General features: G+C 38.0%; 1 protein-coding gene across 1 annotated transcript; it reads right to left on the reverse strand.

Annotated features, from left to right (window-relative positions):
- Positions 1-2,144: 2,144 nt before the first annotated feature.
- Positions 2,145-53,742, reverse strand: ACO1 (aconitase 1). Its single transcript, XM_081278819.1, has 21 exons — positions 53,598-53,742; positions 36,681-36,799; positions 35,430-35,598; positions 34,274-34,411; positions 28,787-28,856; positions 28,481-28,664; positions 27,451-27,590; positions 25,753-25,924; positions 23,195-23,295; positions 22,890-23,006; positions 21,454-21,613; positions 20,067-20,202; positions 19,249-19,333; positions 18,387-18,543; positions 16,797-16,921; positions 15,163-15,267; positions 14,095-14,237; positions 12,262-12,409; positions 8,321-8,443; positions 5,188-5,373; positions 2,145-4,285 (listed from the first exon to the last, which is right to left on the reverse strand). The coding sequence occupies exons 2-21, from the start codon at positions 36,775-36,777 to the stop codon at positions 4,157-4,159; spliced, it is 2,685 nt and encodes an 894-aa protein (XP_081134945.1). The 5' UTR covers positions 36,778-36,799; positions 53,598-53,742; the 3' UTR covers positions 2,145-4,156.
- Between the last annotated feature and the right edge of the window lie 18,347 nt (positions 53,743-72,089).

A 72,089-nucleotide genomic window follows, 5' to 3' on the forward strand; every position in this document is an offset into this window, starting at 1 on the left:
TGTAAGGAAATTATGGGCAAATAAGCATATATGCAAAAAAATTTTAACAAACTAAATAGTATGTTCAGAGAACTCTTCATGTTGAAGTAGGTAGGATACATCCCTTGGTTGCCAGAATAGTTCAGCATACTCCAGTGTATATACTATATTAACAAAAGGGACAAAAGCCATAAAATCACCTCACTAGAGGTTTAAAAAACTGACAAAATTCAATATTCTTTTATGAGAAAAATTCTGAAGAAATTAGGATTGAAGTAATTTACCTCATTCAGGCCATAACTGACAAACACACAGATGACATCATACTCAATGGGGAAAAGTTGAAAGCTTTTCCTCTCAGGAAGAAGACAAAAGGTGTCAACTCTTATCATTTGTATTCAATGCAGCACTGAAAGTCATAGAGCAATTAGGTCAGAGAAATAAAAGGCATCTAAATTATAAAGAAAAAAATTGTCTGCAGATAACATGATTTTATATGTGGAAAATGCTAAAATCTCCATATTAAAAAAAATCTTATAATAAACAAATTCAGTAAAGCTGTAGGATACAAAAAAATCACCATAAAAATTAGTAGTATTTCTACAAATTAAAAATGAACTATCTATAAAAAGGAGTAAACCATTCTATATGTAACAGGTACAAAATAGTGCTTAGAAATACTTATACACCGAAAACAAACACTAATGAAAGAACTGAAGATGGTATCAAAAAATGAAAAGATATCTCGTGTTCTTTCAGTGGTACAATTAATGTTAAAACGTTCACACTAACCAAAGCAATCTACAGATTCACTACAATTCCTATCAAATTTCCAATGTTTTTCACAGAAATGAAAACAAGTCTGAAATTTATAGGCAATCAAAAAACTCCATATAGTCATTCACCTTGAACAGAGGGAATTATCTTGTCTGCCTTCAAAATACACTACAAAGCTACAGTAATCAAAATAGCATAGTACTGGCATAAAAACAGACCACTGGAAAAGAAGAGACACCCAAGAAATGAAGCCACTCATGAATGGCCAATTGATTCCTGACAAAGGAGACAGGAACACATGATGGCAAACAGACAGTTTCTTCAACAATGGTGTTGGGAAAACAGGATAGCTACATGAAAAAGAATGACATCAAACCCTTATTTCATACCACGTATAAAACTCAACTTGAGATGGATTAAAAACCTCAACATAAGACCTGACATTGTAGATCATAATAGATGAAAACACAGAGGAAAAACTCCATGACATTGGTCTAGGCAATGATTTTTTTTTTATATGACCCCAAAGCAAAAGTAACAAAATTTAAAAGAGACAAACAGGACTGCATCAAAATTAAAAAGCTTCTGCAGCCAGGCAAACAGTAAAAAGACAACCTACAGAACAAGAGTAAATATGTGCAAACCATACATTTGATAAGTGGTTAATAACCAGAATATATAAAGAATTATAACTCAATAACAAAAAACCAAGTAATTAAAAAATGAGCAAAGGACCTGAATAAGCATTTCTCAAAAGCAGCACATAAATGGTCATTGTGGAAAAGAAAAAATGCTTAACAATATTATCAGGGAACTTAAAATCAAAACTACAAGATGGCCACTCCAGACCTGTTACAATGGTCATCAACACTTACCTTTCATCAAAAAGATGAGAGGTAAGTGTTGGTGAGGATGTGGAGGAAAGGGAACATTGCACACTGTTGATAGGAATGTAAATTAGCATAGCCATTATGGGAAACTTTATGGAGACCTCAAAAAGCTATGATCACTATATGATCCAGCAATCCCATTTCTGGGAATATATCCAAAGAAAATTAATCAGTACGTTCAAGAGATATCTATGCTCCTGTGTTTACTGCAGCATTATTCACATTAGCCACAATATGGAATCAAAGTACCCATCAATGGATGAATGGAGAAAGAAAATGTGATATGTATTCATATACATACATAATGAATGCTATTCAACTTGAAAAAATAAAATCTTATAACTTGCAACAATATGGATGAACCTGGAGGACACTCTGTTAAGTTAAATAAGTCACTACAGCAAGATAGGTACCACATGATCTTTCTTATGTATGGAATCTAATGTTCAATTCAAAGAAGTAAAGAATAGAAAGGTAATTAACAAGGGTAGTCAGATGTCAAAGGATACAAAATTTCATTTGGGAGGAATAAGTTCAAAAGCTCCATTGTACAACATGGTGATCATAGTTAATATATTCTTGGAAATCACTAAGTATTCTCACTACAAAAAATATGCAAGGCAATACATAGGTTAATAAGCTCTATTTAGCCATTCTACAATGTTTATGCATTTTTAAAACTTATATATAGTAAACACATAATTTTCACTTGTCAATTAAAATTTTTTAAGATACAAAGAAAAAAATTCAAAACACATTCCACTTTAATCAATAACAGAAGCACTGGCTGGATTGGAGCCAAGGCTCAGCTCTTTAGCTCTCTGGTTCTCACGAGATAGGGAACCCCAAAGGCACAGGTGAGCAGGCCCACAGCATGAGAGAGTAAGAGGCAGCAGGCTGGCTTCCAGAGGGGGGAGAGAGAAAGAGAACAGACAGGGAGGGAATTAAAGAAATTTACACCTGATCTACAAATTTCTAAGATTTGGAAGTCCCATACATTCCAGATGTTAACTGTCAGCCATTTAGAAAATCAGCTTTGAAATCTTGGCACTTCTATATATTAGACTTGTAAATTATTATTTAGTCTCCCTGATAACTACAGTGGAACCACTAATACTTTTCCTATATTGCTAACATTATATTAAAATGTGAACTTATTACAAGATTAACTATAAGGTACCTTGTTATGAACTGAATGTTTGTGTCCTCCCAAAATTCATATGTTGAAGCCCTAACCCCAATGGTAGTGTGGAAATAGCAACTCTTAAGAAAAATAATTTAAACTTAATTAATATTAAATGAGGTCATAAGGATGGGACTGTTATCCTATATAATTAGTGTTCTTCTAAAACACCAGAAAGACAATCCTCTCCCTTTCCTTCTTCTGGTGCATATCAAGGAAAAGTCACCTTTAAGTCTTGACCTACAAGGTCAAGAGAATGCTCACCACAAACTGAAGGAGCTAGAACCTTGATTTCCCAGGTTTCAGAACTGCAAGAATATCAATTTCTGCTGATTGTCACTCAGTCTGTAGTATTTTGTTATGGCTGCCCATGCAGACTAAGCCATGCCCTGATATAGATGTAGTGATACAAATGAGCAAATAAACACTAAAGCTAATCTGCCCACTATTCTCAACATCCTTGCTACTGCTACCAGGTACTAGGCCACTCTTCCTTCATCTGCTGCTCCCAAACAGGGCAGGCAATGTAGTAGTTCCTCAACACTTCTTCTGTATCTGCACAGTCCAGAGGTATGTTTAGAAATAGGAGAACATGAAAGTCATTCAGACTTCAGGATGAAAGTGCTTTAAATATTGTAAAACTGGATTTCAAAGTCAACAAATTTTCCATGAAAATATATTTAATCTTATTCAAATCAGAAATGTTCTATGTCTCCCAATTCATCTCCAAACAAAGGTCTCCTTGACAGATAAAATGTTTCCTGGGGAAAATTTCTGAACATAATAAAGAAAAATTTCTACTGTTATGTGGATCCATCAAAAGGTACATCATCAAAAAATTCAATGTTTGACCTGACCATGAGGCATCTGGATTACTCACTCTGAAGGGGGATCACAATCACTACCATGATTTGAAGGGTGAAAAAGTTCTTACCTACCTATGCCAATTAACACTGGTATAAATTGCAAAGGAACAGAACCCTTAAGAGAAGGGTAGGAGGGAAAACAGGGTAGGAGACATCTTCCGAGAAGACTTGCTAGTGCTTAGCTGAAAATTAACAGGGAAGAGTGAAAACAAATCAATGTCACTGATTTAAAGACAGGCTGGTTCTCTTTCTGCATTACTGATATTCCCATGATTACAGCTTCCAAATTCTAGAAAAAGATTCAAAGATTAACAATAACAGAGAATGCAGAAACTTTTGGCTTTGTGCCTCCAGGAATGGCACCCAAAATGCAGTGTTTACTTGCTGTCTGCAAGGAAGTTTCTCCACTAGGGCCCCAGCTGGCTGGGATCCCATGGGGTGCAGCACCTAGTGCGGATCTTCTAAGAAACAAGGGCCTGCCTGGCCATCTTTCGTATCATGTAGTTGAGGATGCCTCCGTTGTGGAAATAAGTAAGCTCCACATCAGTGTCGAACCTCATGACAGCCTGGAAGGTCTTTCCAGTATCCAGCTATAATGAAAAAGAAGCAGAGGAGAATCGCTGAGGAAGAAGGTGAGACACCTGTCTTAGGGATTCTGTCCAGTCTCCCCTTAGTCTCCCACTTAAGGTGTGGTTCACATTCCGGTGCATTTAGGAACAGATGGTCTCTTCCCCCATCCTGGACAGTGATCAGAACCTGCATTTTGACAAGACCCTGGGAGATTGCTCTGTCCACTAAACTTTGAGAAGCACTGCACTGAAGAGTATAAATGATGGAAGTGAGAGGCAACTGAGAAGTAGAACAGCTTCTAAGGGCTGTAGCCACTAGTGACAATGGAATGGTATTTTCTAAACCTTCTTTGGGGTCTTCTTGTGGACAGAAGTGTCTCAGCATCAGAGGTTTCACTGAGGTTGTCCTTTACTACCTCTCTTCTACCACGGTGCTAAGTCACCCTGGGATGTTGGTGCGGGCACTTCACCCTTATCTAGAGAGGTAGGATTGGAACCTATGAATCATTCTATAAACAGAAATAAACAATATATCAACAGGTATTATCCTTAGTATGCTGTGAAGGCAGGTGGGAAAGGTGTCAGCAGGACTCTGAGTCTAATACAGTCCCGAGTGACTTTTATTTTTCCCTCTCAAATCCCATTCATTTCCTTCTATGGGCGTGGTGGCACATGCCTGTAATCCCATCAGCTTGGGAAGTGGAGGCAGGACGATGGCAAGTTCAAAGCCAGCCTCAGCAAAAGTGAGGCACTAAGCAACTCAGTGAGACCCTGTCTCTAAATAAAATACAAAATAGGGCTAAGGATGTAGCTTAGTGGTCGAGTGCCTGAGTTCAATACTAGGTACCTCCCAACCCCGCAAAAGAAAATTGTCTAAAAGGGCCCTTCAAAATGCATCCTAGTGTAGAGTAGGTCCGGCTTACCTTAACCTGGACTTTCATTTGTGGTTTGAGGTTCTCTGGAATGACAATAGTGTATCGTTCCCGTCCTGTGAGTCCCAGGGTGTCTGCATTCTCACCAGGGAGATATTCAAGGGGGATCACCCCCATTCCAACCAAGTTACTGCGGTGAATGCGCTCATAACTCTCAGCTAAAACAGCTTTGATTCCCTGATGAACAAAGAGAATGAGTTGGACACAGTCCCAATTTCTTTTTTTTTAGGCATACAGAAACTTTTCAAAACGCTTAAGTCAAACTGTTCTCACAGCTAAATTCTCTCTAAATACTTGATAATATTTCACTTAAAATATCCTAACATTAATTAGAAATATAGTAGCAAGTCTTACCAGATTACCTATAGTGTAAGCACTGACATGAATTCTCTCATTCCACCCTCCACCAAATGGGGCACAGCAGATGCTACCATTCTGCCCCTTTACCAGGTATTCAGTGTTGGGATCTGGTATTTGAACCTATGTGGTCTGACTCTGCACTTAGCCACTCTGAGATCCAGGATCTCTTAGCAAACTTCCATTATATCCAGAACTCATACCATGAATCAACATAAAGAAAATTCATTCTCTGAATTTTTCTATTATTATACGTTTATCAGCAAACATAGAAGGTTTAACCAAAAAAGAAACTTTCTGAATATATTATGAAATAAATGATTACTACTTGTATACTTCCTGTTTCAAGGATGAAACTGATTGACTACACTCTTGATATTAAGCTTCCTATAAAGGACATTTTTTTGATAAAGTGTAATTGGTCGTACGTATATAGCAATAGTCAATAAAACAGGGTACCTGACTACCTAGAATTCTCCATTAATTATTAATAGTTGATGCTAATTATTGAGGTACTCTAAAAGGTACCTTGGTATTTAGAGCACACCTTTGAGACACCACAGACTAAGTGACAATCAGCAGAAATTGATATTCTTACAGTTCTGAATCCTGGGAAGTCAAGGTTCTAGCTCCTTCAGTTTGTGGTGAGCACTCTCTTGACCTTGTACGTCAAGGCTTACAGGTGAATTTTCCTTGATATGCACCAGAAGAAGGAGAGGGAGAGTATTGTCTTTCTGTTGTAATTGTATAGGATAACAGTCTCATCCTTAAGACTTCAATTTAATATTAATTAAGTTTAAACATTTTCTTAAGAGTTGCTATTTCCATACTACCACGGGGGATTAGGGCTTCAATCAAATATATCATACTTAGGGAGTTTATTAAAAATTTTTATTATAAAAAATTAAATATTCTTGAATATTTAACCAGGTCTACTGAATCAGAATGTCTTGTGTATGGTGGGAGGAACCAGTGACTTTTATGTGGTGGAGAACCATGGCCATAGAACAGCAGTTCTCCATTTGATTTCTTCCCCATTCGTGAAAAATCCAGGGGGAATCTTAATAATCTGATATAGTCAGAAGCATGATTCAGAAATCTCCATTTAATTTTTTTTCTCCAAAAACAGTGGTTCTCAAACTTTGCTGTATATCAGTCTCCAGGGAAGACTTTCTAGTGTCCAGGACTTTGTCCTTACCAATTAAACTAGAATCTCTGGGGATGAAATGTAAGACCAGGTTTTTTTTTTCTTTTTTTTAATATTTTCTTTAGTTGTTGAAGGATCTTCATTTTATTCATTTATTTATATGTGGTGCTGAGAATTAAACTCAGGGCCCCACGCGTTCGTTAGGCAAGAGCTCTACTACTGAGCCACACACAACCCCAGTCCCTGTTTTTTTTTTAAAAAAAAAAAAAAGGTTACAGATGTCTCCAATTTGAGAATCACTACCACAGAGGAAGGGAAGATTCTTTGGGGCAGTAGTTATTTTGTAGAGATTTTTGTACATTTGTATTTATTCTGGGGAAGAGGAAAACCTTCTAAATACAAGGAGTCATGTCCCTAGCTCTGTGTAAATGGCTGTGCAACAGGCACAGAGTTGGCAGCCATATGAGTGGCCCAGTTCGGACAGCGAGGACTCAGAGAAGTAGAGACTTTGGTGTCCCTTTGATGCTTTTATTATCTTTTTATCCCTCTTCCCCACTTGTCTTCACTGCCCAGTTCTCATTTCTGCCATCAGCTCTCAACTCCCTCCCTAAAGTCTTTTTCTTTTTATAAAATTTATCTGGTTCATTTTAGCAGTTTCCAGCAAAGTCAGGCCTCTGACCTATTACCAACTAATCAGAAAACATTATTTTTTTCCCCTTAGAGCAAAATGATCAATAAAATAATAGGTGTGATGTTGGAAGACATTTGCAGAGGCCAGGCTAGCTAGAGGGCTGCTAGGCAGCCAGAGCTTTTTATTGTACTGTAGATATTGACTTGTATTTCCCAAGTGCATTGATTTTCTTGAGCTATAAATTATTTATATTAAGGTGAGCTAAGACATCTTTACTTTATCCTTAGGATTAAAGCCAGCAACACGGTTTTCCCCTGATTTCAGATCAAGAAAATACTCAAGAGGGAAAAGCTCTCTGCTTGGCCCACCCTATGGGGACACCTCAAACAGGGTGAATCCTGAATCTGCAGAAGGCTCTAGAGAGCTCTTCTCTCACTGAGATGAGAAGCAGACTTTCATAGGCAGTGAAAAAAAACTTTAAAATGTACACACTCCTAGTTTTTCCGAGACCTGGAGCCTGTTCTTGTCAAACCAACTTCTGAAAAAGCCCAGGTTCCTTAACATTTCCCTTCTGTAAACCTTACAATATCTGTGGCTTATTCCTTACATTCATCTGGGACAGTGGCCTTAAATAGATTTTGGGTCCCCAAGCTCTGAGAATGTTATGAAAACCATAAAACTTTTCCCTAAAAAAATACAATCTGGATATAATGTTGGAGACTTAACAAACCTCCTCCCATTGATCTGTAGACAATGAATGTCTGACTTAAGGAAACCAGTTCAACTTTGTAATATTACTTTTCACTGAGCAAAATAAATCTAGATACACCAAAAGCAGAAGGTAAATAACCATTACATGTTTTCAGAGCTTACTCTTCCATGCCATCTTGGAAAGCAAAGCAACAGAATTTATGCTTAGGCACCTTTCCAGCTTCTCTTCCAGTTTGGAGGGGCAGCTACTTCCTTGAATGACTCTGCTTTATACTCACCAGCAGGAAAGGGCCCTTGGCAGCCCAGTCTCGGGAGCTACCTGAGCCATACTCTTTGCCAGCCAGAACAATTAGGGGAAGGCCTGCTTGTTGATACCGCTGGGCAGCATCAAATACATCAAGCTGAAAGAGAGAAAAGGAAAGTTTTACAAATGCAAAAGAGGCAAAAAGCATGGTTATAGGCCTAGTAAGCCCTGGAGTCACAGGATCAGAGGGGTCTGTGAGAGCCAGGTCATAAAGCCAGTGCAGAACTCAAACAACTGGCTGTGTGGACTATAGCCCCCAATGAACTCAACCTATTTATATCAAACTGAATTTTATATTTTTGACTTAAATGCCTACATGTTGTCCAGTTTTCTAAAAGAAAAAAAAAAAATTCAAATCCTAGGGCATGGGGTGGGGGGGGGGAGAAAACTAGATCAGATTTTCTTCCCCTTTTTCCATTGACTAAACTATCTAAAAACTCAAAAACCAGAGAATACCACCTATGCCTCAGTTTTGACTCAGTATCAGACCCAGAATTAATTAGTTATGAAGGGGAGAAAACAGTAGGTAACAGGCTCTATAAATCACATAAAATGCCAATTTTTGTTATTTTCTACTTGTAGGCCATGGGTAGAGATAGCATAAATATGGATGAAAGCATGAATTTTATAAAGATCAGGGAAGGATTAGCTACATTCATACATGAGAAATATCTTAAACAGATTGGTTTCTCACAGCAATCTGAATATTCTGCTAAGATGAGACTTCACCAAGACATTTGGTATTACTATTGGTAACCAAGTAATGAAACAATTATTTTTCCTAGCTATGTAAGTCAGAAAATAAAATCCCTTAAAATGGAATGTATATCATTTCAAAGGAGCTCAAGACAAGCATTTAAAACTCTGAATAGGCTTTCCACAAATTAACTTGGTGGACTGATAAGAGTTAATTTTAAATCTGGGAAGATCCTATGTATCTTCAGCTGAAGAGAACTCATGAACATAAAACCTGTTACAAAAGCACTAAATGCCTTCTTCTGTTTGGTCAGGATCCTTTCAGAGACCAGGAAGAAACAACCTACTATTTTCAGAGATATTAGTTTTGCATATTAAGAATGTGTTTTAAGAAGTGTCTGTTTAAAAAGTGCTTTGGAAACTAGAGAAAATGGGCAGGGAGATAGCTCAGTACTATAGAACTTGCCTAGCATGCATGAGGATTAGGGTTCAAACCTATCACTACATTTAAAAAACAGAAACCAAAAACAAATCCCCAAAAAACACCTATAGCAAAACTGAGGATTCCATGGCAAAGCAGTTTGTGTTACCCAAGAGCAGAGGGATTATGCAGGTCCGGAATTTGGGTACCCTGATGCTCCATCTTCCATGTACTCTCCCTTCTCGTCTAAACAAGAAATATGCCATTTCTTCTGTTACTGTGCTGTCTCTGCTTACTTTTTAAACTGCTAGTTCTTGTTTCTCCATCTGTCATCAGTTCCCTACTTTGCTCAAGAGGATTTAGCTCTCTTTACCACTGCCCTTGCCAATACACAACCTCTCACTATAGTTATGCCATAAATTTTGATAAGCAAATATTTGTTGTGTACATTATTATGATTATACAAATTCTGTTTGCAGCTGAGCCATGTAATGTACTATGATTTCTTCTTGGCAATTTTGACAACATTTCTACTGCAATTAGTCATTTTCCTTTTTTGGTGTGCTCAACCTGTGTCTATACTCCTACCCATTAACTAATCCTTAAACACTCAGCACAAACCATCTTTAATATATTGAAATATATTAGGCAATCTATCATTTTAAAAGTCATGGTGGCACCACTCCTGGAGCCCTTGGTCTGTACTAATCTGGACTGACTGCTCTGGATGCTCAGTGCATTCCTGTGACAGATAAGCTTCTTTCCCCACCATCCTTTTTCTTGGATCTTGCATTCCCCCCCCCCCCCTCACATTTTGGTGGAACACATTCACCAGGCAGCTTCCAGAGAGAAGGACTGAGGGATATCTTTTAAGCTTTTGGATCTCTGAATATGTTATTGCCCTCAATGCATTTGGCTGGCAACAATCATTTTCCTCCATCTAAGCTTCCAGTATTGCTATTTAGCAGCCTAGAGCAATTCTGATCCCATCATTGCATGTAAGCTGTTTTTCCCTTTCCAGAAGTTTCTAGACTTTTCCTTATCTCCATTTTCTTGATTTCACAATGATGTGAATTAGAGTGGGTCTCTGTAAAGCACTGGTTAGGTATTCAGTGAATTTTTCAATCTGGATCCTCAGATACTTTAGTTGGGGAAAGTTCTTTATTGTGTTATTACACTGATAATTTCCTTCTTATCTTGTTTGTTTTCTTTTTAGTACCTATACTTAGTCAAATGTTGGGCCTCCAGAGTTCAGTTCTTAATTTTCTTCCATCTTCTAATTTTCTCTTTGTCATTCTGTTCTATATTCCAAGAGACTTTCTAAATTAATTATCTTTTCCTCTGAATTTTTTGAGTGACTATTTTGTTTTCAATTCATTTCTCTGAAGAGGTGATTCTTTTTCTTAAAGTTTTCTATCTTTTGCAAAGTCTCTGTCCCCCTACAGCACCCTTCTTTGTATAGGTTGGTTTTTCAAGTTCAAATCTTGGTTCAAATGTCTGCTCTTCCCTGATTATATGTCCTTATTTGAAATGAGGCACTAAGCATCTGACTAGAAGTCAGTCCTACATCATGACAGAGTTACTATGACAAATTTTATTGTCCCTGCTCCCATCTTTCCCCTTAGTCTCTTGGGTATTCCATCATTTGTATCTACCTTTTCCATGTGATAGTTTATGATCCCTGCCACTCATTAAACAAGCATCTGCTGGGCTTGTCCTGGTGAGGACCCAATTATCTCAAAACAAAGCACCTGCCTGACAAAAATATAGTCAGTTGTGAGTATAGAAGCATGTGGGGAAGTCAAGGGCACTGACTTTAGAGCCAATCCTTGGGTTTTAATCTCTAATTTTTTTTTTCACTGCAACCTTAGAGAGTTATTTGACCTCTCTATGCTCAGGTTTTCAACTTAAGTACAGATAATTATTACATCTGCCTTAAGGGGTGGTGAGAGCTAAATAAGTCCATATATGGAAAGGCTTATAAGAATACCTGTAATAGAGCAAGTTCTGTAGAAATCTTGGCTGCTATTATTTTTAAATAAGTTGGCAAGGTTATTTCTCAAGCAGGCTAAACAGTTTACAAGCAGTTTCTCAGCATTCCCTAGGAAGGGGAGTGACACTGAGGACCTACATCCTGTGGCAGACACTATGCCAGGTTTTACACATCATTCCATTTCATTTTAAGCCTCAAAGTCATATGAAATAGGTATGATTTCTATTTCACAGGTAAGAAAAGAGAAACTCAGTGAAGGAAACCACCCACCAAAGGATCCACATCTCATATGAGGTGGTGCAGGACTTAAGCCCAGCTTCACATGGTTCAAGGTACAGGTTTCCCAGCTGCTCACAGGACCCACATTGTAACATAAGCCTAGCTGGAATATACCAACTTTAAATGGCTCCCCTGAGAACTCAGGCCTATAAGGGCCTCTGTATTCCTTGTTCTAGTAGATATAGTGCATTAAATGCTAATAAGTCATACCGTAACCCTTCTTGAGAAAAATATTCTCTAACCTGAAATTTTCCCAATATATAATTGGATGAAATTTCACTCAAACTTTCAACTCCCTGGAAGTAAGACTTCGTTAAACCACAGTGCAGAATCTCTTAGGTAAAAATTTCTATTAGTGATGAACTCCACACATATGGGCACATGGAAAGAGGAACTGTAGGAAGCCAGAGGTAGAATAGAGTTGGAAAACAAAAATGAAACCTAAAGGAAAGTCACTGTAAATAACCAGCTTCCAAGAGCCCAAAAAACACAGGTTTCTGAAGGAAGCAGAAGAGAGGATACTCACAGTTTCTCCAGAAGGAAGATGTATAGTCTGCGGTGCCTGCTTGTTCAAAAATTTGTTTAACAAGCGAATGTTGGCAAAGGTTCCCCGTGCCATGATGGCATCATTCCCTCGGCGGGAGCCATAGGAGTTGAAGTCTCGAGGAGTTAGGCTAATAATGCAAGCAGAATAGGAGCAAGTTTAGTGAAGTTAGCCAAGATTAAACTTAGCTTACACCAGAAAAGAAAAATACCATAAACCTGCCATTTCTCTAAGTCTACTAAGGTGTTCTCCAAGGCAGAAGAGCTGTTGTTATAGCTTCAACTAGGGACAGAGTGACAAGTCAGGTGGAGAAGGGCAGGAATCAATATTCACCTTGGGTCAACTCAGTGCATTTTATATTTGGATAGAAAAATCAGGAGGAATTCTAAAAAGAGTATTTATTACTCAGTTGGGTAGCTTATAAAATTTCACATAACATAAAACAGCTAACTTAAAATTAAGAAAATAGAAATAAGAGAATAATCAGCGTAGATCAGTCTGATGGAGTCAAAGATGGGAGACAACAAAATACATTCCACAAACCAACCAGAAGTAAATTCAAATGCATACCCACGTTATGAGAAACTCAATGCAAAAAGAAGCCACACATTAGCAACATAATTTACAACTTTCATAATATAAAAATCAAAGCAGTGCCAAAGAGGCAGAACATCTATTTCTGGTCTCAGAACCAGAGAAATATCCTATTTGTGGGAACCAACAAAAGGAAACTGTGATGTCAAGAACATTATCTTACAATTAATATAGTGAACAGTTCACCAGCTTGTTCTTTAAAATACAAGGGGGTGGCTGGGCATGGTGAAGCAAACCTGTAATCCCAGTGGTTCTGCAGACTGAGGCAAGAGGGTCACAAGTTCAAAGCCAGCCTTAGCAATGTAGCAAGGCCCTAAAAATTTTAGCAAGACCCTGTCTCAAAGTAAAAAATGAGAAGGGCTAAGGATGTGGCTCAGTGGTTAAGTGTCCCTGGGTTCAATCCCCAGTACCAAAACAAAACACAAAAACAAAAACAAACAAACAAACAAAAAAACAACCAACCAAGGGGATGGGTGTGAGTATTAACTTGATTTATGGTTACAGATTCATTTGATGACTGGGTGTCAAGAGCAGGCAAACATGCCTATGAATCCCTGAAATCCTATTCAAAATGCTTGCTTCCTTTCAGCTCACCAAGGATTCCATATGCCAAACGAGGTCAAGAATCACCACTGGAGAAAAAGTGAGTGGATTCTATTACTCAAATTTGCTCTGGGCCCCATCCCTGAAAGAGTTGATTCTGGAAGAAGGGACAAGAACCAGTAATTCTTATTTCCCCTTATAACTCTCATAGTCAGATTTGGGAACCACTGACTTCAGTTAATATCAATATATTAGATAATAGGCAAATCTGATATACTCCCCATGAATATTAGTATATGTCTAAAGAACTGATGAATGGATGAATGAACTGCAAATTCCTAAAGCAGTTCTGTGTTTACAAAGAACCACTGCTATAAAGACATAGCAAAAGCATTTTGGGTTATATCACTGTGGGCCTGAAGCATAAGCTACATCCACTACTAGATAACAGATGAGCCTAACTTACACACTTGCTCAAAAAGAAGACTGTTTTCTCCTCCCATTGCTGGGATTCCTGCGCTATGAACAAACAGAAAAAGTGACTGATTTTTGAATTCCAGAGTTCAGTGAAAAACCAGACTCTGGTTCCACAGAGACCATGTAACGAGAAACACTGGCCCTCTACATTTCATTTATTCTACTTTGGCCTTTAGTCTTTTCCACCTCACTCATACTTACCCTCTATTAGTTAAGTAACGAGCAGCAGGGCTATTTCTTGCAATATTTCCAGCTGGAGAGATGTGGTCAGTTGTTACTGAATCTCCCAAATTTAACAGAACGTAGGCATCCACTATAGATTTAGGGGGCTGAAGATCCAAAGTCTAGTAAAGAATAGAACAAGTCCGTATTTACCCAGGTTTTCTCAAAAAGTCACTAGGTGAGACTCAATAGTAGGAGTCCATGAAACTGGACCAGATGACAGTGCTATAAAAATGGATAGAATAGCTTAGTTTTCTGGGTTTAAGCAAGGGTGCTTAGAAAAAGTAATGTGAACTTACTAAAAACATTCATATCTCAACCTCAAGAGAAGGCCAAGTATTGGCATGTCTGGCCAAAAGAAACATGAATGCAGCTGCAAATGACATTCATTCTTCTCCACAGAACTCAATTACCAAGGATAACTAGAATCCCGATTTCTCCCTTCCCCTTCCACAGTGACCATCGAGGAGTGGGGTAGGGTGTGGGTAAGATTTTAAACGTGGTAGATCCTGGGGATGTTCTTTCGGAACAGTCCCTCAGACTCTGCAGGCCCTTATCCTAGTGGCAGCTATCATCATGATGCCTCTGCAGAGCCACACAGAGAAACTATCACTACAGCTAAGTAGCTGACTCCTAAAACATTCCCCAGCATTATCTGCTTGAATATACAAAGGTGTTTTTTTTTTCTTCTTTTTTTGGTCCCAAGGATTGAACCCAGGGGCACTCAACAACTGAGCCATATTCCTGGCCCTTTTCATTTTTTTATTTTGAGGCAGGGTCTTACTAAATTGCTTAGGGCTTTGTTAATTGCTGAGGCTTTGAACTTACAATCCTCCTGGTCTCAGCCTCCCAAGCCACTGGGATTACAGGCATGTGCCACTGTGTACAGCATGAATGTACAAAGGTTTTAATGAAATGGATAGTCAAAGCAAAGGTATGGAATAATAAAGTGGATTTTATAAGGATTTTATAAGGATAATAAAGTGGATTTTATAAGGATAGAAACCTCTTAAAGAACTTGTTTTGTTAAAAAATAAAAAGTCATACCAGATTTTCAAAGAATGGTGGTGATTTAATATATGTAGATTTGGGATTCCAGAAGTACAGCTTATCTGATGGAGCTCCTAAAGCATTCCAGCTTTCATTCACAGTCTTTAAAAAAAAAAAAAATCTAATCATAATCTATTCCAGGGAAAATTTAAATATGCAAACACAAAACATTCAAGCTAAGAGGTACAATAACAACCATTTTTATTCTAAATAGTCACATACAAGAGTTCCTTTATACTAAGACAATGTCATGCTAACTTAAAAATAAATAAGCTCTGATATAAGAGGGCTATAAAATGGCAGGAATGGTCCTATCCCCAGGATTTATACCCTTAGGTAATCCCCCTCCTGTCCAGCATTGGCTGATCCTATGACTTATTTCCAAGATTACGTTATAAAGACACTTTGCCTTCTGCTTCTCTTATTTACTGGCCCTGATGGAAGCCAGCTCCCATATTGTGAACTGTGAAGAAACGCATGCATAAGATGCTTTAGGAGGTCCCTAGCTGACAGCCAGTGGAGAATTGAGGATCTTAGTCTCATATTACATGAGTGAGCCTAAGTGGATACTCCTCCAGAGACCACAGCCCCAATGATATTTTGCTTCGAGTCCTGAAAGTACTGGCACCCAGTGAGGCTGCATCTGTATTCCTAACTCAGAGGAACTGAGATAATAAATATTTTTTTTGTTTTGATTTTCTCAGTTTTGGGGTAATTTGTTATATAGCAATAGATAATGAATACATATAATTAAAGATAATATTTAAAATAACAATCCAGATTGTACCAAAGGGGAAACTACTCTGGATATTTTTAGGAAGTAGACTTCCAGGTCACATGGACACTGGATAGCAAATAACCGTTGCAATGTTTTAAAAATGAACTGAATTCTCTTCACAGATTCATTAACTTGGCCTTTGGAGAAATGTGTTTAACCAGATGGCTGCCAAGCCTCCTAAAATCCAGTGAGCAGCTTGTGGAAGGGTACGGGATGCCTCAATACAACTGACCATTTCACTCTGTCCCCAGACAGTCCTGCTCTCATTTCAAACCAGTCGGAAGCCTTGGGCAGCTTAACACAAAAAGCAACAAAAGGAACAACATCCAATGATAACAGGGTGTTTGAGCCTTCACAAGCCTCCAAGGAAAGGAATAACAACCAAGAATCTCCAAAAATGATTCAGATTTATAAAATGCACTTTACTTTTCTTATTTCAGCAGTTTGTGGCTAATCCTACTGAGGTTTTCTTTCTTTTTTTAAACACCCAAATAATGCATTAAGAGGTACATTCAACCCACTGATTCCACCTCAGTGACACAACACAGTGACCATCAGGGTCCTCACCACAGGTAACACACATCCCAGGGTGTCTGAGAAAAGGGTGGTGCTGAACCTGAGGCCTTTCTTCTTGAGGCTCTCACACACTTGTCCATATTTGAGAACAACTGGGGAGTGTGAGATTCATAGAAACATGAAATCATGGGAGAAAACTGCCTGAGAATCACCTCCTTATTTATCTGAAGAAATAAGGGTTAATTTCAATACATACTCCCATTAACTTCAAGGTCTGCAGAAATGACACGAGGAGAGGCTTTCTCATATATCATTGGGGGGCTGCAAAGGGCCTCACCTCTATTTTCTGATAGACCTCCTTAAACATCCCAGGGATGACATACTGTCGCTCCACCGCCTGGATCTCATCTCGAGTGGGCCAGATATCTTTCAGAAATACTCGTTGTCCCTTTGCATTTGTCCCTGAGGAAAATATGTTTACCAATGAGACAAGCCTCCTCTAATATCCTCTTTGCATTATTAATACAGTCAGGTCTCTTTTCTCTCAATGGTTATGTTTGTTCTGAAAAGTATGTGTGAAGAGTCAGTCAGTGAACCATTGCTCCTAGGAGAGATACAGGTTAAGGCCCTAGGTGCTTCTGACTACACTTTCATCCATACATAACTTGTTTTAGGTGTCCTCCTGTTTAAAGACATCTTATTTACTATACAGTTGGGCCTCTGTATCTATGGGTTCTGCATCTGCTGAACCAACAATGGATTGAAAATGCTCAGGAAAAAAAATTGCATCATACTGTGCATGTATAGATATTTTTATCATTATTCTCTAAACAGTACAATATTTATAAATATATTTTATATAGCATTAACATTGCATTAGGCATAATAAGCAATCTAGATATGATTTGTGTAGGTTATATGCAAATACTACATCCATTCATATGAGGCACTTGAGTGCCTCCTGATTTTGGTATCCCCAGGGGTTTTGAAACCAATGCTCATGGATACTGAGTGGCGGGTATATATATAGCCTTGGACTTATAATTGAAAAGCACTATAACTCATGCCTCAATAAAGCCTACCTCAACATAAGGTACACCACGATGGTCTTCTTGTGCTCAAAATATCACAGTACTTCACACTATGCTCTAGGACCAATTTAAAAGTGGAACCACCACAAAAAAGCATAAAAATGAGGAAAAAATGGCACTAAGTAGACTGTGAAAAGTATACTTGTTCAGAGTGTGGGAGCTGATACAAGAAGATAGAGTGCAGCCTTCATGGACCTTAGCATGGAAGGTGTATTGAGTGACTTGAGAAGTTTTCACTCCTGTGCATGTATGTGAGTGGCATTAAAGCATCAGAAGTACTGACTGAAGGTTAAAATACATTTTAGTGGGTAGGCAAAATTGCAAATATGGAATCCACAAACAATGAGGATCAACTGTACTTCTGAAGTTATGATTTCCTAAAAGTAAATCTAAGGGACAATGTTTGTGTATCACATAACTTCTTGGAATGGACTGAGAGGGTACAGCAAGCGAGAGGCCCACAGGAAAGGAGTCAAAGCATCAGTTCTAAATTTTGAGAAGTTGAAATATCTTAACACGTTTAACAAAGAACATGTTAAAACAATGCCTATCATTAGAGTAAAGCAAGAGTGAGAAAGGGAGGAACTGTAGAAGCCAGGAAAGCAAATCTCTACTACTTTTGGCATTTATTTCCCTTTGCCACTCTTGTCCACATTCACGTTTAGTTCAGTATGTGTTTTCCCTGTGTATGGAGAATGTTGAAAATATTCTCCTCTTTGTCTTATCTCTAAAGGTTCTGTGCTTCATTTTTAATCAAGAAAAGTAGCAATTTTCTTCCAATACTATTTTTTAATTCACTGGAAAAAAAAATTATAGACACACAAACAAAATCTTACCCAGTGGTTCTTTCTCAAAGTCAATCCTGATGGTCCCAGCGATTGCGTATGCTATTACTAAGGGAGGAGACGCTAAATAGTTGGCCCGGGTGTTAGGGTGGACTCGACCCTCAAAGTTCCTGTTCCCAGATAGTACTCCAACAGCTACTAGGTCTCCCTGTATAAGGACAAGATGGAAAAAAATCAAGTCATAAAGAGGAAGAGACTGCCTAGACTTCTTATCATAGATCACTCACAAAGTTCACATAATGTGGGTGTGGCCCTTTCATTTTCACCTGGTCCTCTCGGGCTACAGTGAGAAGGGTCTTTGGGAGCAGAGTTGTGCTCAATGATCTCTTCTCATGAGAAAACTCCAAGCAGGTCAAAGCACAATCTCCCAGATACTGCTGCCTGAGCTGAAGAACAGGTGGGGAACATAAGCTGATAGCTAAAGGGAGCTATGGTGACCTATGTAAACTCAACAGTACTGGGGACAAAAGCCAATGCAATTTAGATTATTTAGGTGGAGACCAGTTTGACTTGGAAGCAATTTTCAACAAAATTGTAGCCAGAATTAGCATGTACTGAGCACTTACTTAAGTGCCAGGCACTGGGCTAAATGTTTTATGTTGACTGTCACTTTAATTCTCACAACTCTATAAAATAGAAACTATCATCATCTCTAATTTACAGTTGTGGAAACGGAGGAACAAACAGGTTAATTAACTTAACCAGGGTAACAGAGCCAGATATTTTAAAGACCATATTCTTAACCACATCCCCTGTTTTTATGGTGTATCTTGAAATTACCAGCATTTTTGTCATATCTTATATGGGGGAAAAAAAAAAAGCTCTGAATACCTACAGGTTCCTCTGTAATTACCTGAGTGATGGCTTCTACCACAGGTTCAGGTAAGGGTCCACTGTTGCCAATGCAGGTCATGCAGCCATAGCCCACCACATCAAACCTATGAGTCAAAGGGAAGCACAAGAAAAATAATGACTTTCCGTGAACCCTTTGTAGGCAGTACTTCTGGGAGACCATGGATCACAAAGGAATAGGAGCACCTGAGGTTAAGTTCAGGACAGTGTTGTTTTCTAAAGCTTTCCTTCTAACTTATAACAAGGAGATAAATGATTCACCATTTTAAAAAATTCAAATCAGATATGGTATTTAATATTTCCATTTACTACTGCTATTGTATAATCTCAAGGATTTTTGAATTTTATGAAGTGTACAGAAAAAAATGTCATCTAAACCAGGAATAATATGGACACTGGAGAAACTATATTTGGCAACTGATTTGTCTCAAGAAATTACAATGTTTTTAGCCATAGTAAATACTTATTTTCATGCCCAAAGGCATACTCTCAGTTGCAGAGCCTCTGCTAGCCCATGGCATACTTCAATGTAAGTAAGAAAAAGATACACCCTTCCTCCAGGAGGGTGCAGCCCCACATTAGGTGCTCTCAGTTTCAGCCCCTGCTTTGTCTTTAGGATCATCCTTGTATGATGAACAACCAGCACAAGTGGGCCATATTCAGTTGAAATGTCTGGGTTTAAATCTACCTACCAACTGATAAAAGACTATACTGTTGAACAGCATCAGATAAGCTCATAGTTACCACATGGTGACACAGCAAAATATATGAGGAAAAGCTACAACAAAAGCAACGGTGTAAAACAAAATACTCCCTCACCCAAGCTGAGACAGGTAAGGCATGACTCCACTTTCTCGCAGATAGTAAGTGACCACTCCACTACCAGGAGACAAGCTGGTTTTGATGTATGGCTTCACATTCAGGCCAGCATCCACAGCCTTCTTTGCTAATAATCCTATAAAATGTGAGCACAAACAGTGTGTGGTGACTACCTGCCCCTATGGGCACTTCAGGAAAGAGCCTGAATTTTCAGTCATACTCCCTGCCACTGTCAAGGCTTCCTTGGTGCTGGCATTCTGTGCCATTTCTGCTGACTATCAGAAATCAAAGTTCACTGGCTCAAAGTTGTTTACACATTTGTAATAAAGTCAAAACTAGTCACAAAAATAAAGAAAGAGACGTGTTTACTTTTCTTTTTTAAAGAATAAATGCGAAACTTAAAAATATGTTACAAAGTGAGTTTTTAATTTTTGGGGGAAGTGCAATTTTTTAAATTGAGTTTGATCTGTGTGAAAATTATAATTGGAAGGCCTCTTTCTATGAATTGTATACTGGTTGGTGAGAAATATAGTGAGCCTAGAAGTAAAAATTTAGACTACAGATATTTCTCAAGAGCTCCTGGGCCTTTGGACTTTGAGCAAATACAGGAACTGTTACTGGAACACTGGGTGCTCTCACTTAGTTAGGTATCACAAAAGTAGAAAAGAATGGAATAGGGGTGAGGGTGTAAAGGGACAAAGAGCTACAGATAAGTTGGTGATGTGTCTTAAGAAAAACTGGTTTGCTCCAGACAAGGAAAGCTTAAACCCAAAAGATGAACTTTCTGACAAAGGTTTTCCTTATACCCATAAACAAACTACATTGACATTCGTCTGTGGACACAAAGGAAATTCGTGGGGATGATTAAACATTTGGAAACTAAAGAGATATTATATTAGTGAAACAATGCATGTAAACATTAAATATTTAACCAGAACTGTGTAACAAGACAGGTACACTGAGTTTTATCAACCAGTGCCTTGTGCCCTAGTTCCGATGCACTTGCCAATGCACCTAAACAATACTAAATTTCACTGGTCAGGAGTTTCACAGAGAACAAAGTCTGTGACAAGACAATAGGTTCTTTTTTTTTTTTTTTTTTTTTTGTCTTCTAAAGTCTGAAAAGATTCTAGCTTTGAAAAAATTGAGATTCCTTTGGTTTCCTCTACTTATTTTCTCTAAAGAGAGAGACTATTATGCATCTTTGTTAAATACTTTGCTTTGGATGCTATTGTTGTATAGATATTTCTGGGCCAACAAATATCTTTATCTACAAAGACAAAGTTCAGGGAACTATGTGTGCAACTGTTATGACCCTGGGTCATATCTTGGGAGATTTCCACAAGCATGTCCACATGGTAGTGGGGATGGACTCTAATGCACTTACCTGCTCCTAACATCACAGATGGATTACTGGTATTTGTGCAGCTAGTAATGGCAGCAATTACCACAGAACCATGAGCAAGGGTGAATTCATTATTATTGTAGATAAATGTCTTCTGGTCATTGTGATGGTCTGCAGCAACTTGGAATCCTTTAAATCCTTGCTATAGAAAGAAAAAAACACAATTTAGGAAGAAAAAAAAATGTAAGAGATATGGTTTTTAATATAGGAGGAAAATATATATATTGTCAAAAAGTTCTCACTTTGGAAGAAGGAATTGGTAACCACAATTTTAAAGGCCAGTTATTAACAACAAAAAATCTCTGCCAGTAATCTATGAAATACCATATAAAGTTTCTCTACATTCTTTTAAAATATTTACAAAAGGCAGCCATAATTCCTGAATCTTACTCTGCATTGAAATCAATAATGATTATTCTCTTCTCTCTTAAAAAAGGAGAATGCTAGACAGGTGCAGTGGGGCCCACCTGCAATCTCAACAACTTGAGAGGCTGAGGCAGGAGGATCACAAGTTTGAGGCCAGTCTGAGCAATGTGGAAAGACCCCCTGTCAAATGAAACAATAAAAAGGGCTGGGGAGGTAGCTCAGTGGTAGAGAACCCCTGGGTTCAATACCTATACTGCAGATAGATAGATAGATAGATAGATAAAATTACAAGTTTAGTTCAAAGTTGATTTACATAGAACTCCAAGACATTACTGTATGGTTTAATGGACATGAAATGACTAAAGCTACTAATTCTAACCTTAAGGAAATTTAGAGAAAGTTGTCATTTTGACCAGGTTCAGTTCACTATGATCAATAATAGATAAAACAACTGAAAATCTTATATACAGCTAATGTCCCATGGATAAAAATCCATCACACATCTTATTCATTTGGAAGTGTTCATTGAAAATCCGTGTCCAAGATGTTGCTGGTATTCTGTGGGATACCAAAACAACTGGCAGTCTAGTAAGGGAAATCACACATGCAAACAAAACACACCAACAGGGTGAGTTGAAGAATATGGAGTCTCATCAAAAGGATTCAGACCAACCCAGCCATGAGATGCTGAGGCCCACATTGTAGAGGAGCTGGTACCTGAACCAAGCCTTATGAAGCTGACAGAATAGGATGTGATGAAATGAAGACAGGTAAGCAGGGAGTGGCATGAACAAAAGTAGATAGTCCTAAAGCATGGCTGAGTAGTGAAGAATGTGGTGAATCCAGTAAAGAATTAATATGCTTAAAAATGAGAGTTGTGCTGTGTTTACAGATAGGCACATGCTCTTTGGAAGCTGTGTGGCCCACAGCTAATGGGGGACTCATTAAGGATTTTAGGATAGAGAAGAAACATCCTCAGCACTGGGCTGAAGGAGATTCATCATCCAATGGAGTGAACGCCAGGGCACAAGGCAGAATTGGGAGGCCCCTACCTTTGCTCCAAGGCAGGTCTCAAAGTCCTTTTTCATGTCAGACACAGCGACTTTGTCCTGAGGCCTCTTGGGTCCACTGCAGCAAGGTACAACTGTTTTCAAATCTAATTCCACAACCTGTTCACCCAAGCAAAAAGGAATTATAGAATTCACATTATACCCACAGAGAAGAAACAGCAATGACAGAAAATTTAAAATCTTACAACAATAAAAATAAGCATATGAAGAAGCATATAAAGAAGCAAATCTGCCACATTCCAAATAAAGGAAAGAGGAAAAATGTTTGATGGAAGGTGCTCTCATACCTGGGTGAAGTCTGGGTCTTGAGAGCAGTCACTAAAATCTCGAAACATTCCTACAGCCTGAAGATACTTTTTAATGTGCTTGACTTTGTTTTCATCCCGACCTAAATGGCATCAGGAGTACCAAGAAACATGTTAATAATAATATTCCCAGAAGCAGTCACATAATTAAATGTTTTATGTACTCATACCTTTGTTATCTTTCAGCTTCCAGGCTTTAGACTGTGACCCTCTGGCTGATGCTGCGTTTTATTAGGAACTATTAACTGTTCCGTTTCCTACCAAAGTGACTATTTTCTGGAAAGGTATTGGTTCTACCCATAGATACTCCTCCTCTTTTGGCCCTTAATTAAGAGAATTGTAAGTCTGAGCTAATTGTCTAAGTGCACCTATATATATCTATCTTCAATTGGCCAAGAAGACTCTTGGCACACTATATTACTCTTGTTAAAATCATTACCCAACCCATCCCAACACCAAGCCTCCTGATATTCAGCACTTTCTGTGCGCTTAACACTGTGTGTTAAATGGGCTAACTACATTATTCCATACTCTAATCCTTTATCCTGACATTATGAGACAAATACTTTTATTTAAAGATGAGGAAACAGTAGCTCAAGATTAGGTAACCATCCTGTAGAACACAGCTACTAAATGGTAGAACCAGCATTTGAATCTGAGTTTGCTTTCAAAGTCCAAAGTCTTAACTTACAGTGCTGTCATCAGGAATACAACCCTGAACCTTCTGCTCTTTTCGAGATCCTGGTATAGGAGACAATAGTACTCATGAAGTATGCTCAATAGACACACTATTGACCCATCTCTCTGATAGTTAAATGAGACTGAAATTCTGACCCATAGATCAGAATTTGTCTGTTTGTATTAACTGAATTGTAAAGATCATCAGCTTTCAGCACAGACCTCAAAAATATATGGCTATATGAGCTTTATTAACAATTTACCATGGCCTGTGGCAAACCCATTGTTCATTACACCCCATGTTATCTTCTTCATGAACATGAACAAGAGAGATTTCTCTTAGCATTTATAAAGAGAAAGGATCTCATTCTTTTGAAGAAGTATGCTTACTTCAATTTAACAGTATACAAATTTGGCACTGGGTCACCACCAGTACTGCAGAAATGAGCCCAACCTCTGAATAGATTCTGCAGCTCTTCTCCCTTTCCCAGTCATTGTCCCTCTCCTTTTCTTTTTTCAGGTTAATGCTCTCTATTATTTATTCTGTTCCTTTATTACTATCTTTTTCACTTCAAATCCTTTGAAGGCAACAAAGGACTTGTGGGAACGTATTAATTCCAATTCAGTTATATTTTGTAAAAAACTTTTTAAAAAATAAATGTTATTCATCATAATTTTTACTGCTTCCAGAAGAATTTCCTCATAGGGAGAAGACTTGGATTTATTAGGATTCTCACAAATCCCTTCCCATGGCTTGCCCCTTCCCTTCACTCAGACATCTGTCCAATTTAAAGTTCCATCAGCCCCTTGCTGACTTTTCTATAGAAAATGTACTCTTAAGCACTCTGACCACTTCCTGGCTTTCTTCTTCATTGTCACACTTTTGTGTCTGTTCACTGGTATTCCTTCTTCCTCCCTCATAGGAACATAAACTGTATGAGGGCAGGGACTTTATTTATCTTGTCTACTGCTTCCTGTCTGGGATCTAGGCTTGATACTGACTGTAGAAAATGAGTAACAGAATGAACATTTTTTTTTTTTTTTTGTACTGAAGATTGAATGCAGGGGTACTTTACCCCTGAGCTACATCCCCAGTCATGTTTTGAATTTTAAAATTTTGAGACAGGGTCTGGCTAAGTTGCTTAGGGCCTTGCTAAATTGCTGAGGTTTGACTGAACTTGTGATCTTCTATTTCAGTGTCCCAAGCCTCTGGGATTACAGGTGTAAGCCATTGTGCCTGCTGAGAATTTATTTTTAAAAAGGATTTCTCAAAGAAAAAGTTAAATGTCTAAGAAAATTTATACCAAGTTAAAGAGCCATTGATATAAAATACCTTCTTAAGAAGTCTCTCATTTCAGTTATTGGACAACATGAGATGGGCATTGCAGAGTGAGGGCCCTATTTGGAGCCAAACAGCTGCAGGCTAGGATTCCAACTGTTACTTATTAGCCTTAGGTAGTAACATTTCTTTGATCATCAGTTTTCTCTCCTACTATTTAACTAACTAATCCATCTCCCCTGTGGACATGTGAAGAGGAAGACAGCAAATGCATGCCAAGTGCCTGGTCGACTACAGCTACATTACTAACCTAACTCGTTCATGTCAGAAACTAGTTGCAGAAAACCCAGTACAAGTATCCAGGTTTCTGTAGCACCACAGCTCTTCCTATGGGCAGTACTACCTCTGACTTATACCTCCTTAAATCCCAACAACCCATCTTGACTTCACAGAGTGAAAAAAAGCCATGTAACTCTATGCTAAGAGCATTGTGAGGGACAGAGAAAGAAGGCAGGGCTCAGATTCTCAGTGTTCCATGAAACTTTTAACAAGGAACTCTCTGGTTTCACAGTCCTTCACTTACCTGTCTGCACCAGGTACTTGATACTAACTTCATCAACTGGGAAAAAGGCAGCTGTTGCTCCATATTCTGGACACATGTTTGCAATTGTAGCTCGATCAGCAATGGACAATTGGGCTACTCCTGGCCCAAAGAACTCGACAAATTTGCCCACAACCCCAACCTGGCGAAGGTGCTAACCAGCAGAAACAATAGAAACATTTGAGACTTGACAGCCTAGATTTAAAATGAAGAACTGTCATCTTGTAATTCTTATAATTCTTTACATTCCCTTATTACTTGTAAACATAAGTAATAAATTAGCCCAACACATTTTAGATTATTTTAAAAAACAAAACTTAAAACATAATGCCATCTGAATGCAACATGACATCCTGTACTGGATCCTAGAACAGCAAAGGGACATTAGTGAAAAACCTGGAGAAGTCTGTGGCTAAAAGTGCCATACCAATGTTAACTTCTTGGCTTTGAAAAATATATCATGGCTATGTAAACTGTTAAAAATAGGAGAAGCTGGGATAAAGGTAATAGGGACTCTCTCTATTTTTTTTTCCTGTAAATTTAAGATTATATCAAAATAGTTAGGGCCAAAATTACAATAACATTTAGGAACTTTTTTCAAAATGAGAAGCACTCTTTGGATCACTAGAAGTGCCAAGTGTTAAAAAACTGAATTTTTCCAATCTAAATAAATCTAAATTGTTATGCAGTCATACTAGTTGAATAAGTAAATGACGTATTTTCAAAAGTATAATGCATAAAATTCATGCAACAAGTCAAATGTAACATTAATAACAAAAATATTTTTTAACCCCATCTTTCCACACAAGCCATCAGCCTGCCAAGGCTCTGGGACTTCTGGCACTTTGCAAAAAGCCAGTTTCACAGAACACAGACAATTACACGGAAAAGCTCTTTTGATTATGTGGATTCTGAAAAATTTTGTGGTAAAGTTCTATATCATTCTGTGTTTGAAAAACAGTGTATAAATATTTGTGATAAGTGATAAGCTATGGTGTTCAAACAAATCCAATTCCAAATTCCACAAAATTAAATCAAAGAGAAACTTTTAAAATTTCTTTTTGGTCTTTTACAGTGTGGTGCCTATATAAAAGAAGCAAATCAGACACACCCAGAAACAGATGGTTTCTTACAAAATTTTAAGAAAAAACACCCTAATATTTCCCAACCTGGAAAACCATCTCTTATAATGATGTAATTTATAATACAAATAAGTAAATTTAAAAACTCAAAACATCACAGGGAACTAATTTGCTATTTACAAATAAAGAGAAACCATGTGGAAAAATGTAGCCAAAGTATTAAGATATGCAATGAAATGATTCTTACAACTACAGGATAGTGATTATTTCTAGGAATGGGAAGCAGGGTTTAGCCATAAACATTATATATTTACTTCTTTAAAAATAGTCACGATGCAAATATGGCAAAATATTATCATCTGTTAAATCTAAGAAGTGGGCATATAAATATCATTTTAATTGCTGCATATTTAAACTGTCACAATTTTTAAAATTAAGAAAAAGATTTGGGTAGCTAAAGAAGAGTAAAATGCACATAATCATCTAAACCACAGAATATTCCCATTATCTCATCTCCTTTTAAGACTATCAATGTATTGTTTCCTAGCATTTCCAGAGATGCAACTATCTATCTCTTCCCTGTTTGTCACTGAGTTACCTTTGTAATGGTGAGCACAATGTCAGTGGATGTTACCAGAGCTTGGGGCTTTCCCATCAACCTGTAGCCAATCACCTGGGGAAGCACCATGCTGATCGGTTGACCAAGCATGACAGCTTCTGCTTCGATACCACCCACACCTGCAACAAACAAGATGGCCAGAATAATGCTTCATTATTTCTCATTGTATTCCTCAGCTATCAATTCAATAAACACAATTATAATGTTTAACTGGTAGAGCTGTAGTTCTATAAGAAGCAGTTAGTCTATTTTCCTCTATACAATCTTTTACAAGTGTTTCTTAAAGTATGTCCCTACCAGTAATTGTCATCAACATCCCCCAAAGCTACACCCAGTGGGGTGAGTAGGGTTTAGGAGTCTCTGTTTTTTTTGTGTGTGAGAGGGAGTTACTAAGAGACTGAACCCAGGGCTTCAATGCCAGGCAAGCCCTCTACCACTGAGCTACATCTCTAGCCCTTTTTCTATTTTTTATTTTGAGACAAGGTATTACTATGTTGTTCAGGCTAGTCTCAAGCTTGGATCCTCATACTTCAGTCTCCCAAAGATGCTGTGATTACAAGTTTGTGTCACTGTGCCTGGCAGGAGTCTCCACTTTTTTTTAAAATAAGTTATACTCCATGTATGTATATTTTATTTTATTTATTTATTTTTATGTGGTGCTGAGGATCGAACCCAGTGCCTCACATGTGCTAGATGAGCACTCTACCGATGAACCACAACCTCAGCCCCAGGAATCTCCATTTTTAACAAACATCTCAGTTGATTTTTATTTATGCAAAGTGTCCCTAACCTATTATTGCAGTTTATTTTTCCAAACAAAATCTGAATTTCTATTAGATGCAAGGCACTTTCCTGGGCACTGGAAATACAACAGTGAACAGACAAAAACAATTCTCCTCTGCATGTGATTATGCAAATACATGCTACTGAGATTTAATTGCAGCAAAGTGAATTAAGGTACATGCTCCAGAACAGCATATATGGAAAAGGAACATGGAAGTACACTTACCCCAACCAAGAACACCCAAACCATCAATCATGGTAGTGTGTGAATCTGTGCCCACGAGGCTATCTGGATAATAATATCCATCCTGATCAAACACCACTCTTGCCAAGTACTCCAGATTCACCTGGTGGATGATTCCCGAACCAGGAGGAATAATCCGCATGTTGCGAAAAGCCTGAGAACCCCACTGGGGTTGAACAGAAAGAACATCATGAATACCAACATAATTCCCCTCTGCCCAGTCTGAACACCTCTCTCTTGTACCCCACAAACAGAAAACCAAATAACAAAACCAAACTCTGCCCATACCTTTAAAAATTCAAATCGTTCTTTATTTCTTTCAAATTCTAGGTCCTGATTCTTCTGTAAACTGTCAGCCCTGTGAGAAAGAAAAACTAAATGTATAAACTTCAATGCTTAATGTATTATGGATGAAATTTATTAGTGATGAATAAACAAAATGGCAATTTTATAATCAAACTGCATTGTTTTGAGTCATTTCACAACTCCAGTTTTAGCACAGAGACAGTGCTCATAGTTTGATTATCACAGATTGAAGAAACACAGTAATCAAAGACCGAAATCAGACTTTATAAGTTAACATAATTAAGCGTTTACTGATATTACATGTTTCAGGATCCAGATCAAGTGACACTCCTTTGGACAATAATGACTCCTTAGTTAGGATGATTTGCCCCTTCTCTCTGGTGACCACTATATTAAAGGTGTGTGTTCACTTATCCTCTTTCTTCTTAAACTAACCTGTTTTCTGAATAAATACAGTGCTCATAGTATGTCCATTAAGTTGATTTAATTTAAAAACCCCACAACCCCCACCCCCTAAACCCCAAGAAAGGACCTCCAACCATATTTCTACTAGTACAGGTGAGAAAATATGGTCCTGCCCCCGTGCCCATCTTTTCTCCTTCTGTACTTTGTGCACTTCTGGATTCTTGTCACTTTTTCCTCTTCCCTGCAGCACCAGGAAGATATGAGAGCTTCTCATAGCATAAACAGGGCTGAAAGGGAAACATCTACCTGAGGAAATGTTGGGTGCATCTATCTGATAGATGCAACATATTCACAGGATGAGCAGAGGCCAGAAACACTTAGGCTGTTCTATGATATGATATTTCCAGGTACTAAACCTCATGAAAACAAAACAACTATTATGCTAAAGTTGGCTCAATTAGCCTAATTCTAATTACTAGAATGAATAAACAGAGTTCAGTTTTTTTTTAATCACTCAGAACTTTCCTAAATTAGCCCAATGTAGTAATCTTTTAATAAGGTCTCTGAATGTGAATGACCTCATAGACTAAAGGGAAAATTTCTTCTTAGTTATATAATTTGAATTCACATTTGGACATAGTTCATAGTTCCTGAGAATTACACTGAATGGTGCTTTAGCAGTTCCCAAGTAATATTTTATAGACAAGATAGTTTTCATACTCATAAAATCTGGTTAGAAATTGTGAAATTTTTGCTGGAATTTTTAAAAAGGGTATTTCCAAGGTAACTGTATAAAACAGTATAATAATGTGTTAGTTAGATCCTCAATTCCCAGATGATGTGAGGTCAAATAGCATTATTCAAACTAGACCAAAAATTATTTTCAGAAATATTTAACTAAAAAATGTCTCACCCTACCACCCCTTATCCAGTTTTTCTAACTCATTTCTGGAACAGAGATGAAAATAAGCTCAAAGCACACAGTTCCAAAAGAGTTGAGACATATCACATTTAATTCCTTTAAAAAATGACAAAATGAGAAAAGAAACCAGGAAGTGGAATTGCAAAACCAAAACTCAAGAAACAACAAAACACCACCAATGAAAATGTTTCTAACAAAAATGTTCTAATTACATATTTTCACTAGATTTGAATATCTGAATCAAAGTTCACCCCTGCTTTCACAATAAGGTTTTTAGTACTACAGTATAAATGAAAAAGTCTATAAAAAAATTGAAACCAGGAGCTGGGGATGTGGCTCAAGCGGTAGCGCGCTCGCCTGGCATGTGTGTGGCCCGGGTTCGATCCTCAGTACCACATACAAACAAAGATGTTGTGTCTGCCTAAAACTAAAAAATAAATATTAAAAAAAAAAAATTGAAACCAGAGTTTCAATTTAAAAGGAAAAAAAATTAGATGGTACTTGGTAATGACCCAGTGCATTAATAACCATGAATACTTTAAATTTTGAGTCAGCAGACTCCAGACATGAAATAAATTACAATTCTGTTTCCACTGGTACTTTCACCTTCCAGACGAGTGAAATGAAAGTAAACCTAGGAACATCAATGAGTCTCTAAGAAAGATGGCTATTATTTGTGAGTCTACTTTTATAACCTTTGAAGCGGGACTTTAGGAAACAACCTTACTTTCAAATAGAATAACATTTTATGCCTATATTTTTAACTCTTCCTTTTGAAACCAAAATATTGAATTGAGCTCATGTAATTTAAAAGGAAAGACAGAGAAAGAGAGATGTTGCCTAAGGATGGTTTCAGGGTTGAAAGAGAAAATTGACATTTGTCAACTTCAATCTCTTTGTCCCAAGAACTGTCAATTCTGGGACAAAGCACATTTTTCTTTACCCTGAATTTATCTTGTTTGGATATTTGCAATATTAACTGGGGAATGGTCATTTTATAACTCTGAGCCACATCCTCAGTCTTATTTATTTTTTATTTTTAGATGGGGCCTCACTAAGTTGCTTAGGGCCTCACAAAGTTGCTGAGGCTGGCCTTGAACTTGTGGGATCTTCCTGCCTTAGCCTCCCAAGTCACTGAGATTATAGGCCTGTGCCACCATGCTTGGTTTATTTTATATTCTTAAATAACTTTTTAAAATTATCAAAGTAATAGCTTCTTACTATAAAAATCAGTTACAATCCTAGAGATAACTGCTATCTGGTACCTCTTTCTAATCTTTTAATTCCTACATAACTTTTAGTATAGCTGAGATCACTCTATATATGAAATTTAGTATCTGGCACACTGAACTACAACAGGAACATGTTCCAAATGATTAAGCACCTTATAAATATAACTGAGAGGTTACCTAATAATTCACTTTGGGCATGTACCATAAGTTAATAAATCATTCACTTTGTTGAATATTTAGATTGTTTCTAGGCTTTCATTTATAAATAATACTTTAATGAACTTTATTGGCCAGTAAGCTTTTTTTCAATTTTAGCTACCTATTAAAGATATGCTTGGAAACAGAAATTCTAGGACAAAGGATATGGAAATCTGTAAGGTCTTACTATATACTGCTTTCATCATTTCTAATTTACAGTGCTATTAGATTGTAAAAGTGCCTCCTTCATAACACTTTTTATAATTAATGTTATTTTCTAATCTTACCTACACTGATAAAAGAAAATGCTATCTCAAATATTATACTTTATTACCCATAAGACTTAGGCTGCAATACTGTTTACCACTTGGAATACCTTTTAGTATGAATATACACTTTCCTTTGCCTGTTTATCTGCTGAGTCTTACTATTTTTCTTAATGAGTTGTACACACTCTTAATAAATTAAGGATATTAACCATTTTTTATATTTGTTGTGAATATTTTCAAGTTACTTTTTCTTAACTTTTAAGTCATTAAATCTATAGTTCTTTTTCCTTGTTTTATTTATTGATTCTAAATTTAGAAAGGCCTTTCTCATAAAGACATTTGGCACATGTATAATTATATTTCCTTCTTATTTTTTTAAACATTAACATTTTCATTCTTATTAACTGCTTTCACTAAATGCCTGATTTCCTCAGCATTATATGTGGAAATTCTTTCTTTCTCTATTGAACAACTTTATGTAGTCATAATTAAGATACTAGCCTCTTAACAGTACCTGAAATCCAAGTCCTAGTTTGGTAATACTGCAGTTATTCCTACAAAAGATGGACCATATTTCCATACTTCAATTCTTGGCTTGCCCATGAAACTTGCTCTGATCAGTGGCATTAGGAACAGATGTGATTTGTGCTAGTCCTTAAGAGGTATTGCGCTTTTCTGATTGCCCTTCTGAGCCTCTGAGATCACCAGGTAACTGTTTTCCCCTTTAGCCTGGATCCCAAAAGAAACAAAGAAGCAGAGCTGTCCCAGCTATCCTGCAAGTGGTGGTGCAGGATAAGCAGGAAAACCAGCCACTGCAGTGGGAAAGTAGGGTTGCCCAGTTGACCTCAACCTGATCAGCTTACTTCCCAACCAACTTGTGAATGTGTTAGAAATAAATTCTTGTCATTGACCTCCACTGAGGTTCTGGAGCTACTTTGTTACACAGCAATAGCTGATTTTATATCTTTATATTGAGATTTCATGGTTTGGTGGTAGAAACTCTGCCTTTTAGAGCAAAGGACAAATGGCAGAATTTCCTCTCATCTCACTCCTATCTATACTATCTTGACTCCAAGGGCAAAGGCAATTGTTCTTTCCTTCAGATCAATGTCATCAAGTGGTCTTTTGGATTCTATCAAATCACTACATGCTTCACTTGGATTTTGCTATGGTACTTTTTTTTTTTTTTTTGGTACTGGGCATTGAACTCAGGAGCACTTGACCACTGAGCCACATCCCCATCCCTTTTTAATTTTTTTTTTTTTTAATTTTGAGACAGGGTCTTACTAAGTTGTTGAGGCTGGTTTTGAACTTTCAATCCTCCTGCCTCAGCCTCCTGAGCTGCTGGGATTATAGGCATGAGCCACTGCACCCAGCTGTTTGTGTCATTATTTTTTAATGATTTTTTTGGTGTGTATACTAAAGGAAACTAGGAATGCATGATGTTTAATGTCCTGATGCTATTTTAAGCCAAAGATTCACTATGAACACCTGCCATTTAAAGAAAAGTCTTTGGGAGAATGAGATTGAGGGATACAAATTCATTAAAATAAATTGAATCAGGAAAATTGACCATTACCACTTGATTGTTGCCTTGGTGTTTGCTCTCCAAATATGAGAGCTGAGAGTGTAATAGGTACTTAACATACTAAGCCAGGTGACCTTGAAGTTATCCTTGGATTAAATGAGAATCTTGATGGCTAAGTTAAAGTGGTTATAATTCCTTTAGAAAGGGAGAAACTAAATTCCCCAAGACATTGGGATTCTCTTTTATCTGTCTTCTCACCATTGGCATCAAAAGATATTGGTATTAAAAGGTCCTAGTAAAAAAACCCTTTACTAGGGAATGAAATTGACCAAATTATACTATTATATTGTGTGCATGTGTAACAACAAATTCCACTGTTATATATAATAATCAACAATAAAAAGGGAAAAATTAAATAAAAAAACACTTTTTTCAAAGAAGAAAATTTAATATGCAAGTATACTTTTGTGAACTAGCAACTTAGGCCTGGCCTCTTAATAAACTTTAAAGGTAAATAAATACTACTTAAGCAAAGAACATGTAGCACTATTAATCCTGGCCCACTGAAGAAATAACTAAGTCTATGAGATTAACAAGAAGAAGATTTAAGCTGGCCAGGAAAGACATGTAGGGTTTGGGCAGGACACGAGAGGATATCCCAAAAAACAGAAGAAAAACAAACGGGGGGAAAAGGATAGATACTATGAAAACCCACATGGAGAGGCACAGACAACCAGGTATGAAATTTACTTGGGCTCAAAAAGGAATAAAACTCCAATGGATGAAAAAAATCCTTGCTTTTGCTGAGGCTGGCTTTGAACTTTCCATCCTCCTGTCTCAGCTTCCTGAGCCACTGGGATTACAGGTGTGTGCCACCACACCCAGCCCCAGGTGTTCATCTTAATCCTTCCTTACCTTCTGTTGAAGTCAACCTGGATAGAATGGTCAATTACAAGATCAGCAGGACAGACAGGGTTTATTTTCTCTGGATCTCCTCCCAACTTTTTCACAGCATCACGCATTGCAGCAAAGTCAACCACAGCTGGCACACCTCTAAGAAAGAGAATTAAGCAGAAAATAGCTTTAAACAGGTATAATCAGATTTTGAAATTTTTGCCACCATTGAAGATACTGATGAGGGACTACCTTGTCAGAGTTGATAACAACAGGTAACTTAGAAAAGTGAAAGTTTCTAAGCATATTTTCACCAATAGAAATCACATAGCTAACATAGTCACATAGCTATGACTTAAGGGTCTTCATCCAATTTTACCACTATATTAAGTTTAATGACAATTAGGTCTAAACAAAGAAACTGGGAAAGCTGGCACATACACTCAGGAGCTTTTACTGCTGTGACCATTTCCCACTCTCATGGTGGGTATACAAAGACCTGGAGAAGACAGACAGATCATACCTTCAACTTCAGCCAAATTTGAAAGAATGGATGTAATTTAGAAAAGTAGGCTGTGAATCAAATTTATGTTAAGTGAATCCTTCCGTTATCTTAAAAGTATAAAATTTGGTGATTTTCCTCCAGAAAAGTGAAATTAGGCTGTTTGGAAAAAAATGGTATCATTTAAAAATGGAAAGACTGTCTCAGAAAAGGGAATGTGACAGGAAGCAAGGATTCCTAGGAACAGCAGGATGTGGACTAATAGTCAGGCCTGTGAAGTACATATTGTCCCTCACAAACAGAACCAGAATGTTCAAGTATAACTGTCAGGAACCTGGCTCCCTGGGCAAAAGTTTCCAGGACAGCTCTGCTCCACACACTTTCTTTTACCTTTCCCTGGGATACTCAGGACTAGATCTTCAAGACCAAGGATGATGACAACTGCCACTGGAAAAGTGGGTAGACAATACATCTGGGATCGCCTGAGACAATCCCAGTTTATTCTTGCTGCCAGGAACAAGAACCCCCTTTTTCTTTTGAAAGTGTCTGGATATTAGGTGATAAATTAAACAATCACTACAGAGATTTTTTGGTTGGATTAAAAATAAAAATAATAAAAATTTTCTTGAAAGGCTGACAAAGGAGCAGTAAAGAAAGAAGTGACATTAGGCTCACGTAAAGTCCTGTAGGATGACACGGGCAGGCTTAAATGGTACTTCTATGTTCTTATGCTGCATGATATTCCAATTTAGGATATTTTCAATGTCATTTTTCTTCACCAAAAACTCATCACAGTTCCGAACAGCTGCCTCCAGGAGAACTCTGATTGAAAATGGTAAGCGTACTGCGAATAAAGGGGGAAGCATTAGAAAACAACAAAAACTAAAAAAATATATATATATATATATATATATATATATATGAGATACCATAAGAACCCTCTTTAAAACCTATCATTATGCAAACTTGAGATGAGGCATCAGATCATTCTTCTAACAGGTTAAGAGGGTAAACTAGCTGACAGTTTAAGATAATGAGTGGATTTAAGAGACATTCAGTAGTAGAAAATGCTCAGATTAGTCAAAACCCAAATATTACAGTTTATTTTTTCCCTCCTATTAAAGGTTGCCTTGCCTTGGATTCAATAACACAGAGTCATCACATCTCATTATCAGTCCAGATTTTTCACTGTATTATGTTGGCAAGTATTACATATGTTCATATACTTGCACAGAAAAACATTTCTTATGAAAAGTAATGCTCAAAAAATGAGAAAAAATAATCCTTTTACAATTACTATAATTGAGTCCATAGAATCTTTGATATGAAATAAAACCCTAAACACTACATAGCACTATCATTGGTAACTGGAGTTTCTAGGACAAAACAATGGTAATTCATAAGAAAACATATGTTTTTTATTTACAAAACAGAAGTTAAATCTTGATATATGAAAATTATTTACCATTACTATCTGAAAAAGACAGTGAAAGAGAGGAAAAAGCTTTGGAATAAAGCTTTTTATTCCAGGATTTGGAATAAAAATAACTTGTGTTCTTGTCCTCTTCTGCTGCCCACACTTGTTATCTGAGCACACATCATTGACTCACTCTGGGCCTCAGCTCACTCAGGACTTTTTGCATTTTATAAACATGACCCCATGTGGTTATTACTCACATAAAATCATAGGCTATTTATCTACAAACACTATATATTATGATGTGATAAAGTTACATGTAACTAAAAATAACCAATGTAAGAAAGGTGTGTATGTGTGTGTGTGTGTGCTTAAACCAAGAACATTCAGCCATTCTGTTATTCCCTCTTCCAATGCTCTTCAAAGTGAATTAATAATATAACTTAATTATTATGCAAACAAATCCCAATTGATATCTGAGAAAATACATTATAGAGCCATGTACCTACCATATCTTGAATCCTCCAATTTATTCAAATTGAAGAATTTCTTTCCTGGTTGTACAGGATCCAAAGGCTCAGCAAGGTGTGAAAATGGGTTCTTCATGATTACTGATAGTCACGTGTCCCTAAGAAAAAGAACTTGTTACTTTCGAAGTTGGGCCTTCTTTTAACGATTACAGCACACAGTCACTTACAGATTCTATACTTGTTATTTTTTCAAAATTCAGGGATGAGGGGAATTAAATGAAGACAAGAATGACACTCTTAGCAAATGTAATGGGCTTCTGTATAGCTACTGTGAAAGCATTTACCTCTCTAGTTAGCACAAAACCACAAACTTCTTTTGTCCTATTTCTACAACTTCCCAATATTCTTCCTCTGTTAAGAGTTGGGCAAAAGGGAAATGAAGGATGTGTCTCACAGAAGACCATGAGAATGTGAACAGACTTCTGAGATGGACTCGTAATTTTATATAATTAAACATGCAATTACATAAAATCTGAATATAAATGGAGACTTGACAGAAGTCATTTTTGGTACTTATATATTTTCTATTATAACTATTTTTGCAACATTTTAAGTTTTACTTAATTTATTTTTGGTACTGGGACTTAAACCCAGGGTGCTTTACTACTGAGCTACATCCATAGCCCTTTTTATTTTTTATTCTGAGAAAGGGTCATGCCAAGTTCCTGAGGCTGGCTGGCCTTGAATGCCTCAGCCTCCCACATTTGCTGGGATTATAGGCACACAACCAGTCTTTGCAGCATTTTTATTAAACCTGAACACCATAGTTAGAAATCTTCCTGATCTGCTTTGGTATATGGTGGCATTAGTATGTTGACATCGGGAATCTTTTTGTTTTAAGCACTGAGGATTGAACTCAAGGCCTCGTGAACATCAGACCATCTTTAAAGTATTCTGTGATAGCATAAAGGTCTAAACTCCCCAGATATGTTTACAGAGGACCCTCTACCCCAGAACTTTTCAGATATCTCTTTACAAATTACAAGCAGTGAACAGTGGAAGACAATGTTCCTGACCCTTACTACACAGATAAAGAACAATTTTAAATAATTACATAACTCAGAGCAAAATGAAGTGGGGTGGGAGTGAGAGGACTTGCTTTTCTGGTCTTACCTCTTGAGCAAAAAACCTGTTAGTCAATCCATTTCCCAATTTTTTTTTTTTTTTTTTTTTTGAGATAAGGTCTCACTCAGTTGCCTAGGGCCTCATCAGTTTTTAAGGCTGGCCTTGAACTTACAATCCTCCTGCCTGAGTCTCATTTAAGGTAAGAATAGTTAACACTGTCCTGCTTTCCCAAAGTTTATATGAGTAAATATTACTCACATATTCAAAATATTTATGGAATGACCTATATGGAAGGGATCAATATATTATTATAAAATGAAAAAACACCATGTATATAAAGGACTGTTTGTGAGGATAAAATGTTACAAGTGTGCCTTGTCTCTATAGACAAGAGTTTACCTTCGTTAAGGACATAACAGGGACTGATTCCCTTAAGAGGAACACAGACCTGGAAGTTAAGACTGGGATGAAGACATAGTTTTTAGTTTTTGCCTTTTTCTTTTAGCTATGAATACAAATAACAACAAAAAGTAAAAACCTAGTTAAAATTTTAAAATAAAATAAATTTGTACTTCTCTTCTGTACAAGGCCTAGTACACGTTGAATATCTCTATTCCAAGAATCTGAAACCCAAAATGAAGAAAAAAGCAAACTTTTTGAGTGCTGACATAGAGCCATAAGTGGAAAATTCCACACCTGACCTCACATGAAAACACTGTTACGCTAAAAATACTGTCTAAAATTACCTTTAGGCTACCTGTATAAGGTATATATGAAGCATAAGTGAAATTAATTTTGAGACTTGGGTCTTGTTCCCATGACATCTCATTATGCACATGCAAATATTCCAAAATCCAAAATAATCTGAAATTTGAAACTATTCTGGTCTTAAGCATTTCAATAAACAGTATGCAGCCTGTACTAGGTGGTTTTGGGAAGAAGCAATTGGTTGAGAAATGGATTCTGTCTTCCTGGAGTTACCAGTGCAGCAGGCAACAGGACATGGCACAGGTATCAGACAATGCCGAGTTCAAGAAAGGGAGGTTCTTTGCAAAGCCCCTTTCCTTGGAACTTCTTGTTTTATTTCATCTCACATGATTTTGGCAGCAGCTGCCACTTGGCAGTAGTGAGAGAAGGTATTTGACCTCATCTAGGCCAACTTCTTTCTCCAGGAATTATGAAATGAAGACTAAATTAAAAAAAATCCAGCCAGGGAGGATGGAACATCCCTAATGCTTATGAAAGTACTTATCCTAGTCCATCTGTATGATAATTACCTGGGCATCTTTCCGGTTAAAAATAAAAATGCCTGAGTACTTCCCTCCCCACCCCTTGAACCACACTGACCAGAACAGACAGGCGAAAGGGCAGGAATCACCACTTCCCAAGTGGTCAGTTTGAGAATCACTACTGGAAGCTGAGGGATGCCAGGTGAGAATTTACACCCAATTCAGGAAGCAGTAGGTAGCACAGGGAGCTGGAATTCCTAGAGTCACAACCAAAATGCCTTCAGGGCACAGACAAGGAATCTGTGCAAGTAAAGCAGGCCGCTCTGGCATGGTGGCCTTAGTTTTGGAGGTGAAAGTGCATATAAGATAAAGTGTCACACAAATGCAAAAGATTTGTTAATAACTGCCACTAAGTGAGAAGCCAGCCAGGAGAGAGAAAAAAAAAAAAAAACACCTGTCAATACTGTTTTTTTTTTAATTTTTTTATTAGTTTTTAATGAATATTTTATTTGTTTATTTATATGCAGTGCTGAGAATCAAACCCAGTGCCTCATACATGCTAGGCAAGCACTCTACCACATTGAGACACAACCCCAGCCCAATACTCTGTTTAATAAGAAACATACTACTTACCTGCCTGCAGAAGTTTACAAATCTGTGGGCTCAGAAATGAGACTAATCATTCCACTGACTAGAATTCTGAAAGCATACATTTAAAAAGACCATACTGCTACTCTCTCTGTTATCCATGCCACAACCCTAACTTAACTTTCTTACTCCAAATAGCAGTAACTTCAATAGTAAAACTAGTTTTTACCTGATTGAAGAAAAGGATCAATAGAAGAACATCTCTACAAAGGCTGTGGGGCTTTTTAGTGTTTCTGAAGCTAAACAAAGTGGTGGGAAACCCTTGGAGAACAGATCAAGATAGGTCATTCCTCTGTCCAGAACTTAGGGTTCTGAAACATGCAATCTCCGTGTTAGGTTCTCAAGGGTCAAGGGCCCAAAGTCTGCTAAGATTCTACAGCTAAACCAGTTGCTAAGCTATACCCATATTTGCCACCATACACTGGGGACCAGATGTGTCTATTTACTTTCTCTGTAGCTTACAAACAGCCTTGACATTATTAACACTGGAAGACTCACATGATTCCTGCTATTCCCACCATCCTAAAAAGCCCATATTTCAGATGGATACAAGACCAACATTGACTCTTACAGAAAGTGGTTTGTGTGAAGAGCTCTACTGTCTGCCTCCTGTTTCCTTTCAAAACTAGCTGTCTACATTCATTAGTCATGAAGAAAATCTGACTTGTAGAGGTTAGGGGAAAGAGGAAGCAATTACCACTTGCTAAATAGAAGCATGTGCCAAATTCTATAAACTGTCTTCTCTAATCCTGGCAACAGCTTCATAAATGAAAACATATCATTATTCCCATTTTATAACTGTGGAAACTGCAGCTCAAAGGGATGGAAAAACTTGCCCATGGGAATATATCTAGTAAGAGGAAGAGCTAGATTTTGAACCCTGGCTCTTTCTATTGCCCCACTATACCTCGATAGATGCGGCAGCTCCTACTCTGAAGGTCACTACCAGGCCCCTAGAGCTGAAGATAGCCAAAAGAAATCCTCTAGAGATTCAGGTTTGAAAGCTGGTGTTGTCTTTACTTCTCTCCACTGGTCCCCTGGCACCTAGTCAGACCAGGAATTGTCACTTGTCCCTCCCACTCTTTACTGAGCCATAGGTCAATAGGAAATAGTAACAGCTATATTAAGGCAGCAAAAAAAAAAAAAAAAAAAAAAAAAAAAAAAAAAAAAAAAGGCTTTGCTTGGAAGCCCCTCCACAGAAGTTGGCAGGACACAGGAATTTAGAACTGCTCTAAGGTTCCACCTATACTATCACCCTTGTGGCAAATCTGGAGGTCTCTATGGGTTAGTGACCCCCTGAGAAACCTCCTTCATAACCTTAAAATGACCCCCTTAAACTCCCTTACAATGACCTTTTAATGCATTTGAGTTTTCTTAAAAAAAATTTCAGACCTTACAATTGTTTAGAAAATTGTTTTTTGTTTCCACTTATCAGTAGACAACAAATATCTTAATATGGCAGTCATGATATTTCACATCTTTTTTAACTACACCATGAAAATCTTAATAAGATACTAATTTGCTTCAATCCTTTTCATTAAAATACTTAGGTTATTTTCAAGTATTACCATTCAAACAATGCTGCAACTCTTGCATACAAACGTTGGAATGTCCTTAATCCATTAAGTTAAATAAATTCCTAGCTTTTAGTTTCTAGAAGTAGGACAGCAGGGTTAAAGGATTTACACTTCTTCATTTTGTTACAAAGCACCAAGATATCCAGGAAAGGCTGTCTTAATTTAATGACCCTTTTCTGAAATAGTGAATGCAGGTGCCCAAACCAGGCAACACAATTCATTTTTATCTTTTGCCAAAACAAGTGATTAAAAAGCTAATCTTGGCATCTCTTTAATAGCTAGTTAAATTAAATGATTTCCCACCTATGTTAGACATCTGAATTTCTTCATTTATACATCAACTGTCTGTCAAGACTGATCAAACCGAGAGGCACTATGATGGCCTCTAGTGACTAATTGTTCTCATCTCCAAGAGATTTTACTGACATATTAACCTGGATGAGACTCAGTTCTGTAACCTGGAGAGCTTGACACTATCCTTGGCCTCTACCTAGACTCGAGACTTGCAATCCACACGACTTCCCCTTACATGAACAGCAGCCCTAAAATATTTGTACAACTTGACTTTATGCTTGTGTACATGCGAGACTCACTAGTTACAGCAAGATACAAAGGTGATTAGTTAAAATAACAAGCAAAAATCCCCATTTAGGTCAGTGAGTTTTGCTAAGTGTGACCCAGACTAAACTTCCAAGCCGGGTAAGCAATCTAGCAAATGGGTTTTTTTTTTTTTTTTTTTAGTACAACATATGGATAAATGCTATGCTATCAATCATTAAGAAAATCATGTTGGAAAAAAAAATCACATTGGACCACATCAGCCAACAGCTAACGGTTCAAAATTAGCATCAGCATTCAAGAGAAGTGCATGCTATGATGTTTATCTGTCACAGCTGGATTTTTAGAGTTGTTTGAAATAGGTGACTTACATTAGCTAAGTACCAAATATCAGGAAAAAAAAAAAATTAGATCCTCTGGGGGTCTCTATCCAGTCTATGGAGTACACAAATCTATGATTTAACTGCCTCTGCTGTCAGAGGTGAATCCTCTTAGACTGCCTTATGAAAAAGAGGAAAGGATATTAATGGGCCCTACAACCAAACACATACCAGTAGGAAGGAGCAGAGGTGAGGAGTGACCCTGTACAGCAGAGCTCCTGTAAGTAGTAGGGTGAGGACAGAGGGGTTTTTGTTTTGAGGATAAATGTTAGTTTCCAAGGGACTTGTGTAGTTTAAAAACGCTTAAGGTAATCAGTTGGGGATCATTTGTTTTCTATGGTGTATATAGAACACATATCCTCTGCATTGTTTACTTAGGATATGCAAGATATGCATAAAGATATGCAAGAGGAGGTTTTCAAAATGCATGTAAACAACAGTAAGATCTCTTTTATATTTCATGTGATGTGCCCACCTCCTTTCTCTCTTCCTCTGTTTTCCTAAATGTACTCATCCTGTATTTTCACAACTTCCAACTTTTAAGTAACGTTACTGTATTTTTTAGGGTTTACTTCAGTTCACGAGAAAGATTAGCTATGTTCTTTTTTTCTGTTTAAAAGAAATTAATTGGTCCTGCTCTCAAACTGAATGTTGTGTATCTGAACTTTGTGCTACTTATAAACAATTTTTTTTTTTTTTTGTCAAATGAAAGATTCCAAGGATGTCTACATAAGCGTAAGCAATACTGAGGTCAGCACTTCCCAAGCCAGCAACATCACCATGGCTTGTCAACTTGATTCTTTCCCAAGCAGAGAGCTAGAAACATTTATTCTTTCTTTTAATTGATGGGGATGCACGTGGGAAATTGTATCCACTAAATATCTCCGAACTATACCAGACAACAGGTCACCTCTCTGATCCTTTCAGCTATTCAATGAAAGTTATTTCAATAAAACAAAAACTTCCTAATTTGTAACTAACACAAGCTATCTCTATACTTGTAACTAAAAGAACTTCCAAGGAGAAGAAGCTGGAAGAATCATTTTGAAAGAGAATACAAAAAAACACTGGTGCAGAAGAAGCATCCTACAGAAATAAATGGTTCTATCACAAAATAATCAAATCCAGAAGCATATTTCTTTCTTGAGCACTAATTATATGCAAGGCACACAATGTGCTACAGAGATGAACACACTGCCTTCTATGTTAGAGAGCTCAGCCATCACACAGTAATTTGTCTTTTCTTGCTAACTTTGTAGATTATCAGCCTATTTTTTTCTGTTTTCTGTCCCATCTGGATAACTGACCAGAATGTTCCACATACATTTCTAGATTTTTTAAAAAAGTTATAATGGTGATTAAATAATTTTCACTTTTAGTCATCCGTAACTTTTCAGTGCTTCAGTTTCCCAATGTCTAAAATCAAGTTGGTCAGTGATCTAAAATGAAGTTGGCTAATGATCTAAAAAAGTCCTTTCTAAGAAAACAAGTTCATGATTCACTCATTTAATCTATGTTTATATTAATTGTTCAATATGTGCAGGGTCTGTTTTAGGTCCTGGGAATATATGAGTGAACAGAGAGACAATTTCTCTTCTCTTATCATACTTCCATTTTTGTGGAAGGAAACAGACTAAACAAACAAATAAATAAATATACAATGTCAGAAGGTGACCCATTCTGTGGGTAAGGCAGGGTGAAGGCCGCAGGGAGTGTGAAGTCTGGGGTCAGTTTCACCTGAGCAGAGCCCTGAAGGAAGTGAGGGGATAAACCAAGTGCAGTCTGGGTGAAGATAAGATCTCATGCAAAGGCCCTGAGGCAGGGGCATGCTGGGGCAGGGGGTCCAAGGAAAGGCATAGAGGCCAGAGTGAGTGCAAAAGACAGAAAAACTGGGGAGACAGCAGAGGCCAGACTTCACAGGGCTTTGTCGGCCACTATAAGGACTCTGATAAAGACAAACTACACACTCCAGGCTCCACACCTAATTTAACAGTAGATTCCCAACATCAAAATTTGTTAATGTTTGATAAGAAATGAACTCATAGTAACCATAAGGAGTGGCTATTTCCTGAAATCTGACCTAACCTTTTGCTTCTCTGAACTTCATTATTAAGTAACACTGGAAATTCTCAGGATGTGCCACAGAAATGATCGTGAGTCACTGGCAGATACGCCTAGCCACCATCAAAAATAATGGTTGGGATTCAGGGGACTAGGGCCCTGCCACAGCAATGCCTGATTGAGCTCCTCTGTCTCTTAAATATCCCCAATTCTGAGCTCACTTTCCAAGTGGAAGCAATGTCATACATAGCTCCCAAAGAGAAAGATCTAATCCAACATATCCTCTAAGCTCACTTCAAATTAGTTGTAACAACTCAAAAGAGACTTCATTTTTACTTTTTTAGTTTCACTGTGGGCTAATAAAAGCAGAATATCACAAAAATCTTGGTGAACTTTGCCTTTTATACATTCCAGAGACAGGCTGAGAAAACCAGGCCATGTAGTCATGAAACATTTGTCCTGAAAGCAGAGGAAGAAGTGGGGGCAGCACTCTTCAGATGGGTCCAGACCCACCTGATCTCATTTTCTCCTTGGAGAGGTCACCCTCAGCTCCTTCCTAGAAGGCAAGTCTTTACCTTGCAACTCCCATATCACCAGTGGAGCTTAGTAAATGACACCTGCAAAGAACACAACGATGTTCTACTGTATCTATCTTTTGGAGGAAAGGAAGGCAGATTTTAAAAGCACTCCAGAGAAGGCCTAGATGAGACTCATTCTTTAAGAACACTGCATGATTTCCTTAATTTCCTGAATTCATTTTCTAAACTGTGATAATCTTTTAACTTAAAATTCAGGAATGAGAAAGAAAGAGATTCAAAAGTCTACATGTCCAGCTGCCAAATGTCTCCCAGAGCTACCTTCATCTCTGTGAACTCATCAAGTTTCTGAGGTCTTTGTGGTCTCATCACAGTCTCATACATGTTTGGATTCAGGCATGAAGACTCATGCTAATGAAGTTCCCAGAAGCTTAATATATAAATCCTAATCTTACCGATTTTCTGTTAAGAAGGACAGCAACCAGGAGGACCTCATGCTCCTGGGCTGTTTGTTTTTGACAAGCACATTGTTTATCCACAGCAGGATAACAACATAGTTAGGCACTGAAAATCTAAGTTATCTGATACCTGGGCTTCTCTGGACTCTAAGAAAAGGAACTGATGGGAATTCATTAATGCATTTGGTATTTGTGGACCACTAAAATGAAGGGACCAAAGTGCCCTCCTCCTTCACTCATAGCCTGAGAAGGGAAGCTGGTGAGATAATCACAGCATTGGACAGTCCATGCTGCAGCAGTGGTGGACCAAGGGCAGTAAGGAAGCAGCCAGAATGAGCACCTAGTCCAGAGAGGGAGGGAGTCAGAAAGGTCTCTAGGCTCAGGAAACACCACACGTCTTCCAGAATAACAATGAAATGGGAGTCTGATGAAAGAATAGTCTGGCGGAGAAAATGATATGTGTCAAGCACAATTGAGTGATATTGTGAGAATCATGAAGTTGTTCCATGTGGATGAAGTACAGGGTGCACACAGAGGAGGGCTAAGAGAACAGGGGCAGGCAGGGTCCAGATCATCAGATGTTCACTGAGAGATCTGGATTTACAATGAAGAAAAAGAGGCCCCAAACAAGGATTCCAGGCTGTAATCGGTAAGACCTGATTTGATTTTTCAGGTCACTCTGGCAGTGGTATGGACTGACTTACTATGAGGCAGCTAGACTAGTGTCAGAAAAGCAGGTTACAGTACTATTGCAGTCATCCAATCAGAAAGGGCCTGGGGGAGAAGCAGCAATGAGGAGAGGCAGAAGGCAAAGATCCCAGGGACAGTTATGACAGAATGGACTGAGGGCAGGTGAGGCAGAAAGAGAGGTCTAGGATTGCTCCTGTTTCATTTGGGCAAACTGTCAGAGCCAGTGACCCAAATGGAAACCAGGATGTTGGTTTTAGACAGAGAATTTGAGGCAAAGAGGCCAGCAGACAGCTGGAGCTCAAGAGGTAGGATAAGATAGAGGTAGGGAAGAATGGCAGCAACATGGTGCATTATGCAGAAGGTGCTATGTGATTCCAGAAGCACAGCAGCCTGGAGACAAACCGAGAGCCTCTGGGGTGCAAGCTCCCTCACCCACCAGGTCTAACACAGCAACTCTATGACAAAGGCACCACACCCTGTCTTATGGGGGTGAAGATGGCATCAGAGGGATTAGGTTACTTGTCAAGGTCTTGTGCCTGTTAAGTGATCAGGTGTCCTGATGCCAGAGCCTCCCAACCGGCAGCACAAACTATCTTTTTAAGGTCAGTTCACATAGGAAGATCCAAATTAAGTGAATTAAACAATTAAACTTACTTTAAAATAATCTTCAAACTCTAAAGTACCTAGTGAGGACCAAATAGTCAACATCAAGCTCCCTAAAATGTACTTAATTTTGGAAAAATTTGTACAATAAATAATTTTGAAAGGATGGATTTATATAAATAATAAAGGCATCATGGGCTCTTAGACAGTGACTGATTCCTTACCTAAGTAAATAAGGATCTAGTGAAACATGATATCCTTCTACCCAGCCTAGACTTGGTCCCACCTTATCACACAGTTCCACCTTTCATACATCTGCCCTAGCATAGTTCTCAATGCATAACAAATTCTTGGCAATTCACCATTCCCCTTCTCAATAAAAATTCAAAACTGGTGAATCATGTAGGAGGACACTTTATCTTACAGTGATGCACCTTCTTCATGATCCATGCCACAACTTGTACCTTCTTTGTAATTCTACAAAGAAAGGATTATGAAGATAATGAATAATTAAGTGGTCCATATCTGTCTGTTGGAGCAATGGCCCAAGGCAAGTCATATTACCAAAGATGGGCTGGCCTGGAGTTCTCCTTAGGTCAAGAGAGAATGGATAGAACCACATCCACACTCAGGTACAGAGAGGCTAATTCATTGAAAGTGGATTAACTCTTGACAACAAAGACTAAAAGCAGAACTTCAGGAATCTGAGAAAGAAATGGCTACAGAGAGTGTGATATCATTTTAGTAGTTCCAAGGCATTAAGGGGCACAAGAATCTGTTCTGAGTCTCAAAGTCACACTGTTTAGAAAGATGGTTTCATGTCTTTGCATAATTGCAACATCTAATTCTTAAATCTTGTTTCTAATCTGCACTTAATATCAGACTCTGTCACTTAACTGCTGTGGACAAGATTCCCTCTTGCCTGTTAAACCTCAGTTTACTTCTTTGTAGTTCTAAGATAACAATGCCCATCTTCACTTGCTCTGCCCAAATGACAAGGGCTGCTGGGATAATTAAATGAGGCAAATACACGAAGCACGGTGTACACCAGGAACTCCATCTCTGTGAGCTATTGTAATTTATGAGATTGCTATTGATTTACTTCATGGGACTCAGTGAGCTCTAAATGTAGCCTATTTCTTTGCTGAAGATTTAAAATCACTTTAAAACAATAAATATTTAAAATATACTCAAGAATCACTCTTATCCAATAAAAATGATCCAATACTATTTAGCACCTCTCCTGAGGTATTATTCCTAAGGGGCAAAGCATATAAAAAGATCAGAAAACACCTAAAGGCTCCATATATATATATATATATTTGGGAAAAAATTTTTTTAGAAAAGAAGCCATTTTTTAAAATGCTGGTTCAAATTAAAGATGTTTTTCATCATTATTTAAAATGTTTAAAAATCCATGAAAGTAGGAGAAAATGTTCTTGGTCCTAGGTAATGCCTGAGAATTTTTCTTTTAATGTGATGAATTTCTTTTATTTTCAAAATTTTACTGCATTGACCTTGAACAATTCAAATTAATTTAGCATGTATTTCTTGAGTATCTTCTTTGCATTAAGCATTGCTAAACACCACAGGAGAAAGGAAGATAAGGAAAACACTCCTTTTATACAAAGATTACAATTTAACAAGAAGACTAAGATAAGCGTACAATTAATTACAATAAGATAAGGGTCAGAAGAAAGGTCAAAGGAAAGAGAACTACAACTGAGATTCATGAAAGACTTTACAGAGAACTGGGAAAAAGAAAAGATGGGTTTAGATTCACAGGCAGAGGGAAAAGCAAATGCAAAAGTAGATTCATTAAAGATGTTTTTCATCATTTTTAAAAATGTTTAAAAATCCATGCAAGGGGGTGAAAATGCAGCAAGTACTCAAGGACCATTCAGAATTTCAATTTGGCTGACATTAGAAAGACTTCTACAGTGCTGGTACATTTACACTACCAAAGAGATGCAGCAAAGAATAGTTTTTTTGTTAAATAGTTGAAAATGAAGATGCCAACTCCTGGCAGGAGGAAAAGAAGTGAGGTCAAGGAAAGGTACAGGTGAAAACAAGATGGGCCAATTATTAATGGTCATCCTTGTAAGGCTGAGGGCTTATACTCTCTTCTCCACCTACTTGTATATCTGAAATCCCCCATTAAAAATTTGTTTAAATGCCAGGCGCAGTGACTCACACTTGCAATCCCAGTGACCTGAGCAGGCTAAGACAGGAGGATGGCAAGTTCAAGGCCAACCTCAGCAACTGAATGAGATGTGATTCTGCAATCTGTAATTGGGGTATAAATGGGAGTTCATACCCACTTGAATCTAATGTATGAAATATGATATGTTAAGAGCTTTGTAATGTTTTGAACAACCAATAATAAAAAAAAAAAAAGAAAAGAAAAAGGGCTGTGAATGTAGCTCAGCGGTAAAGCTCCACACAGTTCAAACCCCAGCACCCTTAACCCCAAAAAAGTCAAAAAAAAAATGAAGACCAGTCAATCTAGGGAGCTGGTCAGCTGATGGCTTCTGAAGTGATGGTGCTAAAGAGCTTTCTAACCTCCTGGTCAACTGTAGGGGAAGGATTGGAATAGACTCCACAGAGAAGTCCACACAGCACAATGTGATTACAGTTACAAGTGTGCCTGTTCTGGGTTTCCAATGCCTTACTCTCTTCACCTGTTCTTCCACTTCCTATTGGGAGAAAGCAGCAGAATTCTACTACCAGGCACGTTGGTGTCAGTCTAAGAAAAGTGGAGACAACGTGACCTCAATGTATCTTGTGTAAAAATATCCACAGGGGTTGATTTTAGACATATAAAATCTAGTATTTGTTCATGTTGGAAAACTTGTAAGAAAATCTAAAAGTCAACTGTATCCCACCACCAAGAGAAAACCACTCAACATTTTGGCAAATCCAATGCCTATGTCCAGACAGATGCCCACTCATATATTTATGTACATGCTTTCTCTCCTCAGAAACAGGATTGCTGGGAAATAGTCCCATGTAATCTGCTTATTAGTTTAAAAACTGTATAATAGCAATTTTATAACACCAGTATAAGGGTTATAACGGCCCATTAAAAGACGCTTTGACCTAGTGCTTCCAACTTTGCACAGGAGTTTAAGCCAAACATTAATATTGTTTTGACTTGAGACAGCTCAGTCTCAATGCTATTTGAGTCGATATATACTACTATTATATACTCTAGTTAGGAAATGTGACGTGACAATGGAAGTAGTTTGTCGTACTGGGGGAGAAGGGTGGTGGCAGTATTCTTACCAGAGAAATAATACCATCTTCCTTTTGAAAATATAAGTGTTGAGATTTTAGTTTTTTGTTTTGTTTTTAAGTTGTAAAAACTATGTATGAATTTTGTTCCAGACATCTAGTATTACAAAAAATAATAAGTAAAATTTCCCTGCCTTCCTTCCATTCCATTCCACTTCTCAGAACTGGCTATTGTTAGCAGTTGTACATCTGTTTATCATACAATTATGAGGCTACTTTAAAATACATAAAATGTATAATCACATGTATATTCAATTTATGTACATATAAAGATATACAACTGTGCATGTATATACATGTAAACACAGTATACACACACCACAACAATGTGTAAGATACACAAATATCAGGAAGATTTTTCTTTCTTTTTGAATATTTCCTTTTTCCCTGCCCCTGAAATAAAGACAGCTGTTAAGAGATGCTACTGTTTTTTGCATGACACACTAGATCAGACTACAGGTCCACCCACTCGAGCATAATATATGGGAGATGGCTCCAGAAAAGGAGTTAGGAGTAAAGGTTTCCTCACTATCCATGGCTGTGTCCTCAAAACTTGAAAATACCTGGGCTTTCTTTAAACAATCTACTATGGATTCTTCTATGATTGACTCCAAATACGTTCCAGTTCTGACTGCCAGCTGAATCCATCTTGGAGACTCAGGTCCCTGGTATTCATGCATAAAGTCCTGAGGAATTCTTGTTCTATGAAAATACCTCCTTGAAACATGACTCCTGTTCTCATATTCTAGGAAAAAAATCTGCAAACTACAGCCTAATGCCTGTTTTTGCAAATAAAATTTTACTGGAACACAGTCACGCTCCTTTGTTTCCATACTGTCTATGGCTGCTTTCATAGAACAGCAGTAGAGCTGAGTAATTGCAATAGAGACTGTATATCCCACAAAGCCTAAAAGTTTTACTATCTGCCCCTTTGCACAAAAAGTTTGCTGATCCATATTCCAAGATAAGTTCAAAACACACTGTGTTTTCTCTATCAAAGATTGCGAAGGACTTGAATCACCCACCCCATAACTAGTGTGTTGGTCCAGGCTAAAGAGTCTGTTTTCTATTAAAAACAAATCAAAAGCAACTTGGCTTTGACAGTAGTAGTGGTGTGCAGGTAAACTTTGAACAATCTGCTCTCCAGGGGAAAAGAGCCCAGATTTGCAGCACTGGCCTATTTCCATGATGTAAGTGTTACTATTGTGGCTTCTTTTAAGCTAAACAAAACAAAACAAAACAAAACAAACAAAAAAAACTAAACATTAGAAGCAACCAAAGCCAACCTGTGAGTCTCACTGAATTTTTCAGGAGGCCAGCAAGATACATCATAAAATGAAGAATATGCACAAATAACTAGCTGCAGTAAACCACTGGTTATCTGAGACACCTGCTATCAATGGTCCAACTCCTTACTTTAAAGTCAAAGGCACTAAGGCCCAGAGAAGTATCTTCCACAAATCTGGCTCAGTGAGTAGCATTAAGTTGGAAGTAATTTCTCTATATAGAGTCTGGCTGCCTCAAAGAGAGTTACCTCTTCAATAAAAGGGGAAAAGGCAAAGAAGTTGTTGCCAGGCACAAGTTCATAAATGTTGGTTTTTATCATCACCTTGACAGTGTGGGACTCTGGTTGCTTTAGCTCATGTTTTTGAAGCACACTTCTGATAGGAATATTGCTCTTCACATAGGGCCATGTTTTATTAATACTCTGACAAATAATTATCCCAATTAACCAGCAGCTTCCTAAGCTATTAGAAAGATAGAGACTGCATCTTTTGCACTCATTACTTTTCTAGCTGGTACAGAACTGGAAATGTGGTAAATAGGTGGTCAACAAGTATCTACTGAAAGGATGAAGGACAGATACTCCACAATCAAAGTGGAGTCTTATTCAAAGAACCCAACATGTACTCCAAGTTTAGATCACATTCTTTTCTCCCACCTGAGGACTGTGCATTTCTAAAGTACTGGCTGCAGTGTCCAAACTGCAGCGTCCATTGAAGCAGTACAAGCTCTTTGTGTAAAAGATACCTGGGTTAGAGAATTTTTTCCTTTGATTATACACTATATAGTCATATATGTATACAGTATATCTGTATACTATATATAGTATATATTTTCTATTTTAAACATGTGTTGTCAGAGGATGAAATCAAGGAAAGAATTCAGTGAAGGATCCCACCTACCACACCACAAAATGCTGGACAATTGCTTTCCAGTAGAGGCCAAGGAAGGACCATACACAGTGACTCACCTTTAAAAGTGAAAAGTGAAAGAACACCAAGATTGGTAAGCATATTCCAACAAACTCAAGGTTAATAACTACCCAAGTGCAAATAGAAATGAACACAAGGAAAGGAGGCAAGAGCATGTCTCTATTACTTTGGAAATAACTTCTCAACTACTTGGTAATTCTCACTCTAACCTCTACACACTTGGCATGGTCACCTCATTGGCACTTCTCTGAACCCACTGATCCTGTTTGCCACAACACAGCTGTAATCCTGATGCACACACAGGTCAGGTCTGCAGGCACAGAAGCAACCAAAGGCACCTGTGAATCTTGCTGAGTTTTTCAGGAGGCCTCCAAGATACATCATAAAATGAGAGGACCTAGTATTTGGTTTCAAAGTGAGGTCAAGCTTGATCCCACAAATCAGAGGTTAACCCTATCCATGGCATGTGGTGGGTTGTGCTCCCATTTAAGAAGAACCCCCCAAACAAGAAGCAGGCCCAGTGAATTAAGTCTTTAAAGCATTTCCTCCCCTCTGGTTCTAAAAATATTGCAAGGTCTGCAAGTTCAAAACCACTTTCATAATAATACTAAGATGTTATTTGCTTTTATCATTTTCACATTCTCAGGAGTCCACTGTGGAGGTCTCCAGAAGTTACATGACATGTGATAGTGCAAGAGATTGAATAAAGCAGATACAAGAATCCAGTTTTCTTTTATTGAGCCAGACATTAAAAGAGGTTTGCAGAAATGTAAAACAATGCCATTATTCTTGATAAGTTTCTGTTCTGGAAAATACAGGTTTTTTTTCATAAAAAAATGTTAAGATATAACTGGTCTATTATTTTAAAATGTTATTAAATACTGTAAAAGGTTCTCGGTTTTAATTATATATGGCAAATATCAACCTATACAACCCACATAAACAAAGGTTCCTTATGATACTAATTCTTAAGGGGGTAAAGAATATCGAGTCCAAAAAAAGTTTGGAAACTTCTGTCCTAGAGATTGTCCCCTGTAAGAAGAGTTATGTGTTCTGCACGTAGGAAGACGTGCCATTCCGGTATGCTGATCAAGTAGGGAAGGCAGCCGGTCTCCTTAGAATTTGGGGTCCATGAGGGTGGGCTTTGTGTCCCACCACTTGCAGAGGTCCTCCTCCCTCACCCCATTTCCTCTTGATGGGGATTCCCAGACCTGCCACACAGGCTCAGGGACGATGACCCGCCGTCCAGGCTCGGGACGGACTCCCGGGTGAGGCCCAAACACCCTGGGGTCAGGACTCCGCGCGGCCCGCACTGCCTCGCCGAGGGCTCCCGGGCAGCATGCGCAGGGCCAAAGCTAAGGACCCCAAGGAGAGGCTCTCCGGTCTCCGTCGCGACGGAAACTGAGGGATGGCGGGGAGATCACTCCCCAGGAACACGTCCCCTCGGCCTCCCCCAGCTCTGCCCGACTCCCCCGGGCCGCTCTGCCTCGCGCGCCGGGAAAAGGCCCTCACCAACTCCCGGGAGGGCCCTGTGGCCGGCGTCCCCGCCGGGGGAGTCAATCGGGACGAATTGGTACTCACCAGGGACAGCACGGCGGGGCTCCGGCGACTAGCGAGCCGGGACAGAGCAGCGGGCGCACTAGCAGGCGGTCCCTGCCACCGCCTCCGCGATCCTCCCCCGCCGCCCCCGGCCGCTGGCCGCCGGGAGGAGCAGGGGCGGGGCGGACGCCGGCCGGAACCAGCCCGGCCTCGGACGGGGCGGGGCTTCCACAGGGCCCCGCCCCGCCCCCCAGCGGCCCGGGAACTTCGCCCCGGGCGGGACTCTAGTTGCTAGAGGTTGGCCGCAGAAAGTGGCGAGACGCGTCTTTCCACAGGGCTCGCTCGTGCCGGCCCTGGTCCCGGGGCTAGGGTGACGGTCGCTCTCGTTGGGGCCTAGGGTGTGACTGCTCGGCTCGCGCTAGGGCCGGAAAGAAATGCAGTTTTTGTTTTTTTGTTTTTGTACTGGAGATTGAACTCAGGGGTACTTAATCACTGAGCCACATCTTCTGTCATTTTTATGTTTTTATTTTTGAAATAGAGTCTCGCTAGGTTACTTAGGGCCTCGCTAAATTGCTGAGGCTGCTTTGAATTTGCGTTCCTCCTGCCTCAGCCTCAGGAACCGTTGGGATTACAGGTTTGGGGCGTCACGCCTGGCAAAGAAATGCAGCTTAAAAAATGATATTAAATATTTTGCCATAACTGTAGAGGCTTCACTAACTGGCTGCTCCTGCATCTGATTATCTTGCTCTACCCTTGTCTCCTTGCCCTTCTCCCCATTTCATCCTTCACCTCCCATCCCTACCCCCGCCTTGATTCTTTGCTCAAAGTTATGCCAAGTGGGACTCTGGTTTAGGAATGCAACATTTCTAGTATGAATGTATTCTTTTCAACTTGTGACCACACTTCACTCCGTAATTCATGGTGTTCTCAGATCTGTAGGAAATGGCTTGGGCCTTCTCCAGACATGCTTTAGGTGCTGGTTGGAGTTGTGCCCTGTAGGTAACTGTGAGTCAGAAAAGCGATTATATCTTTGTAGGTGAAAGGCGGTGATGTTTTCTTGCCCAAATTATTTGGGAAAATCATTGTAGTTTTCTATCTGAATGAACAACTAATAGCTAATACTATTAATAATGCCAACCACTATCAGCAATCATTTACTGCCTCCACTTGGCCCAAAGCCCTGTGGCTGGATCTTTACTAATGTCTATTCAATTCATTTCATGCTTCCAACCACCTAGGAAGTGAAGACTTCAGAGCTGTGAAATGTGGCACAGCTGGATTCAGTCCTCTGACTTCCACAGCAGCATCTCCCCAAACAAGCTACACTGTAGGGCACACCTACCTGGTGATATTCAATTTTGAAAGGATGGGGGTGGTGTTACTGTATTTCCAATAGGAGAAGACAGTTTCTTTCACCCATTTCTCAAATCCCATCCTTTCATATTCATTGAACAAATTTTCCTTAAATGTTCACCATATGCTAGAGGTTTACCATAAAACCTGAAAAATAATAATGCTAGTGTCTTCTCAAAAGTTAAGGAGAGTATAGGGAAGGTGAGAGTGGATAGTAGGCTGTGGAGTAGGGCCAGAACATGTCCAGCTAAATTTTGATTTGTACTGAGGCAGCCCTTCAGAAAGCAGAATGTTTTAATGTTCAACACCAACATACATATAACTGATAATCTTGACCCACAGTAATTAAAACAGGGCCATAAAAGGAACGGAGATTAGTAAGCACCTTAGCCAAATCATGAAGGGAATATTTTTCACATCTCTCCACTCTTTGACATGTTATCAATGACATGCTGGTTGAGAATCCAGTGGCCTCCCTTCTGTTCTTGTTCTTCCTTCTGCTCTGTAGTATTTGGCAGCAGTGATTAATCCTTGAAATTTTAAACTCCTTTTAAATTTTCAGCTCTCTATTTTTATAATTCACCTCTTCCCTTTTTAATCCCTCTTTCTTTAGGCTCTTTCAGTATTATCTGTCTTCTCTTGCTTTTCCTGCCACTCTGCACACTGATGAGTTTTCCTTTGTCTATTTTCTCACCATGCAAACTCCTATCACTTGCAGCTGAAGCCTGCTGTCCTTCATTGGTCTTACTTCTTCTGATCCTCACACTCTATTTCTAGCCATTTGTAGTATCACCACTTGGACATTCCAGAGGCGTCTGTCATTCATCACATCTAAAATGGAAAGTTATTATCCTCTAACCATCTGTCCATCCTCTCCTATCCATCCAGTTTCTTCCTCATTCTGAATCCTACATCTCGAGTTGGATCCCATCGTTTGTTCAGAAAGCTAAATACATGGGTTGAGAAACACATCACTGTGCTCACACAGGGTCTAAGTATTTCTGACATGGTACCAAAGGTTCTGCTAGTGGCCCAGCAGAGTGCATATACTTTATGGACCTTCTGAGAGGAAGCCACTCAAACATGATAACTACAAAAACAACAAAGATTCTGTTGGAGATTGTTAAGCTGAGGAGTGCCTCATTGTATTCCACACTGATTTTAGTTGTAGTCCTGTGTGGTTAAACATTGGGAATACATTCTCAAAATGCATCCTTAGGCACTTTTGTTGTGCGAACATCATAGAGTGTATTTACATGAACTAAGATGTCTACAAATGTCACTAGGTGATGTAATCTTTTGTGACCATCAGCTTGTTATTGACTGAGACATATGTGGTACATGATTGTACTTTTATAAACTGGACTTAGTTGATTAAAAGGTCTGAAGAACTATATCCCAACTGACTTTATATCATGATTTGCAATTGATGGTACACTTTCATACACATGGACTTAATAGAAAAGAAGTGGTATAAGAGAAGGACAAATCTAGCATGATGACTCAAACTTTGGAGTGCACTGAAAACATACATACTTTACTCTTTAGGCTGAGTTTGATGGAATCAATCAGAGACACACCGTATGAGAAATACTGGTGGTACTTCTCAGATTTTGGATGTTTCCCAGAATCATTAGAGGACACTTATTAAAAATACAGCTGCCTGTATTCCCTATATCCTAGGATGTCTGATTTGTTAGAGTAGGGGCAGGATCTATGCTCAGATTCTGAGAAAGTTAAAATTTTACTACAGGAGTTTCTGCTTTAGCATATCTGTAGATTGTCACCAGGGACCTGATACCTATAAATATAAACTCCATGAAGGTCAGAGGACCATGTCAGTTTGTTCATCACCCCCAACACAGAGCCTGGCACATAGTAGGTGCTCAATGCAGTTTTATCAATTCTGACTCACTGTGGGCTTCTTTGTTTTGTGTATTCTTTGGCTCTCTGTTGCCCTGCATGTGATTCAGGGTTCCTCCATGTGGTTCAGGGTTCACAGAGGGATGACATTTGTTTGACAAGGAATGGAGAAGTATAATGTCATCCTGAGCTTGCTTTAAGGGACTCTAGGATCTCTAACATTTTCAATAATGTATATCTTTTTCATACCAGAGAAAGTTTGAAATAAATACTTTCTGTTCCTCTAAAAACCAGAAAGCTATATTTGTATAAGAAAAGGCAAGGCTCAGTCTCCTCTTGGCCCCAACTCTGCCACATTTCCACATACTTAATTTCCCTTCTCTTTCTTAATGTTTAAGCATTAAAATATCCCTGGGCGGTTTCCCAGAGACTTCTGGCCAGCTGCTTCTAGTTAAGCACCATTTCTCTCCAAATAGCCAACAATAAAACCCAAACCTTATTAAATGTCCCACTAAATATTCACAACCACCATTTGAGGCTGGGAACATTACTGTTCATACATAGATAATAAAATTGAGGTTCACAGTAGTTACATCATTTACTTCAGGTCGAAAATTCCTGACTGATAATCCTGGGGTCTGAATGGAGGCTGATCTCACCCTCACCCTATACTTTTTAACTTTTAGGCTCCTCTCACCCTATACTTTTGACTTTTAAGCAACAAAAGAGCTGGAAGTTAGAAAAAAAATATATATATATATATAATTTGTAGAAAAGAAGACTTAAATGTACTAGGAGAGAACACCAATCACCATATAGTCTAGAATTCCTCACTTATTTTCAGGGCCTATTTTCCCTGGTGATAGATAGTAAGGGCATCCCTGTTGCAGCCTTATAATTTGGGAGCACCCAGGTAAAATAATCTGGGGATGAAGGTGTTGGAAATCGGGAGACAACTAAAGTATGAATTTCAGGATTTGCACATAAAAATTAGGTATCTAGCACCATCTTTCACATGTTATTTTGCTGTATGTTTTGAATGTGTTATTTATAATATATATATATGTGTGTGTGTGTGTGTGTGTGTGTGTGTGTGTGTATATATTTTTTTTTCTTTTTTCATTCCAGAGTAGAGGGGGAATCTGCAGGATTGATCTATTAATTTTTTTTTCATGTACAGAAAATGTAATTTTATGAGGTTGCTGATACTGATTTTCTTATTTTATTCCAAGAAAATGACTGATAACTTTGACATATGAGAATGGGGGAAAATTTTGCTAATTCGTCCATAATTTGGCTCATTTCTATTACCAGTTTTTGAAGAGCTTGCTTTCACATATCAGTTTAAATCATTTTTAAAATGGAAAATCCTAGCTTTTGCACCATTTTCCTCCATTCTTGGTGGTAGGAAACAACAAAAAATATCAAGGTACATGTGTCTATTCCCTGTTAAGCCTTCAAAGTATCTGAAAGACTAAATAAAGAAGATGACGGTCAGCTACTGCCCTCTGTTGATAGAGTGTGAATTTGCAGTAAACACATTGCCAATTTCAAAGAGCAGAGAGGATGGTTAGGGCTAAGAGAGTGAATGTTAAGAAAACACTAATGGACTAAGAAATTTACTTGTGTCTTAATTTCATAGTTGCTGAACACCCTAGAAATTAAAGAGAAGAAACTTATTTGGTCAACAAACTGGCTTCGCTTGGTGTGAAGGATGCAAAATCAAACATGATTAAATCAATTCCTTCTCTGAGGATTTATTGTTATTATTTTACAGGAACTCCTTCAATATTGTTTTTTTTTTGGAGGTTGGTGACTTTATTATCATCCTTTTTTTTTAGAATTTTTTTTATTGGTTGTTCACAACATTACAAAGCTCTTGACATATCATATTTCATACATTAGATTGAAGTGGGTTATGAACCCCCAATTTTACCCCAAATGCAGATTGCAGAATCACGTCGGTTACACATCCACAATTTTACATAATGTCCTATTAGTAATTGCTGTATTCTGCTACCTTTCCTATCCCCTACTATCCCCCCTCCCCTCCCCTCCCATCTTCTCTCTCTACCCCATCTACTGTAATTCATTTCTCTCCTTGTTTATTTTCCCATTCCCCTCACAACCTCTTATATGTAATTTTGTATAGCAATGAGGGTCTCCCTTCATTTCCATGCAATTTCCCTTTTCTCTCCCTTTCCCTCCCATCTCATGTCTCTGTTTAATGTTAATCTTTTCTTCCTGCTCTTCCTCCCTGCTCTGTTCATAGTTGCTCTCATTATATCAAAGAAGACATTTGGTATTTGTTTTTTAGGGATTGGCTAGCTTCACTAAGCATAATCTGCTCTAGTGCCATCCATTTCCCTGCAAATTCTATGATTTTGTCATTTTTTATTGCTGCATAGTACTCCATTATGTATAGATGCCACATTTTTTTTATCCATTCATCTATTGAAGGGCATCTGGGTTGGTTCCACAGTCTAGCTATTGTGAATTGTGCTGCTATGAACATCGATATGGCAGTATCCCTGTAGCATGCTCTTTTAAGGTCTTCAGGGAATAGTCCGAGAAGGGCAATAGCAGGGTCAAATGGTGGTTCCATTCCCAGCTTTCCCAGGAATCTCCAAACTGCTTTCCAAATTGGCCGCACCAATTTGCAGTCCCACCAGCAATGTACAAGTGTACCCTTTTCTCCACATCCTCGCCAGCACTTGTTGTTGTTTGACTTCATAGTGGCTGCCAATCTTACTGGAGTGAGATGGTATCTTAGGGTGGTTTTGATTTGCATTTCTCTGACTGCTAGAGATGGTGAACATTTTTTCATGTACTTGTTGATTGATTGTATATCCTCCTCTGAGAAGTGTCTGTTCAGGTCCTTGGCCCATTTGTTGATTGGGTTATTTGTTATCTTATTGTCTAATTTTTTGAGTTCTTTGTATACTCTGGATATTAGGGCTCTATCTGAAGTGTGAGGAGTAAAAATTTGTTCCCAGGATGTAGGCTCCTTATTTACCTCTCTTATTGTTTCTCTTGCTGAGAAAAACGTTCTTAGTTTAAGTAAGTCCCATTTGTTGATTCTTGCTATTAACTCTTGTGCTATGGGTGTCCTATTAAGGAATTTGGAGCCTGACCCCACAATATGTAGATCGGAGCCAACTTTTTCTTCTATCAGACACAGAGTCTCTGATTTGATATCAAGCTCCTTGATCCATTTTGAGTTAACTTTTGTGCATGGAGAGAGAAAGGGGTTCAGATTCATTTTGTTGCATATGGATTTCCAGTTTTCCCAACACCATCTGTTGAAGATGCTATCCTTCCTCCATTGCATGCTTTTAGCCCCTTTATCAAATATAAGATAGTTGTAACTTTGTGGATTAGTCTCTGTGTCCTCTATTCTATACCATTGGTCCACCCACCTGTTTTGGTACCAGTACCATGCTGTTTTTGTCACTATTGCTCTGTAATATAGTTTGAAATCTGGTATCGCTATACCGCCTGATTCACACTTCCTGCTTAGAATTGCTTTTGCTATTCTGGGTCTTTTATTTTTCCATATGAATTTCATGATTGCTTTATCTATTTCTACAAGAAATGCCGTTGGGATTTTGATTGGCATTGCATTAAACCTATAGAGAACTTTTGGTAATATCGCCATTTTGATAATGTTAGTTCTGCCTATCCATGAACAGGGTATATTTTTCCATCTTCTAAGATCTTCTTCTACTTCTCTCTTTAGGGTTCTGTAGTTTTCATTGTATAAATCTTTCACCTCTTTTGTTAGGTTGATTCCCAAGTATTTTTTTTTTTTGAGGATATTGTGAATGGAGTGTTTTTCCTCATTTCCATTTCAGAAGTTTTGTCGCTGATATACAGAAATGCCTTTGATTTATGCGTGTTGACTTTATATCCTGCCACTTTTCTGAATTCATTTATTAGTTCTAGTAGTTTCTTTGTAGACCCTTTTGGGTCTTCTAGGTATAGAATCATGTCATCTGCAAATAGTGATAATTTAAGTTCTTCTTTTCCAATTTTTATGCCTTTAATTTCTTTCGTCTGTCTAATTGCTCTGGCCAGTGTTTCGAGAACTATATTGAATAGAAGTGGTGATAGAGGGCATTCCTGTCTTGTTCCGGATTTTAGAGGGAATGCCTTCAACTTTTGTCCATTCAGAATGATGCTAGCCTGAGGCTTAGCATAGATAGCTTTTACAATGTCAAGGTAAGTTCCTGTTATCCCTAGTTTTTCTAATGTTTTGAACATAAAGGGATGCTGTACTTTCTCGAATGCTTTCTCTGCATCTATCGAGATGATCATATGGTTCTTATCTTTAAGTCTATTGATGTGGTGAATAACATTTATTGATTTCCGTATGTTGAACCATCCTTGCATCCCAGGGATGAATCCTACTTGATCATGGTGCACAATTTTTTTGATGTGTTTTTGTATTCGATTCGCCAGAATTTTATTGAGGATTTTCGCATCTAGGTTCATTAGAGATATTGGTCTGTAGTTTTCTTTCTTTGAGGTGTCTTTGTCTGGTTTTGGAATCAGGGTGATGTTGGCCTCATAGAATGAATTTGGAAGAGCTCCCTCTTTTTCTATTTCCTGAAATAACTTGAAAAGTATTGGTATTAATTCTTCTTTAAAGGTTTTGTAAAACTCCGCTGTATACCCATCCGGTCCTGGGCTTTTCTTGGTTGGTAGTCTTTTGATGGCTTCTTCAATTTCATCCATTGATATTGGTCTGTTCAAATTGTATGTATCCTCCTGACTCAGTCTGGGCAAATCATATGACTTGAGAAATTTATCGATGTCTTCACTATCTTCTATTTTATTGGAATATAGGTTTTCAAAATAATTTCTAATTGTCTTCTGTATTTCTGTAGCATCTGTTGAGATATAGCCTTTTTCATCCCGTATGTTAGTAATTTGAGTTCTCTCTCTTCTTCTCTTCGTTAGCATGGCTAAAGGTCTGTCGATCTTATTTATTTTTTCGAAGAACCAACTTTTAGTTTTGTTAATTTTTTCAATAGTTTCTTTTGTTTCAATTTCATTGATTTCTGCTCTGATTTTAATTATTTCTTGCCTTCTGCTACATTTGCTGTTGGTTTGCTCTTCCTTTTCTAGGGCTTTGAGATGAAGTGTGAGCTCATTTATTTGTTGGTTTTTTCTTTTTTTGAGGAATGACCACCAGGCGATGAATTTTCCTCTTAAAAGTGCTTTCATTGTGTCCCATAGATGCCGATATGTTGTGTCTGTATTTTCATTTATCTCTAAGAATTTTTTGATTTCCTCCTTTATGTCTTCTGTAACCCATTGATCATTCAGTAACATATTGTTCATTTTCCATGTGATGTAGGATTTTTCCTTCCTTCTTTTATCATTGATTTCCAGTTTCATTCCATTATGATCAAATAAAATGCAAGGTATTATCTCCACCCCTTTATATTTACTGAGGGTTACCCTATGGCATAATATATGGTCTATTTTTGAGAAGGATCCATGTGCTGCTGAGAAAAAAGTATATCCATTTGATGATGGTTGATATATTCTATATATGTCAGTTAAGTCTAGGTTATTGATTGTGATATTGAGTTCTATAGTTTCTTTATTCAACTTTTGTTTGGAGGATCTGTCCAATGGTGAGAGAGGTGTGTTGAAGTCACCCATGATTATTGTGTTGTGGTCTATTTGATTCTTGAACTTGAGGAGAATTTCTTTTATGAATGTCGCAGCACCATTATTTGGTGCATAAATATTGATAATTGTTATGTCTTGTTGGTGAATGGTTCCTTTTAACAGTATATAATGTCCTTCTTTATCCCTTTTGATTAACTTAGTCTTGAAGTCGATTTTATTCGATATGAGGATGGCCACCCCTGCTTGCTTACGAGGACAGTGTGCATGGTATATTTTTTCCCATCCTTTCACCTTCACCCTGTGTATGTCTTTTCCAATCAGATGTGTCTCCTGGAGGCAGCATATTGTTGGATTTGTTTTTTTAATCCATGATACCAGCCTATGTCACTTTATTGGAGAGTTTAAGCCATTAACATTCAGAGTTACTATTGATATATGGTTTGTACTTCCATCCATGTTTGATTATTTATCCTTTTTTAAAAAAATTTAGTTTGTTTCTCCATGATTATCTTTTCCCTCGCCCTCTGTCTTTACCAAGGCACTTCCTACTGATGGTTTTGATTATTGTTTTCCATTTCTTCCTCGTGTAGTGTTTTGCTCAAAATGCTTTGCAATGCTGGTTTTCTGGCTGCAAATTCTTTTAACTTTTGTTTATCATGAAAGATTTTTATTTCGTTGTCATACCTGAAGCTTAATTTTGCTGGATACAGAATTCTTGGTTGGCATTCATTGTCTTTCAGTGTTTGAAATACATTGTTCCATGACCTTCTTGCTTTCAGTGTCTGTGATGAAAAATCCGTTGTTAACCATATTGGTTTACCCCTGAATGTAATCTGTCTCCTTACTCTTGTAGCTTTTAATATTTTCTCTTTGTTCTGTATATTGGATATCTTCATAACAATGTGTCTTGACGTTGGTCTACTGTGATTTTGTGTGCTTGGTGTCCTGTATGCATCTTCAATTTGTATATCTGTTTCCTTTTTTATTTCTGGAAAGTTTTCTGTAATTATTTCATTCAGCAGGTTACTCATTCCCTTGGTTTGAATCTCTGTACCTTCTTCTATCCCGATGACTCGTAAGTTTGGTTTTTTTATGTTACCCATAACTCTTGGATGTTTTTCTCGTGATTTTTTACTAGCCTTTCTGAGTTGGCTAGACTCTTTTCAAAATGATATATTTTGTCTTCATTATCTGACGTTCTGGCTTCTACTTGTTCCACTCTGTTAGTGATACTCTCAATTGAGTTTTTAATTTGGTTTATCGTTTCCTTCATTTCTAGAATTATTGTTTGATTATTTTTTATAATCTCTATCTCCTGATAAAGATGCTTAACTTCTTCTTTTATCTGTTTATGTAATTCATTCTCAATGTGTTTTTTCGCTGCTTGAATTTGCTGTCTTGTATCCTCTTTAAGGTTCCATTCCATCTGTCTAAGGTGTTCCTTGAGTTCTTTATATGACCATTTTCCCGATGACTCTAGGTCCTCCTGAATATTTAGGCTGTCCTGCATTGTTTGTACTCCTTTTCTTCCTTGCTTTTTCAAGTTGCTCATGTTACTTCTTGTTCTGTTTGACTGATGAGTTACTGTTTACTCCTATAAATTTATTAGATGGTTGGGAGGAAAGGTATTAGAAGGCAAGGGAAGAAGTCACTAAAGAGAATGAGAGTAAGCAGGTAGAATTCAAGGAAGGGGGGATAAGATAATTGAAAAGAAATGAAAAGACAAAAGAAGAAAAAAATAGGAAATAAAAAAAGAAAAAAAAATTTTTTAAAAATAATAAAAAAAAATTAAAATTAAAATTAGAAGAAAACATCTACAAAATGGCGATATTACCAAAAGTTCTCTATAGGTTTAATGCAATGCCAATCAAAATCCCAACGGCATTTCTTGTAGAAATAGATAAATCAATCATGAAATTCATATGGAAAAATAAAAGACCCAGAATAGCAAAAGCAATTCTAAGCAGGAAGTGTGAATCAGGCGGTATAGTGATACCAGATTTCAAACTATATTACAGAGCAATAGTGTCCAAAACAGCATGGTACTGATACCAAAACAGGCGGGTGGACCAATGGTATAGAATAGAGGACACAGAGACTAATCCACAAAGTTACAACTATCTTATATTTGATAAAGGGGCTAAAAGCATGCAATGGAGGAAGGATAGCATCTTCAACAAATGGTGTTGAGAAAACTGGAAATCCATATGCAACAAAATGAAACTGAATCCCTTTCTCTCTCCATGCACAAAAGTTAACTCAAAATGGATCAAGGAGCTTGATATCAAATCAGAGACTCTGCGTCTGATAGAAGAAAAAGTTGGCTCCGATCTACATATTGTGGGGTCAGGCTCCAAATTCCTTAATAGGACACCCATAGCACAAGAGTTAATAGCAAGAATCAACAAATGGGACTTACTTAAACTAAGAACGTTTTTCTCAGCAAGAGAAACAATAAGAGAGGTAAATAGGGAGCCTACATCCTGGGAACAAATTTTTACTCCTCACACTTCAGATAGAGCCCTAATATCCAGAGTATACAAAGAACTCAAAAAATTAGACAATAAGATAACAAATAACCCAATCAACAAATGGGCCAAGGACCTGAACAGACACTTCTCAGAGGAGGATATACAATCAATCAACAAGTACATGAAAAAATGCTCACCATCTCTAGCAGTCAGAGAAATGCAAATCAAAACCACCCTAAGATACCATCTCACTCCAGTAAGATTGGCAGCCACTATGAAGTCAAACAACAACAAGTGCTGGCGAGGATGTGGAGAAAAGGGTACACTTGTACATTGCTGGTGGGACTGCAAATTGGTGCGGCCAATTTGGAAAGCAGTTTGGAGATTCCTGGGAAAGCTGGGAATGGAACCACCATTTGACCCTGCTATTGCCCTTCTCGGACTATTCCCTGAAGACCTTAAAAGAGCATGCTACAGGGATACTGCCATATCGACGTTCATAGCAGCACAATTCACAATAGCTAGACTGTGGAATCAACCCAGATGCCCTTCAATAGATGAATGGATAAAAAAATGTGGCATCTATACACAATGGAGTACTATGCAGCAATAAAAAATGACAAAATCATAGAATTTGCAGGGAAATGGATGGCACTAGAGCAGATTATGCTTAGTGAAGCTAGCCAATCCCTAAAAAACAAATACCAAATGTCTTCTTTGATATAATGAGAGCAACTATGAACAGAGCAGGGAGGAAGAGCAGGAAGAAAAGATTAACATTAAACAGAGACATGAGATGGGAGGGAAAGGGAGAGAAAAGGGAAGTTGCATGGAAATGAAGGGAGACCCTCATTGCTGTACAAAATTACATATAAGAGGTTGTGAGGGGAATGGGAAAATAAACAAGGAGAGAAATGTATTACAGTAGATGGGGTAGAGAGAGAAGATGTGAGAGGAGGGGAGGGGGGATAGTAGGGGATAGGAAAGGTAGCAGAATACAACAGTTACTAATAGGACATTAAGTAAAATTGTGGATGTGTAACCGACGTGATTATGCAATCTGCATTTGGGGTACAATTGGGGGGTTCATAACCCACTTCAATCTAATGTATGAAATATGATATGTCAAGAGCTTTGTAATGTTGTGAACAACCAATAAAAAAAAAGAAACAAAAACAAAAACAAAAAAAATTAGAAGAAAAAATAATTTAAAAAATTGTAAAAAAATTTAAAAAAACAACAAGAAAGAAAAATGAAAATGAAAGAAAAACCCAAATCAAAAAAAAAAGAGAAAAGAAAAAAAAAAACTAATAAATGCAGTCTTAGTGTTTGATTAACTTCTCTTCCAGTAGGTGGCGCTGTGCTCACCAGGCCTCGTTTCTCCTGTCAGTACGCGGGAACCAATCACTGTGTAGCAGCTCCTCCTCCCAGACTGGGCGAGTCTCCAATCCTGAGTGCCTAGGGCCTCCTCTTGTGTCTAGTCACTTCCCACTTTTCCTATAGCCAGGCCCCTCTCACGGGTGCCGCTCACCACATTACTGGCTACACGCCAGGTCTGCTGCTCCCGGGAGCCTTGTTTTCATGAACGACTGGGCACACTCTTCCAGTTTGCCATTCCCTCAGACCCTAAGTGTGTAGAGCCTGGGGCTGAGAATCCTCAGCGAATTTTACTTGCCCTCCGGTAGCCACGCCCCCAGTAGCTGGTGCAACAGGCCTCAGCTGTCAGCCCTGGTGGGAGCGGTAGTTCCGCACCGTGGGTCCCGGGCCATCTCTGATTCCCTGGGTCTGGCTATCGTGCTTACGGGAGAGCTGGGAGGGGCCCTTAAGGTTTCCCTGATGTGTGGAGAGGGAAGGCTAGGGAATTACATACCTGTATCCGCAGGTTTCAATGAAGTTATCTCCTCCGCCGCAGTCTGATGACGTCAGTTCTCTGCCATGGTGGTATCTCTTGCAAATGGCGACAGTTCGTTTCCCTTTGCTGGATGACCAATGCAACGGGTGGGTCCTTACTGTCTCTCCCAAGCCCCGTTTCAAACCTGTGGCCACTACCTACGAAGGCTCAGTAGGCATTTACCTCCGTAGGATGAGAAGGGCTGACCAGTTGTTTCAGCCGGATGGATTAGTGGTGAGTCACAGCTGTTTGTCTGCGGGAAACAGGCGAACGGGAGCTTGAATTCAGCCGATTCGGGCTCAGTGTGTGTTCTGAGAGGCCCAGACTGTTCGTCCCAGATCCACGTCAGTTCAGCATTGCCTAGTGTTCCTGAGCAAACAGATTTAGGTTGTTTACGACTCCCTATGCCTGCACAGCTGAAGAGGTCAGAGACTTGATCTCTCTGCGCCCGCCACCATGTTGGAATTCTTCAATATTGTTTTAATATTTATCCAAGACATTACAGCTTTTCTGCACCCGCCACCATGTTGGAATTCTTCAATATTGTTTTAATATTTATCCAAGACATTACAGCTTTTCTGGTGCGGGGTACTTGGGATTGAACTCAGGGGAACTCAATCACTAAGCCACATCCCCAAACTTTTTTGTATATTATTTGGAGACAGGGTCTCACTGAGTTGCTTAGGACCTGAGTCACTGAGGCTGGTTTTGAACTTACAATTCTCCTGCATCAGCCTCCCAAGCCTCTGGGATTACAGCTGAGCACACGTTACAGCATTCATCCTTGGAGTATCAAAATCTAATGTTGTTTACTTTTTCCTGAATAATGCCAGGTTCTTATAACATTCCATTTTGACCCTTCTTTAAATTTTTATGCCATTTTAATCTTTTATTTCATACACATATGTGCTAACTCTTCAAAACATTACTATTGTTTTATGTAGTTAAGTTTTATTTATCAAGATTTAAGCACAAACTTGCCATTTTTGTTGTTCTTCATTCCTTACTGTCTGGCTTTCCTTCTGGAATTATTTTCTCCTATTTACTTACTAATTCTCTTAATATTTTCAGAAGTGTGAGTCTGTTGAGGGCAGTTTTCTCAGGTTTCTTTTACTATTGTTTCTGAAGGGTATTTTTTTCTGGATATTAAATTCTAGGCTGGCAGTGATTTTCTCTCAGTTTTTTTTTTTTAAATATTTACACCTGCTGGCTTCCATACGTTTTCATGGAGAAGTACACTGCTCACCTAAAACCTCCTCCTCTGAAGGTAAGAGGTCTTCTTCTCTGGCTACCTTTATAATATTCTGTTGTCTTTGGTTTTCACTAGTTTGAATTTTCCATAAACATATTTTATTATTTTTTCTGCTTGGTATTCATTGGACTTATTGAATTTTTGTGATATGAAAACAGTGGTCAACTGGTAGGGTACACTGCTTGCTGAGTTTCCCTACATGGCCCCTGTAGGCCAAGGAAGGAGACACACTGAGTCTCTGCAAATTTTATAAACTCCCTTTTTGTATAGTAGTTTCCCATTATAGGTATAACAAATTACCAAAAAATTACTGGTCAGTAAATAATGATAGTTTGAGTTCTTCTTTTCCTATTTGTATCCTTTTAATTTCTTTCATCTGTCCAATTACTCTGTCTAGAGTTTCCAGGTCTATGTTGAATAGAAGTGGTGAAAGAGGGCATCCCTGTCTTGTTCCAGTTTTTAGGGGGAATCCTTTCAATTTTTCTCCATTTAGAATGATGTTGGCCTTGGGCAGCATAGATAGCTTTTACAATGTTGAGATATGTTCCTGTTATCCCTAGATTTTTTAGTGTTTTGAACATGAAGCGGTGCTGTATTTTGTCAAAAGCTTTTTCTGCATCTATTGAGATGATCATGTGATTCTTATCTTTATGTCTATTGATGTGATGAATTACATTTATTGATTTCCATATGTTAAACCAACCTTGCATCCCTGGGATAAACCCCACTTGATTGTGGTGCACTATCTTTTTAATATGTTTTTGTATTTAGTTTGACAGAATTTTATTGAGAATTTTTGCATCTATGTTCATTAGAGATATTGGCCTGAAGTTTTTTTTGATGTATCTTTGTCTGGTTTTGGTATCAGGATGATATTGGCCTCACAGAATGAGTTTGGAAGGGTTCCCTCTTTTACATTTCATGGAATAATTTGAGGAGTATTGGTATTAGTTCTTTGAAGGTCTTGTAGAACTCATTGTGAATCCTGGGCTTTTCTTGGTGGTAGGCTTTTGATGGTATCTTCTTTGTCATTGCTTGAAATTACTCTACTTAAATTGTGTTTATACTCCTGATTTAGTTTGGGTAGATCATATGACTCTAGAAATTTGTTGATGTCTTCAAGATTTTCTATTTTATTGGAGTATAAACTTCCAAAATAATTTCAAATTATCTTCTGTATTTCAGTAGTGTCTCTTGTGATATTTACTTTTTCATCATGAGTTTTAGTAATTTGAGCTTTGTCTCTCCTTCTCTTGTTAGGGTGGCTAAGAGTTTATTAACTGTATTTATTTTTTAAAGAACCAACTTTTTGTTTTGTCAATTTTTTCAATTGTTTCTTTTGTTTTAATTTCATTGATGTCAGCTCTGATTTTAATTATTTCCTGTATTTTACTACTTTTGGTGCTGATTTGTTCTTCTTTTTTTTAGGGCTTTGAGATGTAAAGTTAGGTCATTTATTTGTTGATTTCTTATTCTTTTAAGGATGAACTCCATGCAATGAACTTTCCTCCTACGAATGCCTTCAGAGTGTCCCAGAGATTATAAGGTAGTTCTACTTTTAATTTTTTGAGGAATCTCCATATTATTTCCATTATTACTATACTATTTACATTTCCATCAACAGGGGCTGGGAATGTAGCTCAATAGTTGAGTGCTTGCCTAGCATGTTTGAGGCCCTGAATTTGATCCCTAACACTTTAAACCAAACCCAAACAATAAAATTCCCACACCAGTGTACAGGACTTTCCAACAGAATGCTTTGTTAAACATTTAGATTTTTTGTCATTAGATGGCTCCACTAAGTAATAGATAATTATTATGTTTTATACACTGTTTCATAGAAAAATATTGAAATTATGATAGTTTTCCCTTTTTCACACTTGTATAATGGTATTGATAATGCTCATGCAATACTTCGAAACTGCACAGAAGCAAGACTGACTCAGATAAATAAGAAAATTCTGTGTCCAAGGATAAAGTAACTGTGCAAAATGCCCTAAACCATTTGTTGGCAAAAGCAATACGGTTTCTCAACACTTAAAGTAGAGAAATCTTGTTTTTTTTTTATCTCTTCAAATTTTACAGTTTATTATACTCATATTTGACTCCAGAACAGCTTTTGCTATAAAATAAACCTCACTGTTAAAAGTTCTTATTTGCTTATTTTGAGATAATAGATATAAAAGGGAACATCTAGAAAATTCTCCATAGGTTGTTTTCATTTCATATGTATTTTTGACATTCATACATATTTTTATGAAAGCAAATTTGTCACTTAATATTTTTTTTACCTTTAAAACATAGCCATGGTGATTCACACCTATAATTCCATCCAGTAGCTCAACTGGGGAGGTTGAGGCAGGAGGATTGCAAGTTTGAGGCCAGCATGCGTAACTTAGATAGACCGTCTCTCAAAATTAAAAAATTAAAAAGGCCCTGGTTGTAACTCAGTAGTAGAGCAGCCCTGGGTTCAATCTTCAGTACTGCCAATTTTTTTATACTTTACTAATTAAATAATTGTTTTTCTTGATTTATCTATAGTCTCCTCAATATGATATTCTTTTTAGACTACATTGCTTTTCTCATTTTTAGATGAGGAAACCAAAACATTCTTCCCAACTTTGCCCTAAGTTAAATATTAGCTCAGTATCCCCTCCTAATAATACCCTCTAGGAGGAGGCCTATGGCCCTTCAGGGCCTGTTTCAATACCCAAACTGAGCAGGGAGAGGCCTATAGGACCTCATCAAGTTTCTCCAGTTCAAAACCCCCTTTATCAGAATGGCCCCAATTTATATGGCTCCCTGCTAGAGAGTCTGGGGAGCATAAGCTAATTTGAGTTCATGCTGAATATCTAGATATACTTCCTGCTAGGGAAAATTACTTGGAGATACATCTCCTTACATTCCAAACACATTTTTTCCACTGCGTTTCGAAATCTTTGAAATCTGTAAAGGCTAAGTCATCATATAAATATCAGTGCTATTAACAATCACAGAATTAATAAGAATAATAATGAGCACAAGTGTGTAAAATGCCAGCCTTAGCATAAACGTGATGATACCTCTGTGTGTGACATTTCTGTTTTGCCACAGGGAAAAGCTCTGTGAGCTAGTTACCTAAGTATAGCCAATACTTTATTTCTGTAACTAAATTGCTCATTATCTTATTTTTTGGGTAACTTTTGAAGAATATATTGTTGTGTGGTGAAATATAAAAGTTGTTTTAAACAAAAGGGAAATGAACAACAATTCTATATATCACTTTCATTATCATTATAAAAGTAAGACATGTTCACTTCAAAAAACCTTGAAAACACACACACACACACACACACACACACACACACACTCCTCTTTGAAACTACCATCCATGGATTACCTATCAGTTAATAAGTTTAGTTCTATCATCTATCTCATTAAGTGAGGAACAAAGAGTAGGTAGTTTTACATTGCATTTTCCTCAAACCTAACACCAAACCTTTTCTCAGCTTTTTGAAAGTTAATTTAAAACACAACTTTTGTGTTGTGGCAGTATGGCCACATAATGTAATACTACTTGACTATGACAAGGAACAAATGATTGATACATGAAACAACAAGGAAGAATTTCAAAACGATTATTATGAGTGAAAAAAGCAATTGATCATGGGTCACAGAATTGTGGAAAGTGTAGCTGTGGATAAGATGGGGGGAACTATGGTAGCTGGATTTTGTCATTTTTTCCCTTGTCTATGAAAAGTGGAACTATTTATTTATTTATTCATACATATATACATACATACATACATACATACATACATATATACCAGGGATTGAACCCAGGGGTGCTTAACCACCAAGCCACATCCCCAGCACCTCCTACCTTTTTGAGTTGCTCAAGGCCTTGCTAAGTTGCTGAGGCTGGTTTGAACTTGCAATTCTCTTGCGTCAGCCTCCTGAGTCACTGGATTACAGGTGTGTGCCACTGTGCTTGGCCAAAAAAGTGAGTTTTTAAAGGTGATTTTGAAATTTGCATTTGCCATCTCTTTCCTATTATTTTCTTAAGATTTTTTCTGTGGTTT

The sequence above is a fragment of the Spermophilus citellus genome (genome assembly GCF_964194105.1).
Source record: "Spermophilus citellus genome assembly, chromosome: 2".
Taxonomy (NCBI): Eukaryota; Metazoa; Chordata; class Mammalia; order Rodentia; family Sciuridae; genus Spermophilus; species Spermophilus citellus.

Bases quoted from the DNA above. Each gene is read 5' to 3' on its own strand.
- ACO1 (XM_081278819.1), bottom strand. From the start codon at position 36,777: ATGAAGAACCCATTTTCACACCTTGCTGAGCCTTTGGATCCTGTACAA. The intron at 16,922-18,386 runs GTAAGATTTTGT...TATTTTCCTCAG, and splicing joins CTTTGAGAAAGAACCACTGG to GGACAAATGCAAAGGGACAA. The intron at 4,286-5,187 runs GTAAGCCGGACC...TTTTCATTATAG, and splicing joins AAATGAAAGTCCAGGTTAAG to CTGGATACTGGAAAGACCTT.